Genomic DNA, 70,826 nt, shown 5'->3' with positions numbered 1-70,826 from the left:
GACTATCACCAAGAATAAGGTCCTTCAAGCACTTCACAGATATCCATCTTCTAGGTCCTTGGTTTCTTGGTGTAAACTCATACATTCCTTCTGGCCCCACTTAGCACTTACCCTCTCACTGCCATCCGAGGGGTGGCCTTCACATTTTAGCATAGTCACAGCCCACACACAAAAATTGCTTTCAATGTCACACAAGAAAATCCAGAGGCTTCTCTTGGCCTTTTAGCCTGAATCAGTGAAAGGAATTTTTGGAACATTTCATATTTCAGAACAAAATATGCATTCGCTTTGAATACGGAACTTGTGCTTTTCATTTAAAAGTTCTTTTCCTTTGTGCCTTAGCCTGACCAGGAAAGTCACCCCTGAGTTTTGTAGTTGGGGAAAAAAATTATAGTTATTCAGATAAAGATCACCCCCTAAACATTATCCTGCTACCTGCTTTAGTCCTAGTTCCTATAGTTTGAGTAATTGATAAATGTTTTTAAATGTTATAAAAATGTAACATATTTAAATACTTTTCTTTTCTGAATTCCAACAACCTGGTCCCATCCTAACAGTAGCAGATGAAGAAAGGCCACAGGCAAGCCTCATATAGGGAGTACTTTGTCTACTCTTCTAAGGAGCCCCCAGATCGTGGTCCATCCCACACACCCTTCTCCGAGCTCCCTTGGCTCCTTCATTTTCCCATCTGATCACCCTCTGCCTACTGCTGAACTGTTGATTTTTTTTTTCAGAGAATATCCTTTATTTAGGGTATCTGGTCCAGAGTTTTTCAAAATGGGTCCAGAGACCCAGATATCAGAATCCCCCTAGAGGAGGAGATCAGGAGACTATTGAAGAATAGAATCTAGAGTCCTTTTGCAGACATTTGAAAGAATCTCTGGGAATCTTGGGAATCTTCACCTTTAACAAGTTCCCTAGAAAATTCTAATGCTTACTGACCTAGTCCCACTCCTACTTTTGCATTGGAGGAAACCGAGGCCCAGGGGGTCACCCAAGTCAGAAGCAGGGAAGTGAGGACTAAAAGCTAGGTCTTTTCTCTTTTAGCCCACCCCGAGTTTCTACACCAGGTTATCTAGTCCCCCCCCCCAACTTTCTTAATATACAACCTGAGCCTCAATCATCTTGTAAACTCCTCAATGACAAGAACCATATGAATTTCAGTAAGTACCTGACCCAGGGCTGCTGTGATGCAGTGAGTTACTATTTCAGCCGGTAGACCAATGAATGAGGGAATGAATGACTCCCTACAGTAAAGCTTTAGAGTTTCCTGCCTCATTTTAACTTCACTTGTAAGTGTGTCTTTATTGCTAGCCATTGCAAATCCTCTTTGGCAGAGGGCTGGGTTCGAAAGAGAAAATCAGGTGGACGAAAGGAAGTGGTTCTGGTGGAATGGAACCCCCTTGGCCTGTCTGCTCTAGTACCCAGGCGGGGGCTTCCAGAAGAATGACTACCCCAGCAGAGCCATTGATCACTTCCTGCCTCAGGCTGCCGCCCACACCCTCCCTGCTTTAATGCGCAGCTGTGGCTCTGTGGCCTCCCCAGGCCCCCCAGGTCAGTTTAATCCAGTGTTTATAATTGTTTGTTGCCTCTCATTTGGGCTGTTGGTGCTCTGGTTGTCAAAACACCCACCACCCCTCGTGGGGTCAGGGACTGGGAGGGAGAAGTTCATCAGCCTTCACAGCTGCAATAATAATTCATGTCCAGGTAGGGGTGCATGCATGGCAGGCTACGGGCGCTGACTCTATTGATCCCATCTCTTATGACACGATGGCACCTTGGCGCTCAGGTAGGAGGGAAAGGATCTTTGTCAAAGACAGAGCCGTGTCTTCTGAAATCTGAGAGGACACTTTCCTGAGAAAGGTCTCACTAGGTCTCCACTCTTTCCCAGAGTGGCCTATTCCCAGTCCTTCTCTCCACCAGCCCCCCAGACTCTTACTCTTGAAAGGGATGAAAGGGATCCGTGGATTAATGGAATCACTTCAGTTAAATGGGGTAAGTGTTAGAGCACCTGAAGTGAAAGGGCCCCCACAGATCTTTGAATCCAACACCCTCATTTGACAGATGAGGGGAACGAGACTCGGGGGAGAAGGTTGTGGGTTTCAAGGCTTCTGAACTGGGTGTCCAGATGTTAACAGGCCTTCATTCTAGTAGAAAAAAAAAAAAGAAAGAAAGAAAAAAGAACTGTGTACAAGGGGAAGGGCTGCTTCTAGCCCACTGGATGCTTTTTTGCATATAAGAAAGGGGATCCCTATCCTGGTGACACTGCTCTGCCCCAGGGGTGTGTGGCTTGTAAGCTGAGGGGCAGCTGGATTTCAGCTCCTGCCGGCTTCTTGGCGGGGCACCCTTGTCCCATGCACAATCTCTAAGATCACGCTGGTAGCTCCGGCCACGGAAATGGAAAGTTTGTCTCCGAGGGCAGGACCTGAGCCTTATTTACCCCCATAAATCCTGTCTCATCTAGACCTATGCCTGTCCCAGTACAGGAGGAAGAGAAATATTTACAGAAGGAAAGAAGAGGGGGAGGGGCAATACCAATATCCTTGGGAACTTCACAAGGAACAAAACAAGCAAAACCCAAACAGCCAAACCCTAGGTCTGGTACAGGAAAATAGGCAAAGTGAAATAGAGTCCAATTCGTTTGCTTAAACGATATTAAACTCCAGGGGAAAATGGAAAGATAGCCCGCCGCCAGGACTTCGAGCTGTGGAAAGGGGCCAGGCAATTACATTAGGGAAAACAGATAAGTTTGTGAGTTGCCAAATAAAGAAGCAATCACAGAGATAAAAGCAGGCGCTTTCCCCAAACGGAAAACATAACTAAATCATTTGTCAACTTCCTGTGCAGAGCCCAGGCACCTGATCTGGAGACAAATAAGGGGTTGTTGTTGTTGTTTTTTTTTTTTAAACCAGTGTTATCTTAAATAGCCTGATTCCTTTGCCTCGGGCTAATTTGGATTAATCTCTCTCCCCAGGAGGCCATAAAATCCTTCCTTTCCTTCATAAACCTTTGGAAGGACAGCCGGTCACTCATCTGCCAGTGAAGTTTGAATTCCCTCCTTACTCCCCTTGGTGGGGAGTGGAGGGCATGGGGGTGCGGCGGTTGGGGGTGGGGTCTGAAGAAGGTGTGTCAAGAGCAGAGAGGCAGAGAAGAGGGAGAGAGAGCACATCTTGCATTACGTTCAGAAGTTAAGTAATGTCTTCCGTTTCATTTATTGAGAAAAGCTCCTGTCCTTTTAAGAGTCATTGTGCCCTGTGTCACTCCAAGGCAGGGATTCTGTAAACTTTCCAGAGTCACAGATTCTTTGTTTTTTGTTTTTTAAAGATCTTATTTATTTATTTGAGAGAGGGATGGTGGGAGAGCACAAGCAGGAGAAGGGGCAGAGGCAGAGGGAAAAGCAGGCTCCGCACTGAGCAAGGAGCCTGATGAGGGATTGGGGAATTGGGACAGGGTCCCAGCAACCTGGGATCATGACCTGAGCCAAAGGCAGATGCTTAACCAACTGAGCCACACAGGCACCCAGGGCACAGATCCTTTTGAAAATCTGGTCAAAGGATTGGGATCCCCACCTCAAAAAAGATGCACATATGCTCACACACTTTGACAAACAATTGCAAAGGATTCATGCATTCCCTGAAGCCCGTCCTTGGATACCAAGTTAAAAACACGTGCTCTAGAGCCTGGAATGGCAGTCTTTTGGAGAGGGCCCCAGAAGCTTAAAATATGACACTTAATGCTGTCCTTTTGTATTTTAAAGGGGGGTTGAAGGTCTCAATTGCATTATGAGGAGCAACTTGGAAGTGGCCTACCTTGGGCACCCTGCTAGCTGAGACTGAGTAAGGGACAGGCGGGGTTAGGTAGGGAGAGATAGGTAGGGGGCTACATGATCTGGCTCACCAAAAATCCCAGAAATGCTGAGGCATAAGGAAACCAGAGCTAAGGGAACATAATCAGACCACCTTGTTTGTCTTAAACATCAGAGATGAGATATTCAAAGGAAAAGTAATCATGATGCTATCCGTGGTGATGTCAAGAAGATTTAAGGTCCCTGGTCAGTTTTCTCAAAAAGGCTGGCCATTAAAGCCCTCAGTGGCAACCCAATTTGAGACCCCTCTTGCTCTAGAGAGCTTTCTTTCTGTTCTCACCTTCACTTAATAAATGATCACTTCACCCCTTTGTGTTTGCAAATTCCTTCAACTCCACGACACAAGAATCCCACAACAAGACCCTGGGTGAGAGGGGAGAAATTGACAAGGAAATGCTAGCACTGTCTTTATGGGGAACACTTAAACCTTCCAAAAGTCAGGTCTTCACTGAAGTTTAGCCTGTAATTTACCAATGCTGCCACAAGGTGGCAGTGCTGCAGTCGTATGGTTTTTCTTCCGAGTAAGCCTGTGTGTGCATATTTCTGGGTTCCAAAACCAAATCAAAATTTTTCCATTCTACTTTTTCAGTAACTCAAGAACAAATATAGAGAGCCAAATACTTGCCTACCAAGTACCTACTGCTGGCTTAGGTATTGGGGGTGCAAAGATAAGGAAGATCCATCAGTATTTTTACGTTCCTTTCTTTTTACTTCCTGTAGCAATAGTTAGCCTTCATGTGGCTAGATTTTCATTTCTGAAACTCTTTCAATCATTTTCCCTTTCAGAGGCAGGTAGCGAGTACATATATATCTTGTCTTTTAATTTTACAAAATCTGTGTGGGCTGTACCTGGCATTTTCCCCCTCTGAATTTCCTGAACTCTGAGATGATGTAGTGTCTTTTTGCTGAATAACAAAATAAGAATTTTTATTAAACCAGCTAACTATTATACAGATGAAGTAGTATTACTGGTCACCAAGGAGTTCACTAAACTCTCTTCATAAACTAGAGATATTATTCTTAGATGCCCCTGACCCATACCTCTAACACTCTCTCTCTCTCTCTCTCTCTCTCTCTCTCTCTCTCTCTCACACACACACACACACACACACACACACATTCTTTAGGCTGCTGGGAAGTAGGTCAACTCCTATAAGGAAGTTGGCTTTGATTTAGGCCTTAAAGGAAATTTTTTGTGATTATTGCTCAAAGTATTTGTCTTCTCTGAATTCCCAAGTTCTTGTGATCTGGCATATGGTGTAAATGACCTAGACTTTCAGCTACTTGTGTGCCTATTCTGTCCTGCAGAATGGGGATGAGTTTCCATCTGCCAAAGCATCATTAGTAAAATGCCCAATAAGTAACATTGGTTGAATATATCAGTTAAGAAGGATATGAACAATAAGACAAAGAGTTGTAGGGAAGGGGGCACATTGGGCAGAAAGGGCAAAGACAGCTGGGTAGGAAACTCCAAGGCTCTCACAGGAGAAGGTGATTCCTCCCAGTGTGACTAGGGAGAATGCGTCACAAGGGCAGAGGAAGACAGAAGATTGGGGGGTGGGGAGCAGACAGACTGAAGTTACCTTGAATGTTAACCTAAAGAATCTGGACTTGGTTCAGTAGGCAAAGGTGAGCCAATGAAGGTTTCCAAGTAAAGATTTCAGCAAGACCCAGAAAGAACAGGTTGGGCTAAGCCAGAACCAGTAGGAATCCATCACACACATTCCGGGGTGAGGTCATAAGGGGGCCAAACCCTCTTATGAAACACCTTTCACAGTGACAGGGAAGGGTGGACAGAAGTGAGATGGTTAATGGAAGAATGAATTAACAGAACCTGGTGACTGCATGTGGAGTGGCCAAGGAGAGTGGCCTGGGGCCTAGAGGGAAATGAATTGCTAGATTGGGAGCCAAGATTCACATTCAGAAGAGTACCAACTGTAAACTTCTGATGTTATCTCCAAATGAATTTGAATATAAAATTACAAAGACACACACACAAACAAGATTACTCATAGATATAGGCAAGCTGATTCCTAAAATTATATGGAAAGGTAAAGAAGCTTGAATAGTCGGAATAATTTTGAAATAGAAAATCAAAATTGAAGAATTTGCACTACCTGATTTTAAGACATACTATGCACTACAGTAATCCAGGCGGCGAGGTATTAGGGAAAGAATAGACATATGGTTCAAAGGGAGAAATAGAGTCCAGGAACAGACTCACAGAAATACGATCAATTGATTTTTGACAAAGGTGTATAGGCAATTCAGTGGCATGTTTTCAGCAAATGGTGCGGAGACAATTGGATTTCAACTTCAACCTCAACCTCACACCATATATAAAAATTAACCTAAATGAATCATGGATCCAAATATAAAATATAAAGCAATAAAGTTCTTACAAGAAAACATCATAAAATCTTTGTGACCTTGAGTTTGGCAAAGAGCTCTTAGATATGACACCAAAATGATGATTCATAAAAAAAAAATAAATTTAAATTTCCCAAACTTTAGAACTTTTGCTCTGCTAATGACACAGTAAAGAGAATGAAAGTTCAAGCCGCAGAATGGGAGAAAATATTTGCTAATCATGTATCTGGCAAATATATCTAGAATATATAATGAACACTCAAAACTCAAGAAAACAGGGGTGCCTGGGTGGCTCAGTGGGTTAAAGCCTCTGCCTTCGGCTCAGATCATAGTTCCAGGGTCCTGGGATAGAGCCCCACATCGGGCTCTCTGCTCAGCAGGGAGCCTGCTTCCCCCCCTTCTCTCTGCCTGCCTCTCTGCCTACTTGTGATCACTGTCTGTCAAATAAATAAATTTTAAAAAATAAGAAGAAAACAATCTAATAGTTTAAAAAAGACAAACAAAGGACGACTGGCTGGCTCAGTCAGTTAAGCATCTGCCTTTGGCTCAGGTCATGATCCCAGGGTCCTGGGTTTGAGTCCTAGATTGGACTCCTTGCTCACTGGGGAGCCTGCTTCTCCCTCTGCCTCTCTCTCTCTCTCTCTCTGACAAATAAATAAAATCTTAAGGAAAAAAAAATTAAACAGGCACTTCACCAAAAGAAGATATACAGATAGCAAACACACACATGAAAAGGTGCTCAATACTTCATTAAATAAAACCACAATGAAATATCATTTTATAACTATTAAAATGGCTCAGTTTTTTAAAATGCTGAAAATACCAAGTGCTGGCAAAGATGTGGAGCAACTGGAACTCTCCTACATTGCGGTGGAAATGCCAAATGATACACTCTGGAAAATGGTTTATCAGTTTCTTACAGTTATACATACACCTACCACACAACCTAGCTCTCCTTCTCCTAGGTGTTTACTCTAGAGAAATGAAAATTTATATTCATAAAAAACCTGTTCACAAATGTGTATAGTAGCACAATTCATAATCACCCAAATAAAAAATAATCCAAATGTTCTGTAACTGGTGAATGGTTGAACAAACTAGGATACAACTATACAATGGAATAATATTCATCAACAAAAAAGAATAAATAATTGATGAATGTAACAAATTATATAGGTCTCAAATACATTGTGCTTAGTTATAGAAACTAGTCCCAAATATTATATGATTTCATATACGACTTTCTGAAAAGGGTGATAGGGACATGTGGTAGGCTAAGCTATTCCCCTACCCCCGCCAACCACCACTAAAAATGTACCCACCTCTTAATCTCTGGAACCTGGAAATGTAAACTCATCTAGCAAAAAAGTATTTTGCAGATGTGATAAAAGTTCTCAAGATGGAATGATAACCCTGGGTTATCCAAGGGGACTCCAGATGCAGTCATAAGTGTCCTTATAAGAGGGAGGAAGAGAGATTTCACACAGGAAAAGGTGATATGAAGATGGAATGGAGAGGGATTTTGATGATGCTGGCCTTGAAGATTGAATTAACATGGCCACACCCAGAATGCAGGCAGTCATCTGAAGCTTGAAGAATCAAGGGACAGATTCTCTCCTGGAGTCTCCAAAAGGATTGCAGCCCAGCCTACACCTTAATTTCAATCCAGTAATACTGATTTTGGACTCCTGGGTTCTAGAACTGTGAAACAATAAATCTGTATTATTCTAAACCACTGAGTTTATGGTAACTTGTCACAGCAGCCACAAGAAACTAGTACAGGACAGAAAACAGATGAATGGTTTTCAGAGATTAGCATTCTTTAGGGTGTTGAAATTGTTGTGTATCCTGTGTGTGGTGGTGGTTACAAGAATACAGATATTAATATGATCATCTCAATAATGCAGAAAAGGCATCTGACAAAATTCCACATCTATGATAAAAGCTCCCAACGAAGTGGGTATAGAGGGAACATGCTTCAACATAATAAAGTCCGTATATTAGGACAAGCCCACAAATAACATCATATCTCAACAGTGAAAAGCTGAAGACTATTCCTCTAATATGAGGAAGAAAACAAGGATGTCCACGCTGGGCAGTTTTATTCAACATAGTTTTGAAAACCTAGCCAAAGCAATTAGGCAAGAAAAAAGAAAGAAAAGGCATTCAAATCAAGCAGGAAGAAGTAAAACCATTGCTTTTCAAATGATGTATTATATATAGAAAACTGCACCAAAAGACTGTTAGAATAAATGAATCCAGTAAAATTACAGAATATAAAATCTATATGCAAAAATCAGTTATATTTATATATAGTAATAACAAACTATCAGAAAGAGGAATTAAGAAAACAATCCCATTTATCATTGCATCAAAAGAATAAAATACCTGGAAAGAAACTGAACCAAGAAGGTGAAAAACCTGTGCACTGAAAACTATATGAAAGAAATTAAAGAAGACACAAAGAAATGGAAAGATATTCCAGGACCACTGATTGGAAAAATTAAAGTTGTTAAAATGACCATACTACCCGCAGCAAGCTACAGATATAATACAACCCCTATCAAAATTGCAATGACATTTTTTTCACAGAAATAGAATAAACATTCCTAAAATTTGCATGGAACCACACACAAGAAGACCCTGAATAGCCAAAGCAATCTCGAGAAAGAACAAAGCTGGAGGCATCATTCTCCTATTATAAGCTATATTTCAAAGCTATAGTAATCAAAATAGTATGGTATTGGGGCACCTAGGTGGCTCAGCGGGTTAAAGCCTCTGCCTTCGGCTCAGGTCATGAACCCAGGGTCCTGGTATCAAGCCCCACATTGGGCTCTCTGCTCGGCAGGGAGCCTGCTTCCCCCTCTCTCTCTGCCTGCCTCTCTGCCTACTTGTGATCTCTGTCTGTCAAATAAATAAATAAAATCTTAAAAAAAATAAGGTCTTCTTTAACATAAAAAAAATAGTATGGTATTGGCATAAAAACAGACACACAGATGGATGAAAAAGAATAGAGTGCCCAGGATTAATTCACACACAGTCAATTAATTTACAATAAAAGAGCCAAGAATACACAAAGGGGAAAGGACAATATCTTCAATAAATGGTGTTGGGAAAACTGGACAGCCACATACAAAAGACCACTCGACCACTACATTATACCATGCACCAAAAATCAACTCAAAATAGATTGAAGATTTGATCTGAAGCCATAAAACTCCTAGAAGGAAACGTAGGCAGGAAAGCCCTTGACATCAATCTTGGTGATGATGTTTTGGAGTCGATATCAAAAACAAAGGCAACAAAAGCAAAAATTCACAGGTGGGGCTACATCAAACTAAAAAGCTTCTGTACAGCAATGGCAACCGTCAATAAAATGAGAAGGCAACCTGCTAATGGGAGCAGGTATGCCCAAATCTTGTATCTGATAAGGAGTTAATATCAAAATATACAACGAACTCACGCAAGCCAATAAAAAAAACAATCTGATTTAAAAATGAACAGAGTAATTCCAGAATTAATGTTATTAACATTAAAAATGAATCAACATAATTCCAAAAAAGACATGCAGATGGCCAACAGGCACAGGAGAAGGCGCTCGGCCTCACTGATCGGGGAAATGCAAAATGATTATCATCAAGAAGACAAGAAATAACAAGAATTGGCAAGGATGTGGAGAAAAGAGAACATTTGCACGGTGTTGGTAGGAATGTAAATTGGTGCAGCCACTTGTAGAAAACAGAATGGAGATTCCTCAAAAATAAAAAATTGAAGTACTATATGATCGAGCCAATTCCACTTCCGGGTATTTTCTGAAGGAAATGAAAACAGTAACATGTTCACTGAGGCATTATTTAAAAAGCCAAGACATGGAAACAACCTAATTGTCCATCAGTGGATAAATGGATAAAGTAAATGTGATATGTGTATATATATATATATATATATATATATATATATATATATAGTTTCACAGCCATAAAAGAGAAGGAAGTCTTGCCATTTGTGACAACAAATTTAAATTTTAAATGGACTCTGAGGGCATTATGCTAAGCAAAATAAGTTAGAAGAAATGCGTGATCTCACTTATATGTGGAATCTCAAACAAAGAAATAAAAACGGGCTCATAGATGCAGATAACAGATTGATGGTTGCAAAAGATGGGGGAGGGGTGGGGAAAATGAATAAGGGGGGTTCAAAAGGCACAAACTTCCAGTCATAAAATAAGTTAGTCCTGGGGATGTAATGTGCAGCATTAGCTAATTATATATAGCTAATAATACTGTGTTGCGTATTTGAAATTTGCTAAGAGAGCAGATCTTAAAAGTTCTCGTCACGTGAAAAAAGATCTGTGACTATACGGTGACAGACATTATCTAGATCTATGATGGAGATCGTTTTGCAATATATACAAATATTGAATCATTAGATTATACACCTGAAATATACATAATGTTGTGTGTCAATTATACCTCAATTAAAAAAACAATAATTTAGGCATGTGTTAAAAATCAGAAAACTGTGGGTGCCTGGGTTGCTCATTCATTAAGCATCTGCCTTTGGCTTGGGTCATGATCCCAGGGTCCTGGGATGAAGTCCCACATCAGGCTCCCTGCTCTGCGGGAAGCCCACTTCTCCCTCTCCCACTCCCCCTTTGTGTTCCCTCTCTTGCTGTGTCTCTCTCTGTCAAATAAATAAAATCTTTAGGGGCGCCTGGGTGGCTCAGTGGGTTAAGCTGCTGCCTTCGGCTCAGGTCATGATCCCAGGTCCTGGGTTCGAGCCCCACATCGGGCTTTCTGCTCAGCAGGGAGCCTGCTTCCTCCTCTCTCTCTGCCTGCCTCTCTGCTTACTTGTGATTTCTCTCTGTCAAATAAATAAATAAAATCTTAAAAAAAATCTTTAAAAAAAGAATTTAAAAATTTTAAAAAATTAAAAAACTGTACACCAAGAAAAGTGAATATTACTGTATTTAAATTTTATTTTTTTTAAAAAAGATTTTATGTATTTGCTTGAAAGAGAGAGAGAGAACACGCGGCGGGTAGGGGGGTGGCAGTGGTGGTGGAGAGAAGGCTAAGAGGAAAAGGGAGAAGCAGACTCCTCACTGAGCGGGGAGCCTGAGGAAATGGGAGTCAATCCCAGGACCCTGAGATCAGGACCCCAGTCGAAGGCAGGCATTTAACCGACTGAGCCAGCCCGGCGCCCCTGTATTTAAATTTTTTAAAAAGTGATCAGTAAAATTTTTAAATTAAAAAACACTGGACTCTCAAAGTGGTTCCACTCAGAGCAAAGCTAAGGGGAAGAAGTCAGGTCTCCAGCCCAGGGGATTCCAAGGCCATTACAGGAAGCGGCAGGAGGAGCTACTATGTCTGTGTGGGGGAGGGGGGCTGAGGAATGAAGCAGAAAAGGCCATCAGGCTTGTTCCAGACACTATGAACTTGAGGAGACCTCTGGCTATCTAGGCGGAAATGTGCAGCAGGCGGTAGAAATGGTGACTCTGAGAAAGGATGGTGTGGGAGGCTGGAGGGTATAGGTGGTTATGAGCAGGCTTTTTTAAAATTTAAATACAATTAGCCAAGCTATAGTACATCATTAGTTTTTGATATAATGTTCAGTGATTCATTAGTTGAGTATATCACCCAGTGCTCATCATATCACATGCCCTCCTTAATGCCCATCACCCAGTTACCCCATCCCCCACCCACCTCCCTTTCTGCAAACCTCCATTGGTTTCCTGGAGTCAAGAGTCTCATGGTTTGTCTCCCTCTCTGGTTTCTGCCCATTGAGTTTCACCCCCCTCCCCAACCCCAACTGTCCTCTGCACTATTCTTTATGCTTTACCTGTGAGTGAAACCATCTGATAATTGTGTTTCTCTGACCGACTTATTTCACTCAGCATAACACCCTCCAGTTCCATCCATGTGGTTGTAAATGAGCGGACGTTCAGCCAAGAGCATATTCCAGCTTTGGGACTTTAGCAAGTTACTCAGCCTCTCTGAACCTCAGTTTAGTCTGGGAAATTGGGATAATGTTGGCACTTACCTCATGTGAGGACTCAATGAGAGAAAGCAAGAAAACCAGCTGACCCTAAGCCTGGCACATGGTAGGGGCAGGAAGTGTGAGCTAGGACAATTATTGTCGACAGAGTGATGAGGACCTAACACATGGAACCACGAAGGGGCCAAGGATCTGATTTAGGATCATCGCCCACCCAGAGATGGGCAGATGGACGTCGCAGGAGTACCTGGGGCTGGCTGGAGTGATTGAAGAAGAGGGTACAGAAGCAGAACAGACAGCTAGAAGAGGATGAGGGTGGGGGGTGCTGGTATTAGATTGCAAGAGCTTCTGTCACACAGTAACCACAAGCTGGGTGGCTGAAAACAACAGAAATGTATTGTCTCAGTTCTAGAGGCCAGAAGTCCGAGATAAGGTGTGGGTGGGGCTGGTTCCTTTGGAGAGCAGAGAGAGAGAACCTATCTGTCCATGCTTCTCTCCTAGCTTCTGGGGGTTCTGGAGTGCTCCTGCATATAATACCCCCAAATATGGAAGTGGCTTTGGAATTGGGTAATAGGTAGAGGCTGGGGGAATTTGACTGATAGAAGCCTAAGTGGCCGTGAAAGAGACTGTTGCTAAATATCCCCATGTTCAAGGCGAGGTCTCAGATGGAAAGGAGAGACTGTTGCTGGCAGCCCTTGCTCTATGTACCCCAGAGCTGCTGAGAATAAATGCAGTGGTCCCTGGGCATCGGGTATGCAGCAGACATGAGGACTCTGATGTCCCATTATGGTGTCCTGCCAAGGGGTCAGCATGAGGCTCAACAGGGGAGGTCTGGAGGGACAGAGGCATAAGAAGCTTTGCCGATAAGATGAGTTTCTTAAAGACAAGTGTGAGGGATCCTAGGGGCTTGTCTCTGGAGTCGCCCTGGCTGAGTTCCTTCTTTCTGCTTTCCTTTTCACGTTGTCTCCCACAGACTCCCCCTCCACCCACTACTTTCTCCAGGCTGCCTCTCTCAACCCTGTCCCTTTCTGCTCCCGTCTTGACAGTGACTCCTGTTTTGGACCCCTTTCACCTGCCCAGGGCTTTATGCAAAGGGGGTTTCTCCAGCCCTCACCACAGGTCCTGAGGCTAGAAGGCCAGAAACTGTTAAGTCTCATCTTAGAAATGAGGCTGTGGAGGCTCAGAGACATTGTCGGACCTAACCAGGACACACAGCATGTTGAAGGCAGTGGTGTTAAAGCTTCTGGTATCTAGGGGCACCTGGGTGGCTCAGTGGGTTAAAGGCTCTGCCTTCGGCTCGGGTCATGATCTCAGGGTCCTGGGATCGAGCCCCACATCGGGCTCTCTGCTCCCCAGGAAGCCTGCTTCTCTCCCGTCTCTCTCTGTGCCTGCCTCTCTGACTACTTGCAATCTCTCTCTCTGTCAAATAAAATCTTTAAAAAAAAACAAAAAAAGCTTCTGGTATCTAGACTCCAGCCCGGAGCTGGTTTCACAACACCACATGGCTTTGGTTTCTGGTGGTTGCCATGCTGGGAGGCTTGACCCGAGAGAGAAAGTGAAGCCAGAGGCAGAGTTATCCTGAGTTTCCCAGTGCTGACCCTGGCGCAAAGATATGGCTCTTGGGAGGTCTTCCTCCCCAGGCACTTTGAGCATACCAGAGAGATAGAACCTTCAGCGTTTCTGTCAGTGTGACCACAAGGGGGCAGTAGCGCCCGCGTGATGATCTGCCTGCGGTGCGGCTTTAAGGTCTGCAGAAGTGGGGAGGGGCTGTGCTTCCCTAGATGTTCTCAGAGCTCTGGGCTGCCAGCACCCTTCCCAGATTCCCCTGCTCCACGGAGAGACTCATCTCCTTTCAGGGTGTTACATTTGACTCAAATTGGTCGTTCCAGCATTTCCTGAGCTGGGGCTGGTTTTGATGCCGGAGAAGTCCCCTATTTCCCACCACCAAACACACACATTCAGCTTCAACCCAGAATCATTAGAGCCCCTTCCTCTGCCTCCCTGGGGACTGAGTTAAGATGACGTCCACATCCACGATCTCCTGATCTCCTCAGCTGCTCCCTGGGCGCTGTGGGCCGAGAAGTTCTGCTCCATCCCTTCCTGCTCCCTTTCTCTCCCTTTCCTCAGGATCTTAAAATTCTGAGAGATCAGCCCAGATCTCAAACTGGGCTCAAACAGGGCTAATTGGATCCAAAGAATATGAGAAGGGGGAGTGGAAGGGAGTGGACTGGGGGTGGGGTGGGGGTCTAACAACTCCCTTGAGAGAACTTCTAGTATCAGCTATTTTGTATTTTGAGTGTTTTCTTTTCTTTCTTTTTTTTTTTTTTAAGATTTTATTTATTTATTTGACACAGAGAGAGAGAGAGATCACAAGTAGGCAGAGAGGCAGGCAGAGAGGAAGGGAAGCAGGCTCCCTGCTGAGCAGAGAACCCGATGTGGGGCTTGATCCCACGTCCCTGAGACCATGACCTGAGCTGAAGGCAGAGGCTTAACCCGCTGAGCCACCCAGGTGCCCCTATTTTGAGTGTTTTCTTAAGATTTCTTTTGAAGAAAGAGCACCACTGTGGAGGGGGCAGGGGAGAAATCCTTCCAAATCACTAAACTAATTGATTCTCTTTTCATTGGAAACACTGATGAAGACCCAAGGGCAGAGAGACTTTCCTGAACACACATCTCAAGAGGAACAGAGTCAACCCTGAAACCCAAGTCTCCTGGCCACCAGGCCCACCCCACACAGCCTACCAGGGACATACGGGGTATGTGAGTAGGGTGAGACTAAGGAGCAGAGGAAACTCCTATAACTGTCAGGAACAAGATAGAAGGGTCTAGAAGTCCATGAAGCCATATCAGTTGAGAATCTGTCACTCACTCAACAGGTATTAATTGAGCACCTACTAAGTGTCAGGCACAGTGAACAAAACAACAGTGAATAAAAACAAAGATCCCAGTCTTTAAGAAGCTTAAGTTCTAGTGGGAGTCTGTTTGTTCTGTGACAAAGCAAAAATGGCAAAACAGAGGATTAAAAACTCACCCCCACCTTATCCAACGGTATAGTTGCAGTGCCTGTAGGTCACCCTTGTGGTGATCTGTCCTTTGTTTTCTTAGAACCATGCACCCATCTCTTTGGTATGTTTCCTGCTTCCTGGATCCCTCCTCTTCATCCTCCAAAGAGGCATCATGACAGGCAAGAAGGGGCCTGCCCTTCTGGATCCATGTGGGGCCAAGGGATGAACATTGAGACGGCCATTCATGTGGATGGCCAGGTGGAAGGGAGGAAGCCAGAGGTCCTGCTGTGTCAAGCCCGGAGCAGGCTGCCCCTTGACCCATCATTGGTGGGGACAATCCCCGAGAAGGACCTCTTTGTCAGGGGTGGCCATGGTTTTAGCTCTCAGACTCAACCATCCACACCCCACAGCAGAGGGAGGGGGAAAGCGCAGGAAGAGGAGGGAGGGGCAGGGTTTCCCCAGGGGAGTTCCATGTCTAAAGTCATCTTTGGTAATGAGGATATCCAGGCTGGACCTCCCTGAACTCCGGCCGAGACAGAATGCATTTCCTGGGTATTTCTACAGAAGCTTCTGACATTAAGATAAGTGTACCAGTCACATAAATCATGGTAAACACACATAGTACTAGTGGTTCTTTATTCCCTGGTAGATCAGCTTCTCAGGGATCCCTAGACTGAGGGGAAAGGAACAGTCCTTCCAGGGATTTCCAGTATGAGGGAGAGACACAACCCTGCCCTCAGGGAGCCCCAGTCTGAGTGAAAACACAGCCCTGCCCTCACAGAGCCTTAGTCTGAGGGAGGAGACACAGTCTTACCCTCAGAGACCCCATTCTTTGGGGAGACACAGCCCTGCCCTCAGGGTGCTCCAGTCTGAGGGAGAAGACACAGCCCTAACCCTCAGGGAACCCTAGTCTGAGGGGAGAGACACAGCCCTGCCCTCAGGGAGCCCTAGTCTGAGGGCAGACACAGCCCTGCCCTCAGGGAGCCCTAGTCTGAGGGCAGACACAGCCCTGTCTTGAGACAGCTTCTGTCCTTAGGGGGAAGACACAGCCCTGTCGAGGGAAAACATCCAGTCTGAGGGGAAAGACACACTTTCTGATCTCTAAGTGTCTCTGAGAAGTTATCCTTCTGTCTTCCTGCCCCTGTCTTGCCTCTATTTCTTTCTCACTCTCTGCCTCTTTCTTTTCATCATGTGTGCACACACGCACATGCAGACTTTTAGAAGAAGGCTGGGGTGTGAAACTCAAGACCAAATTTCAATAAATGCCACAACACAGTGCAAACTCTAAGAACTATGGAGACCTAGACTCAGGGATGCATCAAGGAAGATCTTGAGGTCGAGCTGCTGGAGGAGGCTCCAGAACTCACCTGAACTCAGGGGCCTTAAAGCCAATGGGCTTTCTGAGGCTCTGAGTGTGACTACCCTTGTCAGCAGATGTGTCCTGTGTGGTCACTGGGTTGAGGGTGTGAACCTCTCTACCTTGGAGCTGTTTCCTCCCAGCCTCAGCAGTCCCGATGCATCCTTGGTTGCTAAGGAAGCGGGCTGGGGTGGGTGAGGAGCACAGTGACTGAAGACATCTCAGAGGGAGAGGGAGATGGGGGCAGTGGAGCTGACCAAGAAACAGAGAACCCCTACTACACACAAGCATGCACACACACACACACACACACACACACACACACACACCTTGACTTCCAGAGCCCAAAGGGGAGAGAGCCCAGGCCAGGGATGTGCTCCATTGCCCTTGCTTGGGACTCGATGCTGGGGAGGGCCCAGGGGTGGGCAGGAGGGGACCCTCAAATGGATTCATTTCCAGTAATGTTTAGAAAACATCCTTCTGTCGCTTGCATGACTCTAGTCACTTTTTGTCCCAAGAAAAGGACCATTCCAATTCATTTATAAACATGGAAACTAGAGTCTGTCCCCCAGAACAGACACTGTCCCAGTGAGATCTAGAGGGAAGGAAGCCATGATGTCCCATGAAGACAAGGGGCGCGGAGAGGCTGTGAAGTCCGCCTTTCCTGCGCTCTTTAAACTCAGGGCAGGTTGCCTTCCTTGCTGTTCCTTCAGGCTGGAGGCTGAGGAATGAAGAGTTGACGTCTTTACCGGCAGAAGCACAACGTGGCAAGACCGCCCATCTCCCAGACAGGTCACTGCTTCAGTGATGGGGAGCTTGCTGTCTTTCGAAGCTGCCTTGCTTTCACTAGATGCCTCCCATGGGGGCCGGGGGGAGGGTATGGATTGTGAGGCTGTTGGGTCCCCTGCCCTCGGCCCGGCACAGAGGACGGGGCACTGGAGCTCACCCTCCATGTGACACGGAGGCCCAGAGCCTTCCTGGCTGCGTCTGGGAACTGGTCCTGGGAAGCCAGCTTTCACAGATGGGCTTTTGCTCTCAAGTGGCCCCACTGTGCTCTTGGGTGGCGCCAGGGAGGCAGGGGTGGTGAGGCAAGAAGGCTGCACGGGGATCCACCGCGTGATGGAGGTACACGGGGCCTTGGCCCTGTCCCGGCCCCTCCCCAGGCCTGGTCTGGCGCCTCCCTGCCTTGGCATGGCCCACGCCGGATTATGGTCCAGCCAGACTTCCTGCGCAGGTCTAGCCACTCCGAGCCCCGGGGAGCCGAAGGAGGAGTGTTAGCCCCAGGGCTACTGTCTGGTGGACAAACAAGGTGTTTATTCAGCGAAGGTGAACGGGAAGGTCCAGGGATGAAGCTGCTGGTGCCTAGGCCCAGGCATGCACCCTCGGACATCAACACCGAAGGATCTATGCTAGACATTATAGACACAAACACACACACACACACACACACACACACACACACACATACATGCACGTACCCACAGACTCTCTGTCTTAAAGGAGTGGCTTGGGTCCAAGTCTGTCACAGCAGCTACCAGTGCCAACATGGAAGAGAACTGGCCCAGAGAGGGATGGAGGCAGTAGCTGGTGGCTGAGACAGGGCACGCGGGGGGCCACTGCCAGGTCTGTGGTGTGGCGCCTCTGGAGTAAACAGACTGGGCCTTGTTTGATCTGGGATGCTGTCCTGGAAGGCCCTGCCTCCCCAGACTAAGGATCCACGCTCTGGGGCCCTGGGCCTGGAGAGTGGACAGATGGACAGATGGACCCCAGAGGGAATCTGAGGCCCCCTCGGGCCTTGCTCCTCAAAGTGTAATTCATGGACAGCAACGTGATGGAAATAACCCAGGCCCACAGATTATGCATTTACATAATCAGGTTGGGGAGGCACTTCTCTGGGAGCTTCTCGGGCGCTGGAGGAGTTTCCCTGTGAGCAAGGCACAGAGGACAATGTCATCGCAGCAGACTTCACTGGAGTCTGGAAGGCACCCCGCCGTTTCCCAGCCTCGGGGGTGTGGCTACGTGTCTGGCCTCCCAGGTGGATGCATTCATTCATCTCCCAAGTGTTCACTACAATACCCTGCAAGACATGGGAGATACAGGAATAAGCAAAACCCAGATGCAGTGCCTGCCCCCGCGGATTTCTGGGGCTAGTGGGACTGACAGCTAAGGTTTTCCTGAAGTGTCACTTGAGGTGCATTTGAAGAGGTTACTTTGGTCAAAAGGGGAGAGAAGCCAATTCCAGGCAGAGGGAATAGCACAAGCAAAGGCCCTGTGGTAAGATGGGGCATGGCTGGTTTGAAGAACTGAAGATCACCGCGGCTAGAAGGCAGAAAGGGGGCAGGACCACTGTATCAGATGACCCTGAATGTGGAAGTCTCCAGTGAGCCAGAGCTCCCAGGTGCCTGCCACACTCATTGACTCAGAGAATCCTAGAATGCCAGGAATGGAAAGAAAATCAGTTTTCGTCCATGCCCATGCTTTGAAGCTGACTTCAAACCTCAGCTCCATCATGAATGAAGGGTAGCAGTGACCTTGGGTCACAAATTTTTTGTCTGAAAAGTGCAAGAAGTGGCACCTACTTTGCCTGGGCTGGGAGTACCTCGTGTAAGACTTTAATGAGGACTTAATTTAGCTAGGACACATTTAGGCTGCTACTAAAAAGAGAACCCCCTGGGTGCCTGGGTTGTACAGTCCATTAAGCATCTGACTCTTGGTTTCCACTCAGGTAATGATCTCCCATACAGAGATCGAGCCCCATGTCTGGCTCTGAGCTCAGCAGAGAGCCTGTTTCTCCCTCTCCCTCTGCCCCACCCCATGCTCGTGCTCTTTCTCTCCCTCTAAAATAAATAAGTAAATCTTTTTTTTTTTTTTTAAAGATTTTATTTATTTATTTGGCAGACAGAGATCACAAGTAGGCAGAAGGCAGGCAGAGAGAGAGGAGAAGCAGGCTCCCTGATGAGCAGAGAGGCCGATGCGGGGCTCGATCCCAAGACCCTGAGATCATGACCTGAGCCGAAGGCAGAGGCTTTAACCCACTGAGCCACCCAGGTGCCCCTAAATAAGTAAATCTTAAAAAGAGAGAGAGACCCCCACATATAATGACTTAAACAGGAAACAATTTCCTTTCTTTGTTGTGTAAAGGTCCGAGTAGATGGTATGGTAAGGAGGCAGCCAAGTGGTGATGGAGAGTCAGGTGTTTCCCACCATTTTGCTCTCCCATCCTCAACGCATAGCTTCATCGGATCCAAATTGGCGGCTGCAGATCCTGCCATCACATTTGGACCCTCCTTCCTTTTAAAGGCACCATCTAGTTGTTGCGCCCAGCCATCTGCTCATATCTCATTGGCTAGAAATTAGTCATGTGGCCACACCTAGCCACAAGAGAGTCTGGGAAATGAAGTCTGCAGCTGGGCCACGTGTGTGTGTATTACTACGTGAAAGTGGGAGAATGGATATTGAGGGGCCACAGAGGGTGACACAGAATATGAAGGTACAGCTGGAGTCAGGGCACCCAAGCAGGTGTCTCTAGGATTCTCCTCTTGGCTTGAGCTGCCCTGGCCCCCCTTCACTGAACTTGTCAGGGCTAGGGTCTGTCCTGCCCCACAATCCACCCACCTTCCTACCAACTTGGGGAAGCAGATCCAGCCTGTGGAGGCTTTGATGGTGTAGGGTCACAGTCGTGGGAGGTGGCCCCAGCCCTTGAGGGCCCCCCCATGACACCACACACTGGGTTTTAGGAGGGTCTGTGGCAGGCTGGTAGGACAGCTCTGGAAGAGGGAAGTTTCCATTGCTCACACTTGTCAGAGGCTACTCTGTCTGTCCTCAGGGTAGTGGGAGAGGCCAGTGGGGTGGGGAGTGGGCTGGCTGTGGTTTCATTACCTGCTCCTGAGCCAGGACCAGGGGTGTTCCCATGGAGCACTTTCCCACCAGATTGCATGACCCTGAGAAGGCCAAAACCCACACCAGGGTTTCCTGGGGCTGCGTCCCTCCCACTATCTGGGCAACTCATCACAGCTGGGTGCTGGCAGTGGCTCCCCTTCTGGGCCTCTGCTCTCGCCTCCCGTTGTCCCCGAGGGGAGCTGGGGGAGTGTGTATGAAGTAGGGGTTATAGGAGATCAGAGTTTCTCAACCTTGGCACTGTTAACCTCTTGAGCTGGATAATTCTTTGTCCTGGGGGGCTGTCTGGTGCATTGAACGGTGTTTGGTAACATCCCTGGTCTCTCCCCACTAGGTATCGGTAGCACCAAGTCCCTCTCCAGTAGCCAGATGTTTCCCTGAGAAGCAGGGGAAATCAACCCTGGATGAGAGCCACCAGAAAAAGATTGAAAATGTCCTGATTTCTTAAAGGAAAAAGTCAGGGATGGTTGGAGAAAAAGAGGGGAGAGAGAATGGGGGGGGAGAGAAAAACAAGTGGGAGAGAAAAAAGAAGGAAGAAGGGATAGTGAGAGCGAGAAAATGAGAGAAAAAGAGAGAAAAAAAAATAGAAGGAGCAAAAGAGAGAAGCAGGTATAGAGGGCCAGAGGGAGGGCCAGACCCCAGAAGACAGGGGAGGGCAAGTAGGCCCGGGGATTGTGCAGGAGTCTGGGGATGTAATGGGCCATGCAGTAGCTGGCTTGGGGCAAAGAGACCATCTCACAACTCTAGTGTCCTGGGCAAAACCGAGGTCCTAGCACCCGACTCTCTGGAGGCTGGGCTGCAGGGCAGAGCTTTTGGGGTCAAGCTTCTCCCAGGTCTCTGGCCATGCTGCATTCTTAGTGGGGTTAGAATTTGAATGTGCGAATTCCTCAAAGTTTCTCTAAGCCTCAATTTTCCCCTGTAGAGAATGGGCGATTGCTGGAAAGAAAGCATGGAGGATGCTTTTTATGTCTGCTCTCTTCTAGAACCCCACAAAGATGATGACCATAAGGCATGGCCCACAAGTACAAAAAGAGTAGAGCTCAACTGTAGGCAGCAGAATTCTGGAAGCTGGAAAAGGGTTAGCCTGGCAGAAGCTACAGCTTCACTGCTTGGAGTGGGCGGGGCGGGAGTGGGGATGGAAGAACGGGCAGGTGAGCAGGCTGCTGGGGGGGCACCAGGGGGGCTCAGTCCATTAAGTGTCTGCCTTTGACGCAGGTCACGATCCCAGGGTCCTGGGATTGAGCCCCACATGGGGCTCCTTGCTCAATGGGGAGCCTGCTTCTACCTCTCCCTCTGCCTGCTGCTCCCCCTGCTTGTGTGCATGCTCTCTCTCTCTCAATCTCTCTCTCTCTGTGTCAGATAAATGAATAAAATCTTAAAAAAAAAAAAACAAAAAACAGCAGCAGCAGCAGACTGCTTGGAGCTGCGAGTGCCTTGAATGGCTCAGCATGGGGCAACACGAGATCCCTCTGAAAGGAGGTGCACTGGGGGCTGAGGAGACTAGTTGGAAGTGGGCAAAGGAGAGAGAGCCCCAGGCCGCCTCTCGCATCTTGCGTAGCTGGACACTGATTTCCCCACCTTAGCAGAGAATGGGCTTGCTGATCGTCAGAGACGTTTACACAGCTGAGGAAAGACTTAAGTGCCACTACCCTGAACACAGAGTAAGCTCCCTGAAGCCCTTCCCCACTCCACATCAGAATTGGAAACACGTGTTCATGTGCTGGCACATTCTGGGGAATCTCTTGAGGAAAATTGGCCTGAGAGAAAAAGCCTACAGAGGCTGACATTTAGGTGGTTCTCAATGAGAGGGTCAGTTTGCCACCAAGTCCCTGAGGCACAAGCCCTGGTCCTACAATCAGAGACAGTCTTAAAGATGAACAGACAACCGTGGGTCGTTGGGAAATGGAAAAGAGGCATTGCTATGAAGAAAAAAACCAAAATAAGCAAGTAAGAAAAAAAAAAAAACCATAACTCAGAGATGATGCAGAAGCCAGAATCTTTTTTTGTCTCTTTGAGACAAAAATATTGTTTCTTTGAGATAATATTCTCAGATAATAAAAATGCTGTCACCTTTGAAACAAGAATAGGATGCAATAAAAAAGGAGCATTCAGAGAATAAAAAAAAGCTCTTGAAAATTAAAATATGATAGCAACCTATTTGCATCCTTGCTAAAAATATTTAAACTGATTCTCACCATGATCTTACTTACCCCACAATACAGGGGTTGGAGGGATGAATTAAATGGCATGCTGAGGAAATAATCAGACAAATCCAGAATGTAGGACATTCTGTAAGACAACTTGCCTAGACTCTTAAAATGTCAATGTTGTCAGAGAAATAGAAAGAGAAACTATTGTGGATTTTAAAAAGACTAAGGAGACCCAATAGCCAAATAAAATAGATAGGATCTCCATTCAAATAGACCAGCTATAAAAGAAAACGTGGACACAATTGGGGGAAATTGGGATCTGGACAAAATATTGAAGATATTATGGGATTATTATGAAATTTGTTAGGGGTGATAATAGTGGTGTGATTGTGTAGCAGAACATTTTTAATTTTAGGATCTGCAGGCTAAAATACTTAAAAATCAAGTGTGGGGGCACCTGGATGGCTCCGTTGGTTGAGCATCCTGCTCTTGGTTTCAGCTCAGGTTGTGATCTTGAGGTGGTGGGATGGACCCCATGTTGGGCTCTGTGCTTAGCGGGGAGTCTGCTTGAGATTCTCTCCCTCTCCCTCTGTCCCTCTTTCCCCCCATTCTCCACTCATTCCCTCTCTCTCTCTCAAATAAATACATCTTTAAAAATTTTTAAAAATAAAGTATAATATGACCTTCAAATTCCTTTCAAATGGCTCTACCAAAATAGATAGTTCATAGATAGATATATAATAACAAGCTTCAATCTTGTCCTGTGCTAGTATAATAACTAGTACAATAACTAGTCACATGTGGTTACTAAGCACTTGCCATCATCTATCTGAATTGTGATATGCTGTGATCATAAAGTACACACTGGATTTCAAAGACATAGTACAAATAAAAGGAATGTAAATTTACCTTGATTGTTTTAATAATTATTTATTAAAATATATTTTGAAGTAAAATATTAATTTCACCTGTTTCTTTTTACCTTTTTAGTGTGGCTACTAGAAGTTTTTTTTTAAAGATTTTATTTATTTGAGAGAGAGAGAGCGTGTTTGAGAGAGATCACGAGCAGGAGAGAGGGGTAGAGGGAGAAGGAGACTCCCCACTGAGCAGGGAGCTTGATGCAGGACTCAATCCGAGGACCCTGGATTCATGACCTGAGCTGAAGGCAGACACTTAACTGACTGAGCCACCCAGGTGCCCTCTACTAGAAGGTTTAAAGTTACCTATGTGGATCACATTATATTTCTATTAAATAGCACTAACCTAAATGTCAGGAAAAGAATGTTAACTCGGTTATTTTTTTTAAACTTTTCTGCATATCTGTGATTGTCTTAATAAAAAGTTATAAAAAGAAAACAAATAATAAAGTAGAGGGCTTTCTTTTAATCACTAAGAGTATTGACAATAAAGTTTGGAAAATCCTCTTGAAAATAGAATAAGGGGACACCTGGGTGGCTTACTAGGTTAAGCATCTGCCTTTGGCTCAGGTCATGATCCCAGGGTCCTGGGATCAAGTCCCACATTGGGCTCCTTGCTCAGCTAGGGGTCTGCTTCGTCCACTGCCTGCCACTCCCCCTGCTTATACTCTCTCTCTCTCTTTCTCTCTGACAAATAAATAAATAAATAAAATATTTTTTAAAAAAGAAAGTAGGATAAGAAGACACAAAGTAAAGATTAGAAAATTAGAGAACCAACTCCAGAGTCCTAACTGAAAATATGTAGAACATAATAAGCACAGAAAGGAGCTGAACAGCATGAGCTTCTAGATTGAAGGGAAGCCTGAGGGCTAAGTGAACTCCAGAATATACAGACAAGTGCTCCAGTAGCTAAAGAGACCATAAAATATTTCCAGGGTGAAAAGACAACACACAGGTCACATACAAAGGCCCAGGAATTAGAATTTCACGGAACTTTTCTGCAACCACACAGGAAGCTAGAAAACAAGAAGGAAAAACTCTTGAAATTCTGAAGGAAACAATTTCCAACCTAGGGTTAGATACCCAGCCCAGCTATCAATCAAGCTAAAGGTAGAATAAAGATCTTTTTAGACATACAAGATCTCAAACATTGTACTTCCCTCACACCATTTCTCAGAAAGCTGAAGGAAGTGCTCCATCAGACAAGGAAGTAAACAAAGAAAGATGGAAGATAGTGGATACAGAAAACAGGGACTCCAGTGCAGGAAGGAGGCAAAGGGAATCCCCAGTGAGTAGTGAAAGGACAATAAAGGATGTTAGCTCTGTAGCGGGCCTAGAGAGCACCCAGGGGCAGAAAGATGTTTGGTTCAGAAAGAAAGTTACCAAGAAATAAACAAATGGGTCTGATGGATAATCCTGGGAGGAGTTTTACAATTGTACAGGGGGCTTGCAAATTAATCAGTGACAGAAACATACAAAATTAAGAAAACAAAACACATGGAAAACAAAATGAGTGCAAGAAAGTATAACCAAGTACATGAGGTAGAATTTACATAGTCATAATAACGTGAACATATAAATTGAAATCCAACTATAATAGAAGGGCTGGGGAATTGAAATCCAACTATAATAGAAGGGCTTGGGTGTTGGAAGCCATATGGAGTTAATCCCCGTCTTTTCTAGTAGGGAGATGGGGCACAAAAATAGCTACACGTTATTTGGAGAAGTGGAAGAAAAATAAGAAATGGTTAAAAAGCCTAGAAGAAGTTACCTCTGGGGATTGGGATGGGGAAGGGTGAGGCAGGCAATGCCTGTTTTTCCGTTACCGTCTGTGTAGTATTTTTTTTTAACTTTTTGGAAGTATTTTTATATATATCACTTTGCTAAAAATAAAAATTGAATGAAAAGATAAAAAGAAAACTCGGGCCATCCAGGGCAGGGCAAGTGAATGCCCAGAACTGAAGGTCATTCCAGGTGTCACTGCCTGGCAGCTGCCTACGTCAGCAACTCCGGACATGGCCAAAGGAGCTCTTTTGGAGAAACATTACCCTGCCCACCCCCATGACTCATAGGCTCCCATTGTTTCCACCCCCTTGCCATTCTCCCACCATGGCGATGTGTGCGCTGATGTGGGGAGCAGAGACAGAAGAAACTTTCTTGTGCTCTTTGTTTAACTGCATGCCCCACTCCCATCCCCAGGGGTACAGGCTTCCTTGCCAGGGACCAGGTGTTAAGCAGGGGGGTACTGGGTGCCAAGAAGGAGAAAAAACAGTCTTAAAATACCCCTATGCCTTCCCATTGTGGAAACTCAGAATCATGTGTTTGAGCAGGATCTGAGTTCAACCGCCAGCATCTCCAAGGAGTGGACACCGACCCTTCGCCTGACTACGCTGAATGACAGGGACCTCAGTGTCTCAGAGGGACAATGTGGGTTTTGGGGGCAAAGGGAGGGGTGCATAGGGGGTCTTCAGTGCTTATAGGCTTTTGTAGGGGCTGTTCAAGTCCCATTATATTAATCAAGGCCCACTGGTTATAAAAGGTGAGGTTCCACGGAAAGATTCAGCTCTCGGGGAAGCCCAGCCTGTCCAGTTCCTTGTCTCTGCCTGTCTTACCATGTGTCTGTTCTATCCTTCTCCTTCTGTCTGCATACGTTCTTCCTCTGACTCACACATGACTGCAGAGGTCTGCCACCACTCCCAAGCCTCCATGACCTCACGGCTCTGCTAGCCACCGCTCACTGTCTCAGTCTCTCAACATCCTTGCTTCGAATGCCTAGCTAGGTCATCCCACTGGTGCATCTCGGTTCCAGTTTTCCTCTCCCAGTCCAATCAGCGTTGCTAAGGGGGAACACATGGTTTGGAGCTACAAGCAATTGTCTGAAAGTTCCCAGGGGAAGCAAGGGACTCTTCAGGAGCTCTGATCTCCCTGAAGCCCAGACATGCTTGCTCCTTTCCAAGGGGGGCAAAACCTCACTGTTTCTCCCAGCCCCCTTCCCCCCAGCAGTTCACATGGCCAGTCCAGAAGGGGCTCAGTGCAAAGATGTGCTGGACACGTGGCACATCTGGCCATGTGGAACATCTGGCTCTATGAGGAGGGGAGACCCCTAATTTGCAGTGCCTGCCCATTTGCATGGTGTCACTGCTCCCACTAGGGCCGATTTTCAGCTACCAACACGATGTCCCAAAACGTGAAGTTGAGGAGAGAAGCACCATAGTTCCCATTATATAACAGTCCTTCCATTTACCTCCAGTAGATGCAAATATCCTCAGAAGCATGCGTAACGGTGGCATGTGATGAGGAAATGAGGAGCTCTGCCAGTTTATCACATCAGTTCTTACTATGACTTGTGTGTTTGTATAATTTAACTTCTAGTACAGCCAGCTCGTGAGATGTCTGAAACTGGAGCCACTGGGTGCCCTGAGCCAGTTTGAACAAGGCTCCCGAGCACTGAGTTGGAAACTTTCCCCTGGTGGGAATCTGAGCAGACAGAAAGACAGAGAGGGGGCCCCCCCGACTGCCTGGCAGGTCATTATCTGTTCCTCATTTTCCTTCCTCCTTCGTCACTAACATCAGCTGTTCCAGGTAACCTAAGAGGGACAACAAATAGAGATGATTTGAATTGAATGGAGTGTGATGTCAACACCCCAAACAGAGCGGCTGAGCTGCAGGTGAAGGAATCAAAGAATGACAAGGAAGTTTCACATCACTGGAGGTAAACACGGATTTCAATGCAGAATGAAAACACCGGCAGGGATGGATTGCTGGGGGCTCCCAGACACACCAAGGGACCTGCCCTCTAACATCTCTGGCCAGGTGTTCCCAGAACCTGGGTATTTCCAAGGTTTTACCCCAGACCTCCTGATTCAGAATCTCCCGAGACGGAGCCCAGGAACCCCCTGCTGATTTTGGGGGGCAGTCACCACAAGGGCTGGGATCTATGGACCGAGTCACTTCCTGGGTCTTGTGGAGGACGATTGGCTGGGAATTGTGGCCAGCACACCTTCCCTGGGAACCTCTCCCTTGAGCAGGGGAGCCTGCTCTGGCAGCTTGGTGTGGTAGTTAGTAGCCCAGGCTGGGACTTCTTAGATTAGAACTGAGGCTAAGCGTCTAGCTGTGTGACTTGGAACAAGTTACATAACTGCTCTGAGCCTCAGCCTCCAAATGCAGCTAATGTTGGGATTAAAGGAGACCATGGACCTAAAGTGTCCCCGTCAGTGCCTGTGTGTGGTAAGGATCCCACAATGGCAGATGTGACTATGTGGGTCATGGCAGCAGCCCCCAGGCCTCTCAGGACTGTTTAAACCTAGCAGAGAGGGTATCAACGTATTTAGAGACCCCCCAATAGAAGGGGCTTTGATATCTTGCAAGTAAAAACTTTGGTCTTACTTAGGTAAGGACTTAGGGAATGTGCGTGTGTTTGGTCTCAGCTGGGACGCTGCTTCGGTTTTGGATTCAGGGAGGCAGATGTTATTTGCATCGGATGTCCCAGTCCCTCCTCCCGCTCCGGGTGTCAGCCCCGCTGTAGTGGACAGCCCCACACACGCTGCCCAAGAGCTTCCCCAGTGTGCCTCAGTGCCACTCTGCTTTTCCACCTCAGAGCTCTCTCTAAAGCTGGCAGAAAAGTCACTCAGCTCAGAGCAAGTCTGCCCTGTGTCCTCATTATCTCTTGCCGTGTCACAAACCACCCCAAATCTCAGAGGCTCAAAACAACGCCTATCATTTATCTGCTCGTGGTTGGCTGGGCTCTCTTCCACATGGCCTGGGATGTCCAAGGATGTGCCTTGGCTGGGCAGATTCTCTGTCCCCGTGCCTTCCCCACGTGGCCAGTTTGGCTCTCCACAGTGTGGGGCTCAGGGTACTTGGGTTCCTTACATTTCAGCTGGTTTCCCCAAGAGTTCAAAGGTGGGGGCCGCCAGGCCCCTTAATAGGTAGGTTCAAAAAGCACAGAAGGTCATTTCTAGTGTTCTATTGATCAAAACAGTTGGGCCACATACTGAGGGAAGAGACTCCACATTTTGCTGGGGGAGTAGCGAGGTCACTTTGCCAACAAGTATGTGGGAGGGGAGACATTGTCGTGGCCGTCTTCGGACAGTGCCGCCTGCCACATCCAGCCTGCATGGGAGGAAGGTGGGGACTAATGCCCCTGGGGGCATCCTCAACAATGAGGGTGGCATTTGGTGGATAAATGCAGGGCTCTTGTCCTCCAGAGGGACAGTTCTGAGGTGCACTGGACAGGCTTTTCAGGAGATTCCAGCAGGACTGAGCCCCAGATTCCCACAGTGGAACCACTTCAGCCTCTCCACAATGCCCCCTTTATTTCCTTTTGCTCTTTCCCCATCTTTGTCCCCCCTCCCTCTCTCTACTTCCTCCAACCATCTCCCAGTTGTGCTCTTAGGCCTTGTTCTCCTGGAAAAACAAACCAAGACACTCAGTTTTCCTCACTTGAAAAAGCCGTTTAAATTGGGCTGTAGGGGCGCCTGGGTGGCTCAGTGGGTTAAGCCGCTGCCTTCAGCTCAGGTCATGATCTCAGGGTCCTGGGATCGAGTCCTGCATCGGGCTCTCTGCTGGGCAGGGAGCCTGCTTCCTCCTCTCTGCCTACTTGTGATCTCTCTCTGTCAAATGAATAAATAAAATCTTTTAAAATAAATAAATAAATAAATTGGGCTGTAAACTTTTGTACCTGTCTCCAGGGGCTGCTGAATGATCCCACGAGAACGGACGTGAACAAGCTTTGTAAACTGGGTGGCCAGCCACAGAGGTGAGGCGTCACTGCGAGTGGAGGTATTACTCCCTAGGGAAGGCAGGGACTTGGGGGCTGCTGGTGTGGGAGGTCCAGTCCCCCAGGTCATCTGTGAATGGTGACTGGGGCTGCTGGGGGGGTGATGAGCGGTGAGGGCAGAGAGGTGAGGGGCCCTGTGAGGGGAGGGGTGTGGACAAATAAGGCGTGCTGTGTCCCCGTCCTGGCTGCCAGACGGAGGTGACTTGGCACAGTTACGTGACTCAGCAGGCCACCACTGCCTGGGACAAGGTCCCTCAAGATCGTGTACCCAGCTTTGCTGAGACTCGCCCTTGTGGGATAAGATCTGCCTCCCGATTTGGCTTCTGCCCCAGGAAGAAAGACGGAGTTACCACTGGGAGGGTCCAGGACTCTGGCTCATTCACCTCCGCTCAGGAAACCCTGAAACACTGAGCCCTTCTCTGTGGGCCCTGCGGGAAGTATCCGAAAGTGAACAAGCCACTCTCCACGCTCTCGGGGCTCCCGGGCAGGGATGAGATGTGGGACACCAGGCAATAAGCACCTTGAACCGCACTGAAGCAGCTGCTTGCTGAACTCCTCCCAGAGAAACTGGCGTCCACCATTAATCCTACGAGGCTTTAGGATGCCACAGGGAGAGAGGAAGGGCATAGCCTGGAAACAGCATGGAGCAAAGTTGCGGGCGGCCTGGCTCATTGCAGAAACTTTTCTGTGGCTGGAGCCCAGAAGGAGGTGGGGGTGGGGATGGCCATTAGAGGAGGCTGGAGAGAGGGGGTGTTCGGAAGAGCAACGGGAGCCCAGAAGTTCAAAGAAGGACAAAAAGGGGGGTAGGTTTGAGTTCTGATTCTCCCTGCTGGGTGCAGTGATGGCCAGGTGGGAGAGGGTCTGTGTTAGGGCCAGCTAAGGGTCCTCACTCACTCATTCAACAAACATCTCTAGAGCCCCTTTCAGGTGCCAAGCCCTGATGCCGCTGGTGCGCAGCTCCATGTGAGGGGCGGTGGGGGCTTGGATGGAAAGAAGGGGCAGGCGAATTTAGGAGTTCTCGCTGTATTACACAAACACATCCTGGAGGTTCTCACGCTGGCTTCCTGAACCAGGTGTGTATGAATTTGGAAATTGGGGACCTGTTGCTTCAGGGGTGACAAGCTGTTATTTCGGGGCTGAGCTCAAACCTCAGGGGTGCCACAGAAGGGCAGCCAGTCCTGGAGACCCCACCCAGCCCAGCCCAGCCTCCTTCCCCTCCCTCCTTCCCCTACTCTGCCCCAGGCTCAAGAAAGCATTATCACCAGGGGGCCTGGGAGAAGCTTGACCCACCTCTGCAGTCAGGAGTTGAAACTCTCATCCAGCTTGGAGCTACAGGACTCCTCCAGGATGACACCTGATGTTGGAGGAAACCACCCTTAAAAGGATTTTACCCCGCCCTGGAAGGAGCCCTCCACCCTTTCCCACATGATAGATAGATGACCAAAACCTGATTGGGGGACAGGCACAGGGAGGGTTCATCAGAGAAAAATAGCCTGCCAACAAACCCATCAAAACCCCTAGACACAGAAACTCCATGACAGCTCCCTTGGGTCCCCTCCCTCCTCGGGAGATGTGCAATCACTTTGCTATTCCCCCATACACCTTGCTTCGCTGCCCAGCCCTCCTTCTGGTCTACCTCTTCATTCTTATGTAGCAGCATGACCAAGGACTGTGGGCACTTAGAGGAGAGGAAATCCTGTAACAGGGGGTCACTGACGTGAGTTATGAATCCGGTGTCAACAAGAGGGTTCCCGTCGGGGTCCTCTCCCCAGACTCCCAACCACCTCGCCTACCTTCCATGCCTGGCAGCTCACGACTGACTGTGACCGTGACTTGAGGTCTCACCACACCCCCACCCACCACGTGGCATGCCCCCTCTGCTTCAATCCCTCAACAACTTGGGGCCTCCTCGGCCCCACCTTTTACTAGGAAATCTCCTGACTCATCTTAGCCATGGTCGCCCCAGACCACACCTCCACCCCAATCTAGCATTTGTGCTTCTGTCTGTGGGACGCTGCGCCTGGTAAAGACAGGCTCTCTGAGCCTTCATCTCCTTAGCTGACAATGGGGCCCAGTGACCTGTGGCGTGGGGAGGCTCCAAGGCATATTTGTCAAATGGTTTGGTGAAGCGGTCAAGCGCTAAATAAGGGTAGCGCTTAGTTACCTTGAGGTTGAAAGGTGCTAAAGCAAAACCAGAGAATCTTGGACCTGTTGTGGGGGTGGGGGGAAGGAAGGCAAGGGAGGGAGGTGGAGAGTTGTTCTGGTAGAGGTAGGGATGATATCAAGTAGCTCTAAAAAGGTTGGTATGTTAAACACATAGGACCCTTTGTAAACACATCCATGCCTTCGTGAAAATTGTGACTCACTCCTGAAACCACAGAACTTCACATTTTTCCCCAACAGACTCCATCTTTTTAACTAACGTCCTGTCTGGTGCTGTTTAGGCGGCTCTGGAACCATAGAAGAGACCAGTCTCAAACCCTTTAAATGGACACAGACAGGCTCACCCTGGTCAGTTCTCCTTTCACATTCTTTCTGGTCCCCAGGGCCCATCCCCCCAACTCAAGCCTGGTCCTGTTATTCTCTGGCCCAGATTCCAAGGCAGGAGCCCTTCCAGGGGACATCAGTGGCCACAAGCACAGGCTCGCTCCCTCCTCCCATGCTGGTGGCTGCAACAGATGCAGGAGCATGGCTGTGAATTGAGGCTCACTGAATTGAATTCAGGCTCACTGTCTACTGAGATCTTGCCCCAGTCACCTCTCCATGCCTTTTCCCCTGGCCTGTAAAATGGGCACGTACACCCACTGCATGGTAAGATCTTTTGCAAGATCGGAGTTCATTTGTGGAGCACGAGCATGAAGCAAACTGCGGACAGTTTACAAGATCCCCATCAGCTCTCCCCTGGCTCCTTCTCCCCAGAGCTCTCCCCTGGCTCCTGACTCCTTCCCAGTTCTAGGATCCTTTCCGCAAGGCTCTTCCCCATCCACCTTCAGACCTGTTAAATGCCACTTCCTCCAAGAAGCCCTCCCTGACCACCTCATCTTAACTAGCTGGCTCCTTCCCATACCTCCTCACCTTTTTCCCCTTTCCCTTCTGGACCACCCCAATCCTCACCAGGACCCGCACACTGTCATCCGTTCTTCTCACCCCCAAGCCTCCCAGACTGCCCCCACAGAGCACACACATGCCAGGCTGCCCTGTCCATCTTCAAGGCTTTATTGTAAAAATGTTAAAATAAATTACATTTAACATCATTGCTAGTATGTACATACAGTGTGTGAGTCCAGGATGGCCAGCGACACGCCAGCAAGGTCGGGCAAGGAAACTGGGATGAACTCATTAGAACATTCACAGAGAAACAGAAGGCCGCTCCTTCTCACCCAGCTGCCCAGCCAGCACAGCCCTGGGTCACAGGATGAACGCAGGTGGGGTCACACATGCCCATCACCGTCTTCACATGTCGGCGGCGGGGGAAGGGGGCCTGGCCCCACAGTATGTGGAAGGGGGCTGAGAGGCGGAGAGTTTGGGTCAAGGGTGATCCCTTGCCTCCTGGCCAGTGTCAGTCACCCGTGAGGGATGCCTCCCCCCCTACCACCACCACTCTGTGTGGGGGCTCTCGACAGCGTGGTGCCGGCTGAGCCCGCCAAGAAAGGCCCAGCTGAGCTACGGGTAGGAGGGCAAACAGGTGGCATCCCAATCCTTGGGAGCCTGCTCTTCCCCCCGGCCCTCCCATCCCCGGGCTCTGAAGCCAACAATGGAAGATCGAAACAGCAGTTTATTCAAAACAAAACAAAACCATACAAGGCAGAGAGGGCTGGCCCCTGGGTGTGCCTGGCAGAGGACCTCTGCTGCCCCACACCAGAAGCAGTCTGTGTGCAAGCTTCACATTATCTTCCTCTCCCCGCGTCCCCAGTCTTTTCTTAAACACACAAACGCACGTGCGCACACGAATGACGAACCGTGGCTGCAGGTGGGGAGCGGATTCACATCGTTGGTCCCTCCCGTGTGTAAGCCAAGAGGGACTCGGCCTCCCCCACCATGGGGGCCAGGAGGGCCAGGGAGCCATGAGGTCCTTGTTCTGGGCACAGGGGAGGCTGGGGATGGAAGGGGCCAGAGCCAAACCCAGCCCTGCAGCCCCCCAGCCACCGCTACCCTCTCTTCCCACAGCATTCCCAGGGAGAGGAAAGGCCTGCATCTGTCACCTCTCAGCCGAAGAGTGAGTCAGGGAACTGGGCTCCGGGTGGCTTGGTCTGGGCAAAACCAGGACTCGGACCCTGGGCCAACTCAGAGCTTGCTGGGGGTCCTGTGCATTCGGAGTGTTTCAGCATCTGCCCGGGGTCTTCCCCTCCCTTCCCCTGGGCACCTCTTCCCTACTGAGCTTGCAGTAGGGCCTGGTGGGCACACGGGGTGGGGTTGGGGGATGCTTATACGGGCATCCCATGCAGTGCCCTGCTATCTGCTGAGGAGCTGGAACGCTCCCCACACCACTGCTGTACCTTCTGCAAAGGCAGGACCCAGGGCTCCTAGTGCCCTCCCCCCGCTTCTGACATACTAGCTACATGCTGGGCACACAGGAGCTCATTAATACTGGTGAACTCAAATGGCCGGGGCTCTGAGCCTAAGAGAACCGTGTGACACGCTCAACCAAACGTCCGAAGACCCGTGCAGGCTGAAGAGTCACCTGCCAGCCCACACCGGTCTCTGAACCACCAAATACACCAGCCTCCCACTGCCAGCGTGCCCATTCAGCCAGGGAGCAGGGGCCCTGCCCTGGGCGCACGCCGAGTCTGACCCGCAGCATCTCGCCGGAGGGGATGGAAGGTGAGGAAGGGCCCTGGCCCCCCACTCCCTGTTCCAGGGCTGCCCCCCACCAGGGGCCAGAGGTCCCAGACCTAGTAGGACGCCCCAGGATGAGGGAAACAGAAGCCATCGGAGGTGGGGTGGGGAGCCGGGCCTGCCTCACGTGCCCCTGGGGCAGTCTGACTGACTGTACTCGTTCATAAGCTGTTCGTAAGGCACAGAGAGCTCCGACTCGGTGCTGGTGAAGGTGGACTCGTCGGACGACGGGAACTCACCCAGGTTCAGGGGCACCTCGGCTTCGGTCCCCTCCTGGGGCCTCTCCTCCCCAGCCAGGTTGTCCTCTATGGAGGACTTGGATGTCTCCTCGTCCGAGAGGCCGGCCTCCTCATTTGCAAAGGTGACGCTGACGTTCTGGAAGATGAGCGGGTGGTAGTCCTGGGCGTCCCACGGCTCACCCTCCTCGCTGATTCGGTCCAGCTGGTTAATGAAGACCTCGGAGGTCGGGGAGCCCTCCTTGGGAGGCCCTGCCCCGGCCTCCTCGCTGGGGGGCCGCAACACATGGCCTTTACTCCTTAGCGTCTGAGACACCTCTTCCAAGCTGGGCACCCGGTTCTTGGAGTAAACCACCAGGGGGGACAGGGAAGTGGGGAGGGCTGGAAGCCCACCACCCTGGGGCCCCAGCCCCGGCGCTGGGACCCTCTCCCCAGCCCCGCTCGTCTTCATTGCCTTCTTCCCGATCTGCTTGATGAGGTCATTGTAGGTCTCCTCCTTCTTGGACAGAAAACCGAAGATGTTGACGTCCTTGGACGCCGTACTCCCAGTCACTTGCAGAGCCTTTCTGGAGTGTGGGGAGCTCTCAAAAGACTCCTTCCGTCGCCGCCGCCGCTTCTTGATGGCCTTGTGGACCTCCACGAACATGCTCACCTTCCAGTTGACAAAAAGGGACAGCCAGGCCAGCCCCAGGTAGATCCAGAGCTCCACAAAGTAGCGGTACAGGGCGTGGTAGTTGGCGCTGGGGTTCACACCTGCAGACGGGACAGGAAGCCCCGAGGGTCAGAAGTGGGTCAGCAGGGACCTGAACACACGTCAAGGCCACAGCTGTGTTCTCTGAGAGCAGGCACAGTGTCAGAAACCAGACTGTTCTACCATCCTGATGATTCATGTCCCTATCTTAGTCTCCAACCTGCCTGAGCCTCCGTGTCCTCAACTATCAGAAGTCAGGAGAGTGGTTCTCCAGGATAAGGTAGCCTCCAGGTCCCAGGTGAGGGGGAACCGGTTAATGTAGCCACCATATGTGTCAGGAAATAGTTCATGAATGTTTGCCTTTCAATTATCCACTATACCACATCTAGGTGTTTTGTGCACCTTTGGGGATGTATATGTTATACTTCAGTTAAAACCAGGATGGAAACTAAGTGAGCACGTGGCCAGCATATTCACAGCGGGGAATGGACTCACTGGTTTAACATGAATGGGGCTGGTGGGTGGGCCAAGAGGGCTGTGTGCACCCGTCTCAGCACAAACTGTTCTGGAAAGATGTGATTCTCCTTCAGCGGGGTCTGGCTGCTCCCTGACTTCCTGTCTCTGCCTTCTTCAGACTGGCCCTTCCTGTGCTCTAGAGGGCTCTGCCACCCCACATCCTCCTCCCCACATCCTCCTCCTCTGAGCCCAGGCTCCTGACACCTGCTCCAGGGAGTCCTCCGGGGTCAGCCTGTACAGCTCTGACTGATCTCCTACACTCAGGCATTATGAGGTTTCCAGCTTAACTTCACGTTTCTGGAACCACTGACCTCCATTAGTATATGCAGTATATGACCTGCCCCCGCCACCTTCCAACTGGGAGCAGTCTGTAAAAGGGACGAGGGGAAGGGGGCTTCCTGCAGAGTGGGGCTCCCGCAGGGCAGGGTCTATACAACCCTCATCAAATTAGAGGTCACTGAGGACAGGGGCTGTGTTTGCCCCTGGAGACAAGCGGTGTCTCTGAGGGATGCTTGGGGCTCTTGGTCACAAGTAGGCTGAGATGACGAGGAGGGAGCATGCTAACACAGCTGGGTCTTGACGAGGAGGGCGCATGCTAACACAGCTGGGTCTTATCCTCAGCACTCATTTGATCTTTGACCACCCTGTTAGGTCGGTGCTGTTCTTTTTAAACCAATCTTAAAGATGAGGAAACTGAGGAAAGGGCCTAAGGTTTTGCTGAAGCTGAGAAAGTATGGGTAAATACACTCCCTAAGACAAAGGCTTCTCCCTGCCCACTCGGGGTCCCTTAGACAATGGCGGGGCTGTGCTTCCGTCTAAATTTATCTCCCAAGACAGCAGGCCCTGAGCTGCCGAGGTCAGGAGAGAGTCTGGGCCTCTTTCCTGTCCCCCCTCACCACCACCAACCAACCATCTCTCCCAGCGTTTGGAGTCTCCCCTTACAATGAGGCAGAGGGGTAGTGACCTGTTCCTGCCCCCTAGGAAGGGGGAGGGTGGAGACCAGAGGCCCCTGGAGCAAAGGCTGGGGTCGGCTGAGCAGGGCAGCAGGCATTGAGGGAACAAACACGGGGTCAGTGCAGCCAAACAGGGGTCGAGAAGATGAAGGGCCAAGACACAGTGCTGGCCAGAGGCACAGGTCTTAGAGGCTGTGGCCAAAGAATTTTATCACCTGCCTGGATTAAGTAGGGGAGGAGCGGGAAGGACTGTCCCGGCCCCAGAGGGTGGGGCAGCTTAGGAGAAGGCCTCTCTTGTTTCTAAACTGCCTGTGGCAAGAGCAAAGTTTCGGGCCTGTCGGCCAAGCCTCTACACCAGCTCCCTCCGCTCCTGTGATGGGAAACAAGGCAGGCAGCTCTGGGACAGGAAGGGGACCCCCCGGCTTGGCTCCGGGGCTTTGTGGGTAACAGGCTCCAACTCTGCAGAGGGGGAAGAACCTACCTCCTGCCCCGAGTGAACCTAGGCCTAAGAGCAGGGGAAACAGAGGGAGAGGAAGCAGGAAAAGCTATGGCCCAAGAAAAAAAGGGAAATAGAAGAGGACCCCTTTTGGGGTAGGGGTTGCTGCCCAGGACGCTGAGCACCTGCTGGGGCCCCAAAAATGGTCCCCTGAATTGCACATGGAGAAGCAGAGGTCTGGGGGGAAGGGCAGGACTCACCAGCCACAAAGTCTCCGAAGCCGATGGTAGAGATGGTGATGAAGGAGTAGTAGAGGCCCTCGATGTAGTCCCACTCCTCTGTCACCATGAACACGAAGGGCGGGATCACCAGGTGGACCAGGACGCCCCATACAATGAAGATGGCTGTACACGTGATCTGCGCCTGTCGCTGATGGGGTGGGGGTGGGGGCAGGGAGACCGAGTCAGACCCATGGCAGAGACTGGGGAAAATCAGCAAGGGCACCCAGAAGGACAGCGAGGCAGCCAGGCAGGAGGCCAGCTGGTACCACGCCTGGGAGGAGGCTTGTCACCCAGGAAAGGGTGAGGAGCACTGTTCCCAGCCTCAACCAGGGGCCGGGGGTCCCCGAAACTGCCCTCTTGTCTCCTGCTCTAACACCTCTGTCCATTGTTAGATCTTTCCCCTCCTCCCACCCCCTGCCAGGGTCCCCCCAGTGCTGTGCAGTATCCAAGGTTTGGGGACATACCAGGCTCACGCCTCTCTTCGTGAGGAACTGGCCCAGCCTCTTGGCACGTCCCCCGAAGAATTTTCCCAGGGCACTGATCCACGTCAGGCAGAGTGGCACTCCAAAGAGACCATAGAAGACACAGAAGAGGCGCCCAGCAGGGGTCTTGGGGGCCACATTGCCATAGCCTGAGGAAGAAAAAGAGAGTGAGGCATGGAGAGCTGCAGCGGGGATGACAGTCCCAGACTCAGCACCGCCCTGGGCTCGGCTACACGGCCAAACCTACACCCACATCCACACAGCCCCGTCCTTTAAGATCACTTGATACTGATCTAATATCAGTCCTTCAGAAATGAAATTTTACTTTATTACACAATGGTCATGATTGTTTATAAAGCAAGTAGGGTGGCATGGGCCATGTCTCCTCCATCAGACTGGGAGCTCCCTGCTGGACAAAGCCTTCATCATCAGCAAGCCTTCCACTAGTCCATACAGCACCATGGTGCAAATTATAAACAGCCTTCTTTGGGGAGACACCACACAGGCACCACGGGAGGTGGTCTCTAAAGACGGCCATTCTTTTTTTTTTTTTTTTTTAAGATTTTATTTATTTATTTGACAGACAAAGATCACAAGTAGGCAGAGAAGCAGGCAGAGAGAGGAGGAAGCAGGCTCCCCGTTGAGCAGAGAGCCTGATGCGGAGCTCGATGCCAGAACCCTGGGATCATGACCTGAGCCAAAGGCAGAGGCTTTAACCCACTGAGCCACCCAGGCGCCCCTATAGACGGCCATTCTTAACCCCTTCCCCTCCTGTGTAAGCATGCCGCTGCTCGCATCAGGCTGGTGTCTAACCCCCAACCTTGGAAGCTGGGCTTCAGCGGCCGGCTTGGCCAGCGGATGCAGAACAAGTAGTACCAGATAGGCTAAGCCTGAGAAGCCCTGTTGCTTCTCCCCCAGCTGGCTGGAAGTGTTCACTTCGGGGATTCTCCCCCTTGGAATCCAGTTGCCGCGCTGCGAGCTACCCACCCAAGTCACGGCGTTTTCACCTCTAGCCATGTTCTCAGCCAACAGCCACAGTTCGCTGTCCAACGTGTGATGGCAGAAGCAGTCCTAGATGCCTAGCCAGTAGTGCTTTTGGCTGACTCCAGCCTCAGACACAGGACTGCCACCGCCATTACTGATCTCCAGCAAGAACCAATCGGCTGAACCCAGTCAACCCTCAGAATAGCAAAAGATAATAGTAAGTTGTGTTTTAAGCCACTGAGTTCTGGGGTGGTTGGTCATGCAGCCATAGATAACCAGAAGAGACACCCCCAGCCTGGTGAGCAAGCATGGGCTGGGTTGGTGCAGAGCACAACCTGTTCAACCTCCTGCATGGCTCGGGCTATCAGGCTTAGTCGTTTCTGCTCCAAGAGCCCAGGTGAGGACTCCTTGAGAAATCTCCCAAGCATAGCCAATTACCAAGGACTTACTAAATCCCCAGGAAAATGCTCAAAGAACACAATGCAACAGAAGGGCATGGGACCAGAGGTGGATTCTTATAAAGTTCCGTGGATGGGGGGCATGGACGTGGGTATCCTGAAGGTCCCAAAAGACTTACCAATGGTAGTGATGACCGTGGCTGCAAAAATCATTGCGTTGGGCCAGTTCCAGTTGTTGAAGGTCTGATTCCCCGTAATGGCCACACCCTGTCCTGCAGCATCAGATACTACCTAGAACGAGAGACACAAAGTGATGAAGATGATTTCTTCGAAGTGACAGCAGCGGGTGCAACTCCATATGAACATTCTTTTTTTTTTTTTAAGATTTTATTTATTTATTTGACAGAGAGAGATCACAAGTAGACGGAGAGGCAGGCAGAGAGAGAGAGAGAGGGAAGCAGGCTCCCTGCTGAGCAGAGAGCCCGATGTGGGACTCGATCCCAGGACCCTGAGATCATGACCTGAGCCGAAGGCAGCGGCTTAACCCACTGAGCCACCCAGGTGCCCCCATATGAACATTCTTATTGAATCATCACAATAACAAGGTGGGAGTTACTGTCTCCAATTTATATATGACGAAACAGTTTACAGAGGATCAGAGAGGTTAAGTGATTTGCCTAAGGCCACACAGCGGGTAAGAATGCAAACTCAGGCACTTTATCTCTGAAGTCCGTTCTCTTACTGAGCCAGTACTTCTGGAACTTACTAGCATGTACCAGCATCACCTGGTGAGCTTGTTAAATAGACTGTGGGGCCCACCTCCAGAGTTTAATTCAGCAAGTCTGGGAAGGGGCCAGAGAATCTGCATGTCTAAGAAGTTTCCAGGTGATGCTGCTGCTACTGGGCCAGAGCCCACACTGTGTTAGACTATTCTGCCTCAAGGAAGGCATATGTGATTCAGAAACACAGGACACCTATGCCCTACCCAGTCCTCCACAGAGGAGTCTCCTACTGCGGGACAGACCTGGGAGGGACCCGCATCCACTCCTCGTCCCAGCTCAGCACCTCCTGGATCTGTTGTCTGAAGGGGTACATATTGCATCCGTTGGCTTCCTTCTCCCCATGCTTGGGACTCTATCCTCCTCCCCTACAAGCTCCCGCTTCCCTCTCTTCTCTGGGTCCATCTCTCTGCACTGGGCCAGGCAACTTCAAGGTCTAGGCCAGGACAGATCACCAGAGATGGTGTGTATATTTCAGGGTGACTCAAAATCAAGTGATCAGTCCCCACGGGGCTCCCAGCAACTGTGGGCAGCAGGTGACACAGGCCACCTGGGGAGGACACTGGTAGCCCTAGAAGAAGACTGATCTATTCCGGGAACTTTAATAGTTGCCAAACCTGCTTCAACCTGTCGAGAACTGGCTCTACCCTCCACATCCTTCACCCCAACCTGCAGATGGCGGGGCATGGACCACAGCAGAAGGCGCACAGGCAGGGTCCAGGGTTTAAGCCAGGAGTTCCAGGGTGGCCCTGAGGAGGGGGACCCCAATCCAGAGACCAGGAAACTCAGCCAAATTCTCTGTACAACTCGAGCCTGGGTCTGAGGGAAGACAGAAGGGCAAGGGATGGAAGCCAGAGGGAGACGGAGAGCCTACAGTTTTAACCCTCCGTGGCCTGAATGAAGTCTGGTGGGAAACAAGGGAGGGGCTAGGCTGGTTCTGAAGGAACCAGCAGTTTGCAGCTGCGACAGCAGGCCCCGTGTTAACGGCTCTGCAGATTCCATAAAGAATTTTCCATGATGACATGCTCATCTGACAGGCCATCAAACCACACCACCCGCTGCCCTGCCTCCTCACCGCCTTTCCAGAACATCTCTCTGCAGGTCAGGAGGGGCGGAGGGCTGCCCTCCCCTCAGAGAGCTGGCCGTCTAGCTGGCTGGGCCACTTCCATGAGAGAGCACCAGCACATCTAGATCCCAAGGGGCCTTCTGGTCCATCGGAAAGGTTTTCCAAAAGATTAAACCCATGTCCGAAGCAGGAGAACGAGGAGTGGGGTCCTGTGTCTTAGTGTTAAACAGGCAGCGGCTCCCTCTGGCCCTTTGTCCTCTCGGAGGCCTGTTGTGCAGAGAGAGGGTAGAAGGCAAAGCCGGGAAGCTCAGCCTGATGGACGAAGAGACATTGAAAGGGAAGCCGCCCCACTGAGCAGAGGGCAATGCATTTAGGGCACCAAGGCTGGTCATCCCCATGGAGTCTCAGGAACATGAGCGCTGTCCCTCTTCCCACACAGACGAGAGGGGTGGATTCCAGAAACTCAAACCAGAGTCCTCACCAATGTCTAAATGGGAACATGAGAATGTTTGGCGCATTCGGAGGAGGAACCGGCGGGCACTAGGAGCGAGCACAGGTCTGTCAAGAACCAGTCATGCTCAACTAAGTGCATCTCCCGCTCCACAGGGGCTGCGAGCCCTTGAAGTTGGGTGGAATGCGGTAAATCTCGATTTCAGCAACAGATGGGCTGGCAGAGATTTCATGTGGACAAGACAGAGAAATGCAGGGCGGAGCTGGGATTAATTTGGGCCCCTTTACAGGCAGATAAACAACCAAGAAGTATTGATCGTTATCAATCTGACTGGAGGTCTCCGCCATCACGCGAAAGGCCTGGCCCCGTCCGTATTTTAGTCAACGACACAGCAAAGATGTACGGAGAGGGCTGCCCGGTCCCATCGGCAGAGGAGGCAAAGCGGTGGGCAAGGCCGGGATGGGGAGAGGGCCATGCTCATCTCATCATTGCAGGGAAAGGGCAGTGTGAACTCAAAATCCCCTCCCTGGGGGGAAGACGGACCCACACTAAAGAGACTGGATTATCTTTGACTATTTTCATGTCATCCACTTTGGGTTCCAAAAGGACCAGACCAGGATCGAGGGGAGAAAGCCTTGGGTTTCAGGAGACCACAAACTAGCAAACACTAGGAAAGTCAATAAAATCGCTGGCAGTGTCAACACCTCACGTCTTCAGGGCTGGGCCACACTCGGGGAGCTCTGCCCCACCCTGGGTGTCAGACCTCCCATCGTCTGCTAACTGAGAGGGAACCAGGGTGGCATTCTGGATAAGGAGCTACCTGAGAACCCAGGGCTCCTGGCAGCACATCACTCCTGAGAACAGAACGTGTTTACAGCAAGGCCAACCGGGGCACCACAGGGCTGCTGAAGGGGTGACAGGAACCCCGGGGAGCCCAGCTAGGGGACAGCGCCCTCCGGGAGTGTCAGCAGGTGCTGAGTGGGGAGCGGTAGCTGTGTGAGACACTGCGGCAGGTCCCGGGGAGGCACTGTGAGGAGGCGAAATCCCTGTCCTCCCACCTGTCTATGCCAGGTCATGGGGCTTGAAGCCCCACGACACAGAGAGACAGCCCAACCCACGCTGCCCAAAGGCCGTCCATGACTTGGGAATCAGTTAAGTGCTCAGGAGACACCGAACAGAAGAGGGGCAAAACAGGGTAACCCAAGATGGCACTACGGTTGGGAACTCTGAGGCAGACAGGCTGGGTTTCCTGCCTTTCCCCCACCAATGCTATGCCCTTTGGGGCACAGCCTGCCACCTCAGCCTCCGGCCCTGGGTTCTCAGGGGGCCACAGTCCCAGGCACTCTCCCCACGACCCCTGTTATCTCTCCATGGTCATCTAGAGAGGGGCACCCGGATGGGTCCCTGTGTCTGCAGGGCTGGAAGCACCACCAGCCCTTAGAACAGTCCCACTGGTTAGGTCACAAAACAGGCTGAGAGAGGTTAAGTGGCAGAACTGGGCTAGTTTCTGGGCTATCTGGCTGTCAGCCAATGGGGCTCCCCCCACCTCCCTTCACGGCTCTAACTGCCCCCTGGGTACACCAGCACCGCCCTGCTGTTGCCTCCTCTCTGCCCATGGGCACCAAGCAGCTGGCCTAGGAATCAGCTTGGCTCCATCCCAGTGCTGGGTGTGAAGTAGGATTTCTGTGCTGCTGAATGGCGGACACCCCTTGCTGGGTGTACATACACACATCACCTACCCTGCCAGGTGTCATTCGAGATAGGGGAGGAAAGGGAGGCCTGGGGGATGGGGGTGGAAGTCCTAATGTGGACCTGGGGGCCTGTTCCCTGTTCCCACTGTGTGTGGCTGCAGCTCTGGCAGGGGCAACTCAATGGTTAGGCTCACGGATAACAGAGGATACAAAGGGGAGGCCTCCCAGAACAAAGGGCCTGGCCCAGGACTGAGGTCATTCGTAGGTTACAGAGAGTGGCATGGGGGAGCCAGGCCGACACCCCGTTAGACATGGCGTCCTGTTCTCAGGGTTAGGGAAATAGCTCTCGCAGGAGGAGGTGGCCCCTGTTCACTCACAGGGTTCTTTAACTTGGCTCCCAGATTCACACAAGACAATATTTTCATTTTCCACAGAACCTAGGAGAGTGATGGGAGAAGGGGATACTGCACTCAGCCTGGGCTCAGCTCTTGTTTGGGGAAGGAACAGAGCTCCTGCCTGAGTCGCCCTCCTGACCAAGTAGCTGTGATTTATTGAGGGCTTTCTATGCACCAAGTGTTGTGCTAACACTTTACTGCCTTTAGCTCATTTAATGAGGACAGAATCCTGCTGGGAAGATACCGTAATTTTTTCCATTTTGCAAATGAAAATTTAAGGCTTGGAGAGGTTAAGTAAGTAGCCTAAGGTCAGAGTGCTCCAAGAGAAGCCTGGAGAGCCCTGACTAGACACGGTTATCCTGCCCCCCACCCTGCCCACAAAGGCTGCAGGAAGGAGGCCAGTGCATACTTCCACCCCTTCGCACCAGCTGAAAAAACAGTGCCCTAAAACCAGTCCATCCACTCTGACCCGAGCTCAGCATTTCCAGCCAGGCCTCCAGGGAGGCTGCATGCCCTTGCCTTGGCTTCAGGCAACCAGCTGCCCTGACCCCACCCACTGTCCACGGAATACGGGTTCCCGGACATCTCCGCATGCCCAGGGGATCCAGGGTTTCCCGGGCAGAGGCAGCTACCAGGCCTCCCCTTCCTGGAGAGTAGGTCGTCCCGGGGCTTGGGACACGTGGCCTACCTTCAGCCCTGGGCTGGTGGGGCTGAGGTGGGGCCTCTCCTCTCATCTACCCTGGGTGGGCAGAGACAGGGCACTGCAGTCCAGGGGACAGGTGGGCTGGCGAAGGCAGCTAGGAGGCACCCAGGGGGCTATGCCTCCCTGGCCTCCAGCTCCCAAGCAGACATGAGGTCTGGACCACAGAGCACTTTCCTGCTATGCGGATGCAGCTGTAAGCAGCATACCGGCCCCCTGGACCCACAGGCTGTGGGGGGCCCTTACCTACCCCTGGCTGCATTTCACCCTGAGTTGTTCCATCTAAATCACTTGGTGCCTCTGGCCTGGAAGGTGAAATAAGGCCACTGGCCACATACTGACAAGGGGCTTGGCAAGAGAGAACAGGACTTTTATCATTCTTCTGGCCTGGTCCTCCCAGCTCCCCCTTTTGAGGGGGGGAAGGGCAACCGCTGATCAATCCTTGCATCATAGATGAGCAGAGTTGATATCTGAATAGCCTCTGATTTTGAGCACGGAAGCAACAGATACCAACCAAGCACCTCAAATCCCTTAGTTCGCTCAATCTTTATAACCCTAAAACGTGGGGGCCGTCAGCCTGACGAGGACAGCAAGGCACAGAGGCTAATGAAGGAGTGTGCCCAAGGTCACACGGCGAGTCAGTGGTGGAGCTGGGGAGGAAACTGGGGAGCTCTGGCTCTCAGCCTCCACTCCCAACGCCCCCCCCACCTATAGGTAACGGGGAGGATGGATGCTGGGGTGGGTGCTTCTTAGCTACAAGGAGTGGAGCCAGGCCTCTGGAGAACACAACTTTCCAAGCAACGGCAAGAGAACCGTCTGTAGAAACGCAGGCTCCCCAAGAACATAAGTCAAACGAGGACAGACCTTTTCAATCTGCTTGCTTTTCTGCGGCTGTATTCCCAGCATCTAGAATACCGCCTGGCACATAGTAGGTGCTCAACAAGTACTTGAGCGTGGGTGAGGAAATTAACTGAAATGATTGTACATTCTCTGGTCTAGACTGATGTATCCTCCTGTGTCCTTCCTTCAGTGCTTTCCCAGCATCGTTCTGCAGTTGGGTTTTAACTAAATTCACTAGTGCCGAGGTGAAGCAGGAGAGTGGGAAGCAGAGTCAGACCCCAGCAAGGGTGGGGGCTGATGGGGTTGAGGGCGGGAGCCACGGAAACCACCCGCATCGAAGGGGAATTGAGGGTAGGGGAGGGGAGCAGTTGCTAGACTTTTGAGAGGGGGCAGAGGGCTGGGGAAGGGGGTGGTCTGAAGGAGGAAGATGAAAGCCCCCTCAGCCAAGGCCAAGATGACAGATTCGCAGTGGGGCTGGGAGAGTCCCTGAGGAGACTTGAAGGACTTTTCTGCAGGAAGGGGAAGCAGTCCCCTGCGCAAACTATCCTGAAGGCAGCGGGTGAGCAGAGAGCAGGAAAAGGAATCTAAGTCACCCCAGGTAGCAACACTTTAGTAAGAAGCCTGGCACCTTCCTTGGGGAATGCTTACACCCCTAAGCCCTGCATCTAGGGAGACGGACGGCTCTCGGGCCCTCTCCGGGGCACTGACCTGGCGGTGAGTCTAGGGGGGCTCCCAATGGCTCATACTAAGTCTCTGGGTAAATAACGTAACCCCAGCCTCAGTTTCTCCGTCTGCCAAGAATAACACCTACCCTGAGCATACAAAAAGTATGCAGGACATCCAGGCAGGCCATCATCGTCCGCACTGAATAAATGGATCCATAGTCAGTGCCAGGACTCGCTCCATGTGTCTGTCAGGAAACCAGACCCTGCACGGACTTGAGACCGGGGCAGAAGGACCACGTGTCCCCAAGGCTACATCAAAGGGCGTGGGGTTAACTTCCCTGCACCTGGAGGGCAGGCCTTGCTGAGAACAGGACACTGTCCCCAAGTTTCCTCACACTTGCCACCTTTTCCCACCCCATTCTGTTCAAAGACTGAAAGCTACCCTTCCTCAGTCTGATCAGTCTGCTCCTTAAGGGCACAGGGTGGCTTCTCCGACATCCATGGGGACCAAAACAACTCAAGATGGGGTCAGGGGGTTGGCTGGAGTTGGAGGGGCTGGGGGCACAGGTGTGTTAAAGCTCTCCCTGGAGGAATCAGAGGCATGCCTCAAGATGTCCTGTGTCATCCCTTGGAAGGCCCATCTCTCCTGGTCTCTGCCCTGGAGGCTCCCAGGCACCCTGGCCGGTTTCCCGAACAGCCAAGCAGGGTAGGCAGGCTGGGAAGGAAACAATGCCACACACTATGTCCCCTGACACTGTGCCTGGCAGGAGGGGCTGAGCCTGTCTGAACCCCAGTCCCAGCTTGCCGCCCCGCTGCCCCCACCTATCCCCCGGCCACCACACCCCCCGGCTCTCCCCACATGTCCGTGTCGTCCACACACCCATCTGGTCTGACAAAGAACCCCTCAGAACGGGGGGCCATGGGTGGGGTTGAGGCTCTGTAAGAAGGTGTTCTGAACAGGACAGACGGAAGTGGAGCCCAGTAAACCTATCTCAGGTGCTTTCCAAGCAAGTATTTGCAGTTTGGGCTTGTTTAAAGTTTTTCAAATCCTTTCACACCTGAACAAATGAACAAATAGTAAAGGAGGGGAGGAGAACCCCAGAGCCCCTGAGTGTGGGGACTCCCTAGAGCAGTCTGAGAAGTGAGAGTGGGCATGTTGGGGGCTAATCTGTCCAGCCACAAGGCCAGTCCCCCATCAGACAGTCCTTTCTGGGTCTACTGGCAGATCAAAAGTATCTTGGCCAGAAGGTGAACACCTGTTAACCCTCTTATTCCTAAGACGAATGAGAGAGTTGAGGACCGTTAGTCAAACCCTCCATGATCTCCATCCTCCCTCCCTCTGCACTGCTCAGCTTTCTCTCACAGGGGATGGGGGAAGGGCTGCTGGGCTTGTTATCAGATGTGGAAACTGAGGCTCAGGGACCTGAGCCACCACACAGATCTCAAGGTAGTGGCTCTCCGTACAGGCTGCCTGGCAGGACCACCAGGGAGCTTAAAGGACTATAGTGACTGGGCCCCCCGGCAGGTGTGCGTGGCTGATCTGGGCTGCGAACAAGCTCTACTGGGCATTCTGAGGGGCTGCCCCTCACTGCCTCTTGCAGGGTGACGATGGGGGGGAGGGTGTACAGGGCTCCAAGCTGCCCCATCCCCAGCATTCTCACCGACCTCTAGCCTCAGCCCAGGTGACTGGGGTGTGGCTGGGAGGGCAGGCGTACCTTAGGGGCAGGGTACTGATAAGGGCCAGGTGGTGCCACCCTGATACCCATGCCAGCTGCAGGCCCAGCTCCCCAGGCCCGTCACTCCCGGGAAGGAGCAGGTGTCTGCAGCAGGTGCTGGAACCCAAGCAGGCAGGGCCACACCATGTCTCTGTTGAGACCAGACTTCAGCTATTGCGGTGTGGATTTTGTTAACTTTTTTGCTTTTCCGCAACTTTCAGCTTTGCTCCAGTGCCTACCAGGAGTAATTATAATGTTTTTAGAAGAAGGAAAGACAAACTGTTAGAGAAATGCTAGGATGGCCACGCAGGGCTGAAGGACAGGCTCAGCTCTGCTCTGCCAGTCACTTGCTGAGATTCTCCAGGAACCCTTGGACCTCTGCCTGCTTTCTTTGCTGTAAAATGAGGCGGCTGGCTTAGGTTGCTGGGGTGCCCCTGTGTTTACAGTCATATCTTCTTCTGTCCACAACCATGACTTTGGAGCCCAGTTCAGCCCTTCCCAAGTTCCCCTGTCCACAGCAAGTTCAAGAAAATACATTTTCATTCTCAAGACTCAAGTTCACTGGCCACCAGCTCCAGCTCCTCCTGAGCCCCCAGCAAGTCAGGCCGCCCACGCCAGGAGTAGCCCTGCTCCTCAATCACACTTCCTTCCTCATGTCCCTGGACCCTACTGCAGGATGGAGAAGACGCCTCACTGCGTCCCCTCCTCTCTGGTCCTTAAAGTAACATGCCGGTGCTGGTCCAGGCTGCCCTCCCGCAGCCCAGGTGTCTTCTGGGGGACGGGTGTGTGTGTACAAAACAAGTCCCCTGCAGTGCTGGTCACACCTACAGACACCCACGTGACTTCATAAGGCAAGGGAGCAAGTGGCCTACGGCCCCATCCTCGATGCACACTTTAGGCATCACTATACTGCTTCCCCTGGACTGCATGTAGAGATCATCTGGTGGAGTTTGGGCAAGTCCTCCTGCCTGGGTCCTATCCTCAGGGAACCAGCCAGATATGGTCTGGGGCATGGAACCAGGATCCTTCAAGCTGCCCCAGGTGACTCTAATACGTACAGCCAATTTCAAAGCCACTGCACTAGACCCAAATCATCCTTTCAGTTAGGAGGCCAGAGTCCAGCCCGGCCCCAGGGCAGCAGGCCTGGAAGCATGGCTGTCCTCCAGGCCACCGCTGGCCTTCCCCTAGCACACCCTCCTAAACCATCTCTCAGCAGCCTTTGCGGAGTGCAGGGGCACTCCTAGATCTCACGCTCACGGGGGCAAGCCCGTGCCAGAGGTGAGCACGTTTTCAGCAGAAATCTCTGGATTTCCGTCTTTCTCAGGCCCGGGAGCCCTGTCTGTACTCAGGAGGGACAATAAAAACAAGGCAGGTGACCCTGCCCCCATTGTTCTTTGCCTGGGACGGTAACCCTCCCCAGCAGCTGGGAGCCCCTCCCGTGAGAGCTGAGCCCAGGGACGGGCTGACCTGGGAGGGCAGCAGGTTTGGCTAAAGCAAACAGTGAAGGGCTGGTGGGGCTGAGCTCAGGATGGGACGTCAGCAAGCATTCTCAGGCACCTGGAGGGCTCGGCAGATGCGTAAGACTGGAAATGCCTGTGTGTTCAGGCACAGGGGACCTCTCTGGTGTGGCTCGGGTCCCACAGCATGGCCACCTCCGAGTTGGCTGTGGGAGTAGGAAAGCCTTTCCTCCCACCCACCTACCCAACCACACAAAGATTATTCTCCACAGGCATATTCTCAAAATCCACCTCCCGCTTCATCTTCCTAAGGACTCAGGGCAGGTGGGATATCCCGAGACACCTAATGACAAGAGGGACATCCTTTAGCCACCTCAGCTTCTCTACCCACGAGTTCACACCTACTGTCCCTCCTGGGGTGACTGTGGTCCCGCACCACTAACGGCTCCCTACCTGGGATGCCATGACCCGGGGCCTGGCATCATGACTTGGCTCCTCCCCTCCCCCAGAATCCAAATCCTGGGAGTGTCTCCCTCCAGCACGCCAGATGGGCAAAGCAGTCGCCTTCCTCTCCCATAGGGATGTAGGGACTAAGGAGTGAGAGGCCCCTGCACCTTGCTCAGCTTCTGCCTTGTCCTTCCCAAGCAAGCTAGCAGACCTCACTGTTGAGCCCCACTCGATGGCTCTAACAAGGAAGCCAGGAAGGGCGCTGAGATGGCATCTCCCTCCTCCTCGCCCAAACCCACAATCATCGGGCCTCTCCCACCTTGAATTCCTCTAGCCCTAATGCTGTTTCAGACCAAGACCCTGGAGGAAAGGGAGGCAAAATGGATACTCCTATTCCCATTTTGTAGCTGAGGAAATCAATCAGAGAGGGCTAGTGACATGGGAGAAGTCACATAGCAAGGTGATGACAAAGCACTGAGTAGAATCAGCCAGAAGAATCCCCTGACTCTCAGTTGAGGGCCCTTTCCACCCAAAAACCAGACCACCCACCACCCACCCCAGGACTGGGCTGAGAAATGCCACCCAAAGTGGAGCTGGGAAGGGGACGATAGACAGGTAAGCCCAGCTAACAGGTGGCAAAGAGCTATGAAAGGGTTGCGCAGATCTACTTTTGATATTTGGGATGAGTGTATGCGGACACTCTCTGTCCCAGCTCCCGGGATGCCTCTTGGATTTACCCCGACCTTGCAGCGGGGTGGAAGGAGCAAACACGGGAAGTCACCATCCATTCGAGGCTTCTAAAAACAGCCCTCGAGCAGGCCACAAAGGAGGTCATAGGAACTGCTGACTTGCATCTCCCCATCCAGGGCTGATGACCTGAGGGAGATCTAGTTCACCATCAGCCTGGCCGGCCCCCCCCCCCCCCCCCCCCCCCCCCCCCCCCCGGCCAGCTTGCTTCCCATCCTGCAGAGCTCAGGTCTGCATGCTGGCCTGGACACCATAAACCGTGGTAGCCATCCACTTCAAAATCACAAAGATCATGTTCAGGACTCCACGAGCAGCACAGAGACAAAGCAGGAAAGGCCTGGGCTTTGAAGCAGACATGCCTGGATTCAAATCCGCACTCTCCCATTCACCATCAGGTCACCTGGGGGTATGTCCTCCCCCTCTCTGAGCTTCAGTTTTCATATTTGTCAAGTGGGGGTACCAAGACTTTGTGGGGTTGGGGTGCAGGTTTTGTGAAACAATGCACGGCTCGGTGTGGCCGTTCAAGGGCTGCTCCCGAAACAGGTATTAGGTAGAAAAGTGGATGTAAAAGAACAGGGGGGATGGGGAGGCCACCTCCACTCTGGGGGAGTGCACGTGCTGGACAGGGCCTCCGGAGCTATAGACATGAGAGATGGGCTGTCAACAGCAATGCCCTCTTTCCCAGCTACCACCACCTGGAAGACCAGGGCTTGGCACAGTACTTATGGCTACAGACATTCTAGTAGATATCTGTTATCTGGCCCACTGTTTAATCTCCCCCCAAAAGACTGTGGGTTTGGAAGGCAGACCTCACTCATCCCTTACCCCTAAAGCAGTACCTGGCACTAGTAAGCACTCAATATTAATGAGTAACTGAGTCTCTGAGATGTAAATCTTTTACAACCAGCCCTTCCAGGGCACAAGGAGGGGTGCCAGTGTGTTCAGGGTGGGTTCTGGCTCCACAGGATAAGGTGGGCAGTTCTGGTAGGTGCAGGCAGCCTGGGATGATGACTCTGTGTTTCTCTACCCCACTGCCTTTCCCCTGCATCACCCCATCCCACCCGTCTTCAAGGGCAAAGCCCGCAGAGGTCCTAGCCCTGGTGAGTCAGCCGACTTTGCAGACTTTGGAACCATCAGGATTTTAGAGGAAGGAGGCAGATGGGTGGGGAAGGGTGGGAGCCCAGGAGGCATGTCAGGGTGAGGGCCACAGGTCTTCCCATGAACGATCCCATTTTCCCACACCTCAGCAGTGGGATGGGACGCTCTGTTCCACGAAGCTCTCTTGAGGCCTGGTGGCTGTCAGCCCTGTTCCTCTGGACACAGCTGCCTGCTGCCCTGGGCTCCCCTGCTGGGATCCTGAGGACAAGGTTCCCTACCTCTGGCACCCCCCGACTCTTGCTTTCACGATACAAAACCCATCCTGATGACACCTGCCACATTCCTGCCTCCTGGTTTCACCAGCACCCTTGAAAGAAGGGCTGTGGCTGACAAGGCCCCCTCCTGTCTTGTCTCGCAGAGCACACCAGCCCACGGCACACTCCTCACACCCAGGGGCCTCGAGAACAGCCCCTCCACCTGCTCCTTCCTCCTTTCCCTCTCACTTCACCCAGGACTGGTAGCTCTGGGTAATAAGTAACCACCCACCCTTGAAGCCTGGGGTTCTGATGATAAGGAATTATTAAGCTTACCCATTTATTGTAATTTAAGATGACTAGATGGTTAAACTGTAAACCCCTTCACTAATTTAAAAAAAAAAAAAAAAACCGCCCAGGGGGTCTTAGGGGGTGGGTGGCAGGAATTCTGCATGAGCGGCGGGCACCTTGAGCTTCTCTACTATGTAGGAACCCCCCTGCCTGCACCCACCCCCCAGCACCCGATCCCAGCCCTACCACCTCCCAGCACAATCCCAGCCCACCGCTCTCCACAAAGCCCCCTGTGCGATCTTCCTGAGGGCCAACCACCTGTCACAAAATCCTTCCTTATTGTCGGACTCTAACCTAAATCCCTCCGGCTGCACTCCAAGCCCATTTCCTCTGGTTCAGTCTCCAGCTGGAGACGAACAACAGCTGGCTTCCATCCTCCCTGGAATAAATTGTACCAGAAACTACCGGCGAAGTGGCACAGGCATTTTGGGGTGGATGGTACACCTCCCCATTGCAGGGAGGTGCGGGGGGGTGGACGGCAGCTTCTGCCTCCCCGGCCCCCAGAGGCCAGATCAAACCCCATGAGAAGATTTCCTGTTTGGAAATCACAGAGATGAGATACGAACAGGATCCCCAAAAGGTGTGGGACAGGCAAGGGAGCCAGATATAGGCAACCAGCACCCCACACCCCACTTGCCCCCGGGCCAATCCTACCCACGCAGGTTGTGAAGGCACAGGACCAGACTAGGCACAGTGGCCTCAGCCTTCTCTGCCTGGGGTGGACGGACAGCCCCCCCGGCCCACCTCCCATCCCCAGCCGACTGGGGCGTGGACGTGACCAGGAGAAGAAACAGAGAGCCGTTTTGTGCTAAAGGTACGGAAAAGTACAGCCAGGAGCTCCCAGCACACAGAGGCTGGGTGAGGTGAGGGCTGGTGTAGCGGCTGAAAAACCTCCTGTGCCCAGACGTGGGGCCCAGGACCAGTGAAAGGCCGGGTGACAGGAAACTCTCCAATGGCACAGCCACAGAATCTTGCCTGTGGGACCGCCCCACTGTGAACCCCACGAGGCGAAATGGATCAAGACCACGGCTCACTCCATCTCTCCCTCACCAGGGCTGTGATGTTAAGCAAAAGGCCTTTCTCAAGTCTGCTTAACCCCTCCGCTCCACCCCACCCCCCAGGCTCTGGTAGCCCTCAGTCTTCTTAGTGGAGTGCCTTAACGGTGAGTGCTCAGGCCTGCAGGGGGCCAGCTAGACCCCTGCCCTAGAGGTCACGACCTCCATTTCTTTCCTTGTAAAATGGGAATACTACTGCCTGCCTGCCAACTCTCAGGGTTCTGGATCCAAAGGCTCAGTGGACGTGGACATGAGGACGTTGCACAGGCAAAGCTAGAGACGCTCCTGACTTAGAAACTTCTGGTTTCTAAACGCCTTGTGTTGTTGGGGCTCAGGCTCCTGGGGCATTATGTGTGGCCAGGGAAGGCTCAAAGACAGAAGGTAAGTGGCACCAGATTTCCAAGTCACCCAGGGGTCCGGTGGGAGAGCGAAACCCCCTCCTCACACGGCCGCAGAACTCAGTCTCCCACGAAACACTCTGCATGGGAGGCTTGTCCAGGGAGGTCCGTTTACCCTCAAGTCTGCTGGAGATGGCTGCTGGTCCTGGGCCACTGAGGGCCAAACAAGGGACCCAACAGTGGGCTTGCAGGACATAGCCTGTCACCTCCTAGGAAGAGGCGAGACAAGATGGCAGGATGGGAAGGGGTTCCCTTCACCCTCAATCCCCGCAAGGGGCCCTGGGGTATCCCCCTCTTTGGAGGGACAAGAGGGCAGCTATGCCTGACTGCTATGAAGACTGCATCTGGCCAGGTACCAGCCCCAAGCCCCATGCAGAACCCACCCAACTTCATCTAACCCAAGGAAAGATGGGGCCAGAAGCACGAACGACCTTGCACTGTGCAGTTCAAAGTCGGGTCTACTGGTTAAGTATTTGCTGAGCACCGGCCATATGCCCTGATGCTGTGAGCCAAACAAGCCAAGTGCAAGACACAGGCCCTGCCTAGGAGGACTCGCCGTCCTCACCAGAGACAGGCAGGCAGACAGAAAGTTTTTGGATGGTGGAAGATACCATGACAAAGCAGTGGACAAACATCGAGGCCAGGACAAGCCCCGGGGTTCGAGCCATGCCCTTGTCAAAAGTCCCAGCAAATGAGCACAAAGCTGGACAAGGAGCTCAAACACAGATGGGGAAACGGAGGCTCGCAAAACACTAATGACTCGAGCAGAGCCATCTCCCAGTGAGTCGCTTTCCCCAGCTCTGAGAACCGCCTGTCCCTCCTCCTCCGCCCCCACCCTTGGGTCTTGCACCTTTCCTGGAGCGGGACCCCAGAAAGAAGCTGGAAAGCCCACACCAGTTCCATCAGTCACCCCTTCTTCCATTCTTTCAAGATCTGTGATGGAAAACACGTTCATGGTTCTCATCCCAAGAGGAAGATGTGCCAACAGATTCACCCAAGCGGTGAACCTGAACCTGAAGTACAGGCTTCCCTCCCAAGGACTGGAGAAGAAAGTTGATGCTTCACTGGAGATGGTCAGGCTGCTGGAAGGGGGTGGAGCGGGCGATCAGAAGGAATTGAGACCCTGAAGCAACAACTGGAGACCCATGAAAAACGACTAACTTGGGGCGCCTGGGTGGCTTAGTCGGTCAAGTTGTCTGCCTTCTGCTCAGTTTGTGATCCCAGGGTCCTGGAATCAAGTCCCGCATCCGGCTCTCCACTCAGTGGGAAGACTGCTTCTCCCTCTGCCCCTCCCCCTGCTGTGCGTTCTCTGTCTCTGTTAAATCAATAAATAAAATCTTAAACAAAACAAAACAAAAAAAGACTGACTTTCCACAGTCTGGTCCCACCTCCACCGAACGAAGCCTGACCGATGACACCAGGAATGACCATCCCACCAAATACCCACTCAGCTGAGTCTGATGCGGCTCAGAGGGCAAGGCGGTTCATAGCCCTCTGCAATCTCGCACTTTCTGGGGTGGAGGGTGGCGGTGCGTGCTCACCTCAGAAGGGCTTGCAGGTTTCCGGTGGGTGGCACAGGGAAACCACGTCCGGCGGGTTCCCGGCACGTCACGCCCGGCGCTGCTCTGAGGAAGCCAGGCCATGCCGGCTGTCCCCTCTCCCACCCCAGAGCAGGAACGGAATTTGACTAGACACCGAGAGAAGCCACTGTGCCATTAGAAACCTCCACAGATTCCTATCAACACGCCAGTGCTGTCCAAGAGAACTCTCTGTGCTGATGGAATGTTCTACATCTGAGCAGTCCCATGTGGCTACCAAGCCTTTGAAATGTGGCCAGGGTGACGGAGGAACTAAATTTTAATTTAAAATTAAAGAGCCATGATATTTACTGATGGCACGTTAAAATAAAATTAATTAGCTACATGTGGGTGATTACTGATACAGAATCAAACACGAGACATACTACCCAAATCCTCTCCTAGGCGGGGCGTGCCTTCCCCTGGACCCTCAGGTTCACCCCAGACCTCGGGCTGTCATCTGCAGCACGCTCCTAACTCTGAATTACGTGCACGCTGACCCAAATCTTGCTGCCTTGTGCTTTTGTTCATTGGAAAGGCAGGGCAAGGTCTCCTTGTGGCCCTGTGGAGCTTGCCGGAGCTGGACGCAATGGAACATGGGGCCGTGGGCCTCCAGAAGACACAGTCCCTTGCAGGGGATGCGGACCCCAGCACTGGGCTTAGCCGTTGGGGCTCCCCAGGCTCTGCCAGGCACCTCTCAGGGAGCCCCACTTGGAGACTGCCAACTCACAGGCGTCCAGTCTCCAACAGCTTGGTCTGCAGACTGAAGGCCCAGCTGGCGTCCCCAGTCTCTGAGACCCTTCCCCTCCAAGTGTTCAACAGCACTGCTGCTTGGGAAGCCACCACTCTGGCAGCTAAATTTAAAAATAATGACAGGACGCGGTTAGCAATCCCAGGACTGACACCGGGTTTCAGAGTGTGCTCTGTTTAAGACCCGGTTTGGCTTTGGGCTTGGTGTTCCTCACACGTTTAAAAATAGCGAGCCTAGAAGTGGCTAATGATATAAATTCAGTTTCTTTGTTTTAAAGGCAATTCAACAGCATTTCAGAAAACTGGGGAGTCAGAGAAGAGAAAGGAAGCAATCATCCTGACTCCAACTCAGCACTAACTGCCTTCTGTTTCTGCACCGTGTTTCTGTGACTCAGTGCGAACAGAACCATACGTGAACTTGGGCGCCCTGGCCGCCCTCACCCCCAGGCTGGTTTTCGCCAAACTTGAATTCTGGGTTCCAGCTCAGGCCCACTTTGGGAACACCAGTGGAAGGACTGGGAGACCACTCCCGCCCTCAGGACCTGGGAGTCCTCTGCGCCAGTCTATCTGAGGGGGTCCCATCCGCAGGCCACACAGCCCCAGCCTGGCCAGAAGGAAGGACCGCACTGTGTGTGCAGAGCGGCAGGGGAGAGGTGTGGAGGGCTGTGTGCACACACACAAGACCAGCGTCAGGGAAGGGGAGTTTTCTAAGACCTGTACGTGGTGACCCCAACAACGAGCAGGCCCGGGAGCCAGAGGGTCTGACCATACGCCGCTCTCAGCCCTGGAAGATTCCAACAAGACAGGGCATGCCGAAATGGAGATCTGTGAACTCAGAGGCCTCAGCTGGCTGGGTGCAGAGAGGAACCTTCTAGAGCAGGACCTGACAGTGTCCCCCACAACTCTGACGTCGCCCTGCCCCAGCACTGTGGAGCCTGCCCCAGGTCGAGACGTGGCTCCATGCCCAGGGAGATAACACTTTGCTGGGCAACCAGCTGAGCTGTCCCAAGAGGGCACGTGCACAGGAGGATGGCAGGGCTGTGTGTGGGGCCACGGCACCTAGTGGGGGGATGCAGCCTCTGGCCAGGCAAGACCCCCGCTGGGAGGGCGAGGGACAAGTGTCCAGATTGAAGGTGGGCCTAAATGGAAGGCAATGGAGGGCTGCGAGGGTCCTGCCTCTGGGCTTTGGGGGCTGGAGAAGACAAGCTAAAGGACACAGAAACACAGCCTTCCGGTTCACAGTGTTTTTTTTTTTTTTTTTTTTTTTTTTTTCTAATTATCCCTCACAGGGTGCTACGTTTGTGATGCAATGGGGCACAGGGTTAGGGCCTTGCAGAGCGGGGGAGGAGTGCAGATAAGGCAGAACCCCCCCAAGGCAACATGTTCTGATACCCCAGGGTGCGGAGGTGGTGCCCTGAGAAGGATGGGAAGTCTGCCCTGGCAGCCATAGCCTACAGTGACTTTTCTCCCTTGGGGCCCCTGAAACCCCTGCCACATGCCCCATTACTAATTAATAATCCTTGCTCTAAGGTCCCACCCCAACCTCAAAAAGCAGGGATGATGTCCAAGTCTTCCTGATTTCCACAACCCTTAAACCAGCACTGGGCACACAGCAGGTGCTCGGGAGGGATCTAACTGGCCTTAGTGACCAGGTCCTGGGTTCAGAAGGGGCAGTGACCTGGTCTAGTTGCGCAGTAAGTCAGGTGAGCAAGCCCCAGGACCTGCCAGTCCCCAGCTCACGGGGCCGTTCCTAAGTAGATCTCTGGGCTGCGGCTAGCATCTGGGGGATGGGAGAGATGGGGTGTTGAAAAGCTGATAATCAGGACACCCTCCCTTTTCCTGCTCCCCAGGGGGGTGCTGACGAGACACTACTGCATCAGCCTGCCCCACTTAGCCCACTCAGCACTTATCCCTCAGTGAGAGGCGGTCCTTCCACCCACTGCTCCAGGGGGCCGGGATGCTGAGAAGGGAAGGGCATCCTTCCAAAGCTAACAGTGTCAGCATGCATTCCACGATCCAGGAGGCAGGAGCTTTATTTGAAAAGCAGAGACGGGCCAGGCCTGGGGCTGCTGATCTTTCTCCTCTGGAGGGTCTGAACAGGTGCCATCCTGCACCCGGGATGTGGGAGGATCAAGGAACTTGCATTAGTCACCACAGACACCCAGGCCCAAATAAACATTCGAGGCTGTACCCACCCTGGGGTCCTCAGCCTACTGCAGGATCACTGATCCCTGTCATCAGCCACACAGGCAGGTGGCACTTCTACTCCAGGAAAATGGCAAGACTAAAACTATTCCCTCCCAAGGTGGGGACCGGAGTCCTGCTGGGGCTTTGCCCTGGGGAAGCCAAATGCAGGCACAGGTCACAAGTACAGGTTTAGCTGCTGCGGAGGGAGCAGGTAATATGGGGACTCAGATGGAAACCCCACCACTGACAAGCAGTTACATGCCCCCCTCCAGCTCCTTGATGCTTTTCTGAAGGCTCGGTTGCTGGGTCCCCTGACCCACAAATTCTAAGTGAAGGGTCAGTGCCTGTTGGCTCTGTAAGGATGCTGGAGGAAAGGGGCTGAGAGCAGGAAAGGAGTTGATAGCCCTGACCCTGAACCCTGGCCTCTACTTACAGGACCCAAGATTTCCTGCTTTAAACCTTTCACGCTGAAAATGGCAAATAAACCTATGTACGGTCAATGTGGTCGGGAAAACAGTGGTGTCAGAACCCACAAGGCTGCAGAACACAGTGCTCAGCAAAGGCCAGCAAGCAGGCCTGGAGTGCTTTTGGGGTACTAGGAGCCAATGGATCCCAAGGAGAAAGTGCAGCCCCAAGGAGTGGCTGGTAGCCTAGGAAGATGGGTAGGACTGGTGCCAATTTAGGACTCCACAGTCTAAATGAGGGGCGCCTCTGCAGAGCTCTGGCTCTGGACACAAAGGCCTGGGTTCAGGCCACTAACTAGCTATGTGACCTTGGTTATGTCATTTAATCTCTCTGCTTCAGATGCCTTATCTGCAAAATGAGGTTCCCCACAGCACTTATCTTGTCATCGCTGTGGGGGGGGGGGTTGATGTGAGTGGTGATGGCCCTCGCCCAGCCTGTGGCTCCCTTTCCATCACCAAGTGCCAGCCACCGTTACTTCTGGTTACGGTTACACCGTGACCATGGTCCTGCCCCCGTAGCCACCTTCCCTGCAGTGACTTAGGTTACTAGCAGATACAGACCTCGAGTTCTTGGTAAGAACTGAAAACTTGCGATGCGTCTACAACGTCTTAAAACGCCTCTCCTCCCTCATGAGATGGCCTTCTGTCTATATGGAAGCCAACTGGGATCAAAGGGACGGGTCCAGAAAGAGGCCAAGACCACGCCGGTAGTAGAGTCCAAATGACAGAGGCCACAGCAAGAATGTTAGCTTGGTCTGACCGAGAAGCCACTGAGGGTTTTCTGGGTTGGGGGTCACGATCTGAGTCCATGAAGACCCCTGACAGCCGTGACACTGGCCAGTACAGCTATTAGGAGGTGTGGGGGTCACCTTTCAACCTACCTCTTGGGGACCCTGCTTCCAAGATGACTTCCCTAATTGCCCCACTTAGCTCTAATTACTGCTTCACTGTCCTTCCCCACCCCCTGGTAAGCACAGTAACCTGGGGAAAGTTACATAACCTCCTAAGGACTGGGCCTTGGCTCCAGGGCTGTACCGGGAGGCCGGTTAGGTAACCACTAAGCTTCCTTCAGCCTCACAATTTATGATTCACTGCCAGGAGAGGTGCCCAGAGCTAGACCCTCCTCCCCCATCAGCCACCTCTGCCAGCCTCCAAGCAGGGTGCTCTGGGCTCTGGAGAAACCAGCTAACAACAGCTCCTTGGGTGTAAACACTTGGGGTGCAGGGTCTTGTGATAGGGCGACTCCCTGGGAGGCCTCAGATCTTTTCTGCTCCAGGCTCTGGACAGCCCTAAAAAACCATCCTCCTTTTGGAGCTTACAGTTGCTTCCATCTCAACTCCTGCCTCTTGTCCCAGAAAAACTCACTAGTTAGGGTGGGGAAGCTGCCACTTAAGGTGACAGGAAGGCATGTGCTGGGCAGGGTAGGAAATCAGGCAGGCCTGGTTACTGTACGTAAAATCAGTGCTCGGGACCCCAAAACACCACCATGGTTTTGGTTTAAAGGCCATTTAAAAGGGGATTTGAGACAGGATGACAAATGGCTTGGTGGAAAAACACTCTGGACCTGGGCAAGCAGAGCCGGTTTACCTGAACTTAGTTCTACCATCTGTCCCCACCCAGCTCCTCACCAGGCCTCAGTTTTCCTACCTACCATAGCAAATGGGATGGTGTTTCACTGCCACACCTCTGTCAGGCCCAGAGAGGTCACAGGAAGGCACCCTGGATGAACGGGTCTGCACAGACCCATGGCAAGGCCCAGGGTGGGAATCTGGGAAGGGCAGGAAACCTGGGATCCGCGAGCTTCTTGGGGTCCTCCAGGTACTCCAGGCAACAATGTGCAACACTCCTGCTCTGTTCCCTGGGGCCGACACTCTCAGTCCACTGTGCAAGGCTCCCTGTGACTGGGGCCCTGGGGGAGAAAAAGCCCAAGGCAGCAGGCTCCAGCCAGGCCAGAGTGATCAGGTCAGGACATGCTCCTCTCCCCGGAGAACAGCCCGGCCTTTGCTCCTATTCCTCAGCAGGCTCTGAAGGCCTCGACCTGTCTCCACGAGGGAGGGGCAGGGGTGTTGCTTGCCGCCCCCAGCAGGTCCACTTGCCCTCTTGGGTTTCTGCAGTCCATGGTCTGAAGGCATTCCCCAAAAGGCAGGGATGGGGCTCGTTCTCTTTGCAGCAGGTTTCAAACAGGTTTGGGCACATAGTATGTGCTTAGTAAGTATCTGTTGAAGAAAGGACTGGATGGCTATTTGCTCTGCCTCAAGTTCCTTGAAAGCAGCAACCACGGTGAGCCTGGCTGGCTGGCCCCAAGTGGGGGGCGGGGAACTTGGTGGGGGGAGCAGGGGCTGGACAGATTGGCCTTGTTAATCCCAGGAGAAACAAGTTTAGCAGAAGTTTATGAAATATGGGATGGGGAGAGGAAGCAAGGAAGGGAGTTCCCAGAGATAAAGACCTAGAGAGGGAGAGCTGTTACAAGTTCCTCGAAGAGGGAAGAGACCGTAATAAACTGAATTTAAAGGCTAACTTGGAGCTGACAGCAGGGCCACAGCAAGTGACCTCCACGCACGTTTTCTCCTACGATCTCCTGTGATCTCCACCCACCAAGATGGGTAACACTGTTCCCACTTTCCAATGGAACAGTGTGCTCAGGTTCGCACAGCTTGCAAAGGCGCTGTGACTTGAAAAGCCTGTCCTTAACCACTAGGACACGTGGCCCTGGCTCGTGAGGCTTGAAGGGGAAATTGGGAGCACATTTGATAATGGCATTCCCCTCCCCTCCTCCTTTCCACAATTCCCAGCCTATGAGGCCACGGGCTAGAGTCTGGGCCTGGCTCAATGCACCTAGACAAGAGCCTTGATCTTCAAGAGGCCCAGCCCCTCCTGACTGGACATGGAAATGGAAGGCCCACAAGGCTCTCAGCATCCCCCTTGGAGCCAGGCACACCACTGGGCACCTGGGGCCCAACAGACATTGTGAGCACAGCAGTGGGCAATTAAATCCACAGGCTTCCTGCACGTGTCTGTAGACCTGGGCCGAGGGTGGGGAGACATGTCCCTGCCCAGGCAGGGCTCCTACAGTCTAGCTGGGCCTAATTTAATAGGCACTATGAGCCTTCTTGAGTGCATGGATGAATTTACTTGAGGGAAATGGAGTTCAGAGCTCGGCACAAACCAGCACCACAGGCAGAACTAGAATCAGGGTAGAATCCACTATTTCCTACACAGTGGTTCAGGTCCGAGTCTGTCAGTCCCAACAGCAAGCACAGACAAAGGGAGGGACTTGGAACATGGTAATGACCTGGCCATCAAGCACCCTGCTGGACTTTTCTCCTGGGGCCCCCTGGGGGGAGGGGAGAGAAAGCTTCTCCCTCCCAGGAAGAGCCTAGCTAAGCAGCTGCAGCCAGATTACACTGGGCCATGGGAGGTGACAACAGCCACCGTACACAATCCTGCCTAAATATTTCGGCAGGAAACCCAAATATTTAGATGGAAGAGAGGAAAAATAGAAAAATAGAATGCGCATTTCAAAGGCAATCAAAGGGACCTGTCTACCAAGGGCCCTCTGAAAGGGGAAGTGGGTGGGGGTGACTGCCCCCTATGAGGGTATAATTCTGACCCAGGATCCTTTGTGATTACCACCCAGGGAGGACATACGTGAGGCCATCTGCACCTGGAATCCTCCAGAATAGGAAAAGTTTGATGGGGACCTGGGACGAGACGAGCCAGGGCCCTGTTGGACAGGAAGAGAGGGCCAACTTGCCATATGTTTAGATGTGGACCATTAATTCTTCTGAGAGGAGGGCTGTGGGTGAACTTGAAAGAAATAGGAAATGGTGGGGGACTCCACTAGGAGAAATCTGGTGGGCTTTATCATCTGTATCTCCATCTCCAGATCCGGAGCTCAGTCCGAGGTGGGGCCTGAAACAGCCATCAAAAACAGGGCCCCCCGCCCAGAGAGATGGGGCACAGGATCAGCAGCTAACAGGCAGCAAGTCACCAGCTGCATGCGCCAGGCACTCTGCCTAGTACGTTTTCATGGACTCTGCGGGACATGAAGGAGATACTGTACTACTGTCCCATTTCGCAGATGAGGAGACTGACTTGCTCAAGGTCACGCAGCTTGGTAAACATCCTGATAGCTAAGGCACTGAAGACACGGAGCAAGCCTGACCCTTTCCTGCCTCCAAGCCTCTGCTCCTTGTTTTTTTTTCTACTTTTCCACCCTACACAGAACAGAAAGGTCCACAGTGTGGACTCCAGGTTCAAATCCTCATTCTTCTACTTCCTACATGCACAGCCTCTAGGTTGAACCTGTGTGGTCCATTCTGTGGCTCTTACCAGGATGCAGTGCTGGTAAGAGCCCTTCCAGCAGAGGGCTGTGCATGGATTCATGAGGTGAGGCACCGAAGAGTTCCCACAGCTTGTGGCTAAGCAGGCGCTCGGCTCACACCACCCCTACCCCAACCCCTGTACTCCAACCTCTGGGCTGTTTCTCCATTCCTGGCTCTGAAGTCAACAGGGCAGGGTGAATCTCAGCCTCTAGTTAGCCATGTAGACCCAGGCAAATCCCCTGGTCTCCATTTCCCTAGAAAATGGGCATAGCAGTAACATTTACCCCACTGGACTCTTAAGGAGACACAGTCAGAGAACTAGCCCAAGGCTGGCATGCGGTAAGAATTCGGCAGGATGCTCCCAGGCGCTGCTAGCTACACCACTCATCTTTCCAGCGTGCCTTATACTCCTGCTTCTTTAAATTCGAGAGTGGAGGTTCATCTCTCAATGACTGACACTCAGAACCTCCAGGTACACTTCCCAATATCAATGCGGTGATAGGTCTTTTTACTTTACTTCCTCTAGACTGGGGGCTCCCTGAGGGCAGGGGTTACGTGTGGGTCAGACCCAGATCCCCTGCCAGCCAAGGGGTCCTACAGGCCTCAGGAAACAGGAACCGAATCCTCTGAGGCCCTGTGACCCTCGTCCATCTCTCTGGCCTCTACCATCTGCAACCCATCACTCAGCACCAGGACCGCATTTCCCTTCATTCCACCACTGTGACCGCTTCTCTCCCCAGTGAGGCTGAGCTCCCGAGGGCTAAGGCCCCTGCCTAGTTTCTGAGGCTTCAGTACACACTAAAATGCTGGCTAGCAGGGAGGCCCTTCCGTGAGCCCACCCTTTCTTTTGCCCTGATCTCTGAAATTTAGGGAGAAGATGAACCCCTCACCAAAAACCCAGAGGCCCCAGGCAGCTGTACAGAGCTGGACTACACCAAACCCACTTTTGCATAAAGGGACAACTAAGGCATAATCTGGTCAAATGAGGGAGGAGGGCGCGCTATGGCAGGGACCCAGACCTGATTGTCCAAGGGGCTCATGGTAAGAGGAGAAGGTGCCCTAACTGAAAGTTGGGTTTGGGGAGGGTTGCTGTGGGTTCTGTGGGCTTTGGCGGAAAAACCCACACTCCATCACATCAGAAGGAGGAAGGGAGGAAGCATCCTTATCAGAACACCCATGGGGTGAAGGGATCAGCCCACAGAAATGCTGTTAATTTCGAGTCAAATACTCCACTTCTTTTAAGTTGCAAAGCCAGTGAAGGAAGAGGGAACTTTCCGAAATGCTTTTCACTCCCTTACTTGAAAATTACAAAAATTTGGTCAGTTCAAATTCCTTGGCTAAACCCAGAGGGCTTCATCATCTGACCCTCACCCTCCAGCCCTGTGGCTGCTGCCCAGGATCATCAGGCAGTTTTCCTCCTCCCTGAGGGCTGTGGGCAAGAAAGATCTATACTCCCACCTTATTTGTTCAGCAACTTAAAAATCTCACTGATGCACACCCAGAAGAGGGACTCTGGATCATACGGTTCCACTTCTAATTTCCTGAGGAACCTCAACACTGTTTTCCTTAATGGTTGCACCATTTTTCTCAAAGAGACAAATACTCTATGATTCCACTTGAAAGGTATTTGAAGTAGTCAGACTCACAGGAACAGAACATAAATTGCTCATTACCACGGACTGGGGGAGAGAGGAAAGGGGAGCTGTTTAATGGAGGTAGAATCTGTTTTGTAAGATGAAAAAGTTCTGGAGATCTGTCTCACCACAGCATGAACATACCTAACATGAAGGAAACGTACTCTTAAAAGTGCTTAAGGTGGGGAAAAAATAGATATGATGGTAAACTCTGTTATGTGTTTTTTACTGCAATTAAAAAAAAATTGGTTGACATTTCTTCTGCTTCAGGAAGGTCCTCCTGATCCTGTATGAGCCAGACTTGTGTGGGCAGCCCCCTCCCAGAGCAGGGGTGTCTAGGAATAGTAGCAGGGGCAGTGGAGCTAACAGTTAATGAGTACTATGTGCCCAGCACTGGTCGAGGCAAGCAATGAAGGTGCTATTGGGGCCTGCCTTCAGAGGCCAGCCCATAACCATGATACATGGCATGGGTGAGACTCTTTCAGCAAAAGCAAGGGCCCCGCGGTTGGTGGGGCGAGTGGTACTTGGAGGGCAGCGTGTCAACCCATCCCTGGGGAGGGTGGACAGGTCAGGCCTCCTCTGCCCTATTCAGAGAGTCCCAGAGAACTCTCACTGAAATCTCCAAGGACCCTCGCCTTGACTGGCTCCACTCTCCAACAGGCAAACCTATTTCACTTGGTTTCTTCTAGTACCCAGCACACTTGGCCTCTCTGTATCACCCAGTTCTGGCCACGCAGTCCTTCAGCACCGGTCGGATCTAGCAATCCAATTTGTAGAAAGACTCTCTTGGGCATTCTGTCTTGGGAGTACGGCTCCTCTGTTCCCCAAAGCCTTATACTTCCCTGCTCCCCACCCCCACCACACATAGAGTTCAGAGGCTGAGCCCAATCTGACAGCAAACAGCCAAGTTCAAGATGAAAGCCCTTGGCCTGAGGTCAGAGCCAGCCAAGCACAGCATCCAAAACTGGAGGATTGTTTCTTTTAAACGCCAAACTATAAATAGGGCAAAATCCCAGGAAAATACTTAGACGCAACAGTCCTCACCTCCCTTGCACCCCCTCCTATAGGACCCCCCCAACTCCACTAGAATCTTTCAACACTTGCTAATTCCCACTGTCTGAGAAGTCTCTAATACCATGCCATCTGTAATCATCCTAAGGGTTCTAGTAAAACTCTCCAAACGATGCAATAAAATTCACTTTAACTATTGAAACTCTAGAGCAGTTAATGGAGGCAGATTTATCGATTTAAGAATTCTTGTTTTTTTTTTGGCGGCCCTCAACTTTAAGAGGAACATCAACAGACAAGCCATGAGGAGGGGACCTCCTTCTTCCAATTCCTCTCAAAAACCCGACTTCTCTACTTTCCACTTCTCCAGCTCTAGACAGGGAGGACCCAAGTTCACACTACTGACGTGGAGGCCTCCGTGGTTTGGATAATCAAAAGATCTATTGTGTTCCCTTTACTTACAAAGGCATTAAGCAGACCAGTGTGCTTTACCACTTCCAACAAGGCTTGAAACAAAAGAGGTTTTCATGTTAACCCTCAATTCTCAAAAAAATTCAATTAAGGTGCCCCATTCTCAGCATTTTGGGCAGATGTAATTTTAGCACGTAATCCCTGGTTATATTTTCAAATTTGGGGAGGACTGGTGTTAGTGACTTAAGGTCAGACCTTTAAAACTGGAATCAGCTTGACTGGTATAGATGGGAACAGGCATGTTAAGAAGGTTCTAGGAAATAAAAGGAGAGGGGTCTGGCACACATGGAAAACTTCCAGCTAGGATAATGCAGTTTGAAGCTGGCAAGGAGGCCAGCAGGATCGAAAAGGCTTCTGGGAACTGGTCAGATACATGAGAAGTCTAGCCAAACCCAGAGGTAGGGATGGGGCATCCAGTAGAAGGCAGGGCCTGGAGCCACCCCTACCACACCCCTTGGAGACATGGGGGAATCTGGAAAGCCATAGCAGGAGCACCCACTCTCTCCTCCCTTCTTCTTCCTCTCAAACCCTCCTAATTTCAAGACCCTACTTGAGGTCATCACCTCCAGAGAGCCTTCCCTGACCCCTCAGGCTGGTCCTGGGGGCCCTCTCGAGCCACCCCATCCTAGGGAGTTTACTCATCCTTCTTCCCAGAAGCCAGTTTCAGCCTGGCGGGTGTCTTAATCCATCTTTGCACTCCCAGAGCCTTGCCTAGTGCCTGGCACACAGTGGGCCCTTAGTAGACGCTTGCTGACTAATTCTCACGTACTTCGGAATACAGCACAGTGTGAAATCCGACTCTGTGCCATATAATCCTGCATCACTGTTCCCCTCTATAAAAGGGGGTGGTCACCAAGATTAAATTAAAATAAGAACATCTATAAAGTACTTGTTGGAAGCCCTGGTGCACACTGAGTTCTCAGATCCTTCCTGTTTATGATCACCACACACTGGAGGGGAAGGCTGGAGAAGGTTCACTGCTCCCCTTCACCCCAGCCCTTTGCTTTCTTGTGCAGCCAAGGGAGGGGCAGACTGAGGCTTACCACAGTCACAGAGGAGGTGCTGGCTTGGCCAGGCCCCACACAGGGGGCCTGTGTGCCAATGCCTGTTCTAGCGGAAAGAGAAAATAGAATTCCCCAGCCGGCCAGAGTCCACCTGAACCAATCCCCAGAGCTCACTCACAGACTAACCAGTCAACAGTTTCACATGCCCAAGGAGGGCAAAGGTGCACAAGGAATGGGCTCCAGAGTGCTCCTGCGGTGTCGCCAAGGCCATTCCAACCTCCCGGGGCTTTGGTTTCCTTATCTTAATACATAAGATTGCTGTAAGGAGTAACTAAGGCAGGTAAAACGCCCGGTCACTGTGTGACAATAAATGCTAAATGCTAACAACAGCGGGAGGCGTGTCGTTTCTCCCAAGTCACACCTGCCCGCATCTTGCCTAAGGCTTCTGCTTAACCTGATCCTCACTGGACCCTCATTTTGCAGGTGGGGAAAGAGGCAAAGTTAAATGGCTTGATGGGTAAATGGCCAAGCCAGACGGCAATACCAGCCTGTACCCTCTCATAAAATGCACATGCTACCCACAATGCCCAGTGCACGAGGCGTTCAGTCAATGCTAACTGCCCTTATGGAAACCTCTGCAACTTAGGAAGAGGCTGGTGGAACAAGGCTTGGGAGCAAGGTTCCGAAGTGGTTCTGAAGGCAGGAAGGAGGGCGACCACGTGGTCTGAGGCCGGTGGGGGTGGGGAGGTTTCAGGTTTGAAAGTTGGCCTCCACCTCAGTTTAACCACAGCTTGTACAGGGAGGAAGCACATGAAACTTGGGGTCTATTTCCAAAGATCTAACGAAAGGTGAGGCGTGTGTTGCGTTAACTCCCTTCGCATGCTTTTGAAAGCACAGGCCGTTTCCAGGGTAAGAAAAACCCCAGCCCAGACTGCACCCCCCCCCCCCCCCCCCCCCGCTTCTAACAACCCCTCCCAAGAACCCACCCCAACCCCAGGAATTCCTAGCCTGGGACTTCTTTAGGATTACAAAGGGGATTCAGAATCTGACAAAACACAGAACCTCAGGTGGGCCAGATGGGAAAGAAGTTTAAGTTTTCAGAGACTGAGTCTTCTTTTTTTTTTTTTTCTCCTTAAGCCAATTTCCTAGGGCTGAAGGCAATGCTTCAAGTCAGAACAGAAAGCAGAGCCAGGCAGATTTCTGCAGACTAAAAAGTGACGCTAGCAAAATGCTTCCCCTGGTCAGTTTTCATTTCTTGGGTTTTTCCTATGAGGGGAGGAGACTCGCCCAGTTGGAGAAGGTTTGAAAGTTTTCTGGCCAGGGATGAGGAGCAGGGCTGTCCATAATCGTCTCCAAATCAGACTGGCCTGATGCTCAAATCTAAAAAATTACCTGCGCACTTCTTCGGGGCCATCATTGGCGGGTTTAAGAGGCCCTCCAAACAAGAAGCATTTTGTTTGCTCCAACACCTTAGGAAAGCTGTTTAACTTCCAAAGCTACTACCACCAGCTGCACCCGGCTGCCTTACCCTGACCGCCCCCCTTTCCCCTCTCCTTGGGTTTTGAAGTTTATTTTCCCACATGCAGCCTTGAATTCTTTCCTTCCTTCCCCTGCTGTGGCGAAGAGGGAAACACTTCGAGGGCGGGTTGATTCTTTATCACCCGCGCCTGCCCCCTTCCCCCTCTAAACAAAGCCCTGGAAGAAACTAAACAACAACTAGTTCTCCGGGGGAATTGTTTCCTCAAGGGAAATTATAAAGTGACCCCTCCCCAACGCCACACACAGGGCACTCATTGGAAGGCGCTCCTGCTATGGGGGGCGAAACCACACAATTACCCTCTGAGCCCATGCTCCCCACCAAACCTCACCTCTCCTGGGCCCCCACTCTGGGGATGGCTACAGGTCCAGAGACTCTCCCCACTAAAATCCAACACCAAACCTGCCCAACCTCCCCTCTTGCTGGCCTCTGGGAGGTCAAGTATTTACTTGCCCAAATGCTGGTTAAGTACTTAATATGCTCATGTGTGTGAATGTCCATTGATTTCAGGACAAAAAGGAAGTGGCCAAGGCAAGACCTGCTCATGAGCTCCACAGCTTTTAACTTCCCAGCAGTCCAGGGCAGGGAAGACAGATGAAGACCGGTTCGTTCTCATTTCACATATGGGGAGATTTGAGACCGGGTCAAATGAGAGACAACTAGACAACCATAAAATGTTGGGGGCCTGCTACAGATAAGTGTTCATTCCATCAAACCTTCTTTCTGGCATCTTTCGCCCCAAGAGAAATGTAACACCTTGGACAATCTCCCTCTAGTCCACCCCACAATCTAGAACCTTCAACAGCTCTTATATCCAGGTTCTGGTCCTTCCACTGGTGGGAGGCCATTAATGCAGGCCAAGAGGATGGGTGGTTAAGGCCAAGGGCCTCTGAGAAACTGGAGCAAAGGGCCCTGGTCCCCAGACTCAAGGACCCAACCAGCATGGTCAGCTCCAGTTTATCCCAGTGAGGTCAAAGCCATCCATAGAACACAAGGAGAAGATAAGAGGCTTTCAATCCCAACACGGAGGAGAAACTACCCCCCAACACCTCCCATTCTGCTCAACCTCCCCTTCCCCCTAAAAAAGATCCCCAGCATTTTGTTCCTTTGTTCAACCTGCTACTTTCACAAACTTTAACTCCAAGCCCAGGGGGAGGAGGGGGACTGTCTCCGAGAGATAAGCCCTGCCGGAAGCGTGAGCGCGTCTCCAGCATTCCAGCCATCGCCCCCCACCCCCCTTCCAGGGTGCTCCGGCAGGACAGAGCCCCCTACCCACTTCCTGAGGGGGTAGGCTTTGCTCAGGCTGGGACTGGGGCGGACCCTCCACCGACCCCGCGGGGCTCACATTCGCGAAGAAAAACCGCGCGGGCGCGGCACCGGCCTGGAGCTGGGAGGTGGAGATGCGAAGGAGTGGCACCCGGCTCGCCTCCCGAACTCCGGGAGCGTCTCCAAGTGAAGATAAATGCCTTTATCCGCCCTCCAGTCCCCTTCCAAGCAGGGAGGTACCCGCACACTCACACCGAGCTACCACGAAGCCTGGTTCACTAGGGGGTGAACCTCAACTTCTCTCGGGACAAACCGGGTTCCCAAAGAATCTCGGCGCATGGGTCACTCCGGCGTCTTCCGGTGAACGACAGATCCCAGCAGCCAGACCCATGCGAGACATCCTTTCCTGCCACCCCCAGGACTACCCATGGGGACTGTGGGTTATCCAAAGCTGTGAAGGACAGCCCTTCAGCACTCCTGACTCCGGCTTCAAGTGTGTAGGGGCACGGACGGCGGCTCACCTGCAAGATCTTATCCAGGCCCTCCTGGCCCAGACACGGGAACTCCTTGAGCAGATGCAGTTTCTGTGTATAGTAGTTTTTCTTGGCCTCCTTCCAGTGCGGCTCCTCGAGCACCTCGAAGATCGCTGCCCCGATGGCCAGATAGAAGATGATGGCCGAGGTGAGCAATGGGCCCCGGTCCACCATGGCTCCTGAGCGGCTGCCTCCTGGAGAAAGCCTCCCCTAGCCCCAGCGGCTCCCGGTCCACGCGCCCTCCAGCCTCTGCAAACAGCTGTTTGAATTTGGAGCTCCGCATGCGCAGTGCCCTATTCCTCCACCCCCCCGGCGCCGCTCCCCGGACAAAGTTGCTCCGTCAAATTGGCCCACCGAGCGCGGGTAACTGTATGAAGCTTTCCTCCCGCAGGCGGGGTAGCGGGGGGGTGTGGGAGACGGGCGGACACCAAGGTGGGGGCAAGGAGGCGCCCTGCCTCGCGGGGCTAAAAGGAGCTGGGAGGGAGTGGAATTAAGGCCAGACTCTGGGGAGACACGTGGGCCGTCCTCCGCGAGCCACCGCAGTGTGCGCCGCGCCCGCCTCCGCGCGCCTCTTTAACCAGCGCACCGCGCCTGATTCCCGTGGGGGAGGGGCCCGCCTAGGCCCCGCCTCCTCGCCTGCACCGCCCCCCCCCCCCCCGCGCAGGCCCCGCCCTGCGTAGGCCCCCAACGAGGTGCGCGCTGCGCAATTCGGTGCTTCGTGCGCTCCGGGTGCGGCCGCCAGGGGAAGCCACGCGCCCCGCGGTGCCACAGGGGTTGGGGTCTCCGGGACTCGCGTTGGTTTTTTGTGCTGCTG

At 51.6% G+C, this 70,826-nt stretch overlaps 1 protein-coding gene across 2 annotated transcripts; it reads right to left on the bottom strand.

The window, feature by feature from the left end:
* Nucleotides 1–32,534: 32,534 nt before the first annotated feature.
* Nucleotides 32,535–70,566, bottom strand: KCNK5 (potassium two pore domain channel subfamily K member 5). Of its 2 annotated transcripts, none has more exons than XM_047733174.1 (5): nt 70,001–70,566; nt 39,327–39,438; nt 37,748–37,914; nt 37,263–37,431; nt 32,535–35,159 (listed from the first exon to the last, which is right to left on the bottom strand). In XM_047733174.1, the coding sequence occupies exons 1-5, from the start codon at nt 70,184–70,186 to the stop codon at nt 34,294–34,296; spliced, it is 1,500 nt and encodes a 499-aa protein (XP_047589130.1). In that variant the 5' UTR covers nt 70,187–70,566; the 3' UTR covers nt 32,535–34,293. The 2 variants fall into 2 exon arrangements, with proteins under 2 accessions (XP_047589130.1, XP_047589131.1); XM_047733175.1 differs by lacking the exon at nt 70,001–70,566 and adding an exon at nt 45,881–46,086.
* Between the last annotated feature and the right edge of the window lie 260 nt (nt 70,567–70,826).

This window comes from Lutra lutra, chromosome 6, assembly GCF_902655055.1.
Source record: "Lutra lutra chromosome 6, mLutLut1.2, whole genome shotgun sequence".
Lineage (NCBI taxonomy): Eukaryota > Metazoa > Chordata > Mammalia > Carnivora > Mustelidae > Lutra > Lutra lutra.
This window is presented reverse-complemented; position numbering and strand designations above follow the sequence as displayed.

Coding starts and splice junctions, on each gene's coding strand:
- KCNK5 (XM_047733174.1), bottom strand. CDS start 70,186: ATGGTGGACCGGGGCCCATTGCTCACCTCGGCCATCATCTTCTATCTG. Junction 37,432..37,747: donor CGAAGAGAGGCGTGAGCCTG/GTATGTCCCCAA, acceptor CCACCCCATCAG/CGACAGGCGCAGATCACGTG. Junction 35,160..37,262: donor CTTCGGAGACTTTGTGGCTG/GTGAGTCCTGCC, acceptor TCCCGTCTGCAG/GTGTGAACCCCAGCGCCAAC.